At 46.9% G+C, this 60948-nt stretch overlaps 2 protein-coding genes, 1 long non-coding RNA gene and 1 pseudogene across 4 annotated transcripts; 2 read left to right on the top strand and 2 right to left on the bottom strand.

Annotated features, from left to right (window-relative positions):
• Nucleotides 1–1528: 1528 nt before the first annotated feature.
• LOC136482752 (uncharacterized) lies at nt 1529–8676 on the top strand. Its single transcript, XM_066479947.1, has 21 exons — nt 1529–1738; nt 2345–2517; nt 2624–2794; nt 3217–3327; nt 3413–3490; nt 3898–4088; nt 4196–4256; nt 4403–4477; nt 4561–4638; nt 4725–4787; nt 4860–4943; nt 5202–5362; nt 5481–5520; nt 5613–5753; nt 5887–6006; nt 6092–6310; nt 6707–6880; nt 6964–7642; nt 7752–7954; nt 8037–8172; nt 8264–8676. The coding sequence occupies exons 1-21, from the start codon at nt 1573–1575 to the stop codon at nt 8419–8421; spliced, it is 3282 nt and encodes a 1093-aa protein (XP_066336044.1). The 5' UTR covers nt 1529–1572; the 3' UTR covers nt 8422–8676.
• Nucleotides 8677–16558: 7882 nt separating this feature from the next.
• On the bottom strand, nt 16559–29039 carry LOC136480695 (putative wall-associated receptor kinase-like 16; annotated as a pseudogene).
• Nucleotides 29040–33239: 4200 nt separating this feature from the next.
• On the bottom strand, nt 33240–37224 carry LOC136480694 (uncharacterized). Its single transcript, XM_066478164.1, has 4 exons — nt 37038–37224; nt 36694–36740; nt 35173–35278; nt 33240–33565 (listed from the first exon to the last, which is right to left on the bottom strand). The coding sequence occupies exons 1-4, from the start codon at nt 37222–37224 to the stop codon at nt 33240–33242; spliced, it is 666 nt and encodes a 221-aa protein (XP_066334261.1).
• Nucleotides 37225–46045: 8821 nt separating this feature from the next.
• Nucleotides 46046–49137, top strand: LOC136482751 (uncharacterized). Of its 2 annotated transcripts, XR_010765186.1 has the most exons (6): nt 46046–46413; nt 46670–46734; nt 48074–48249; nt 48470–48529; nt 48660–48745; nt 48829–49137. It is a non-coding gene; the product is annotated as an uncharacterized lncRNA (long non-coding RNA). The 2 variants fall into 2 exon arrangements; XR_010765185.1 differs by lacking the exon at nt 46670–46734.
• The last annotated feature ends 11811 nt before the right edge of the window (nt 49138–60948 follow it).

The following is a 60948-nucleotide window of genomic DNA, read 5'->3' as shown; positions in this document are numbered from 1 at the left end:
AATGACAGACCAATGATCATACGTAGCGGAAAAAATGTTTGACTTAGATTCTGAAACTCAAAGCAAGACCAACAATTTGGTTTCTCATCATAGTGACACCCCCACACATACATACACTTTTTCCATGGATGGTAGCCAAACAAACAATTGCACAAAAGTGAAATCTACTATACCTAAATAGGAGAACCCCACTAGCCTATTTTTCCACGATTTCGTGAGGCCACGTCATACAATGGGCCCACCACCACAAGTCCTCATGCAGCCACGTCATCATCATGTTCATACACGCACAACTTAATTGTCACTATCGTTTTGCCGTTTCTCCTTTCCCATATGCACATGCAAAGCACTGTACTAATTGTCGTATGCATGTATCAATTGTTTATCATAAAACTGCTTCCCACCATTGCTAGCCAATTAAGATCAGTCGCATCGTCTTGCTACCAGTGCAATGCACTTAGAAGCCAAAGTGACTGCCGTTAACCTTAGCTTTGAAACTGATGAAAAACCTCTCCGTCTCCCTAATCATGTCCTGCTTCTATAAAAGCACAAGCAAGCATGGTTCAACTATGTACATGACCCAACCATTCACCAAATTAAATAAGAAATCAGGAAGCAGCAACCCGTGGATTTCATGCATGCATGGCTTCCAAGTTCCAAGAGACCAAAGAAGGCAAGATATCGATGAAGCAAGGTGCTGCCGGTAAATAGATTTATCAATTTTGTGCTAAGCCTCCTGGGGTGTTGCATTGGTGGTTGTACCAGAGTAAGGACCATATGTGCGTGCACGTTATAGCTGCTGCCGGGCACGAACAAGGCGAAAGCTGTACTCGGATGCGTCGAAGCGGAAGGCCACATGCCCACACTGCAAGCATCTGATGATGACAAAGGTGATGCTACCGTCGGTGCTCTTACGGGCAGCCGCTAGCACGGTCAAGATCGGAAGGGAGACGTGAAGATGTTGGTTGAGATAACATTACAGTCAAAGGGGCACCTAACCATCGATATTGTCCTAATTAGTATGTAATGTATCCTCCTCTAATACCACGCCAACACAACCTAAGATATTTGCATATTCTTGCCTTTTTCGCAAAAATAGTACATGTAAATATCTATGTCCCTAGCTAATTATTGTTTTATCCATTTGGTTCTACAAGGATTAGAGCAGGCATGCGCTGATGGTCGATTTGCATGATTTTTAGAGTAACATATCGGTAAATTCTTTTTAGGGGTGCAAAGAAATCTATTCAATTTGTACTCCATTTTATGTTCTTTTTGCATAACATATTTAATCTAATTTATTTGAAAGTTCCGGCGGCAACGCTCTCTAGTTCTACAAAGTAAAGAACCATGGAGAAAACAAAAAGTGGGAAAAAAAGAGAGAATCCCAAGCACTCACAAAGGACCCTAATCATTGTTCCTGGCCCTTAGATGATTTGCTACTAACATTTCGTTTTCCCGCCACACTCTCCCGCGCAATACCCCCCCTTCATCTTTCCCTCCACTTGCCACTCCAGTTGGTCAATCATAAAAAAAGGGGAAGGGGGGAAAATATCCTAGGGTTCAGCTTCCATGGAGTTCGAGACCGCCGCCGCCGCCCTGGCCGGCGACGAGCTGCGGCGGCTCCTCACCGCCACCCTCAGTCCCGACAAGGCGTCGGTGGACGCCGCCGCCGCGGGCCTCGACGCGCTCGCTGCGGACCTACGCTTCCCCCTCGCCATCCTCGCCGTCGCCGCAGGTACCCCCACCCTTCCTTGCTCCAGCCGCTGCTTGAAATTGTAGCTGTGCTTCCGCTCCAGCTCTAGTTCCGTGCCGTCTTACGAAAGCTTGCGCCTTTAATTTCTCTACTTGGAGCTCAATTTTGGGGATCCCGTGTGTGGATTCTGTTCCGGGCTTCCCGCGGTGTAGCCGCTGTGGTTGGCATGGGCTGGTCTCTTATTTCACTGTAATTCCGTGAAAAATAATGCCTTTTCCCCTTCGGGAATTAATAATACCTTGCGTGGCTCTAATGATGCGACTGGTAGCTCTGAGTGTTTGATGCGTATAGGCGTATAAACTACAGTAAGCTGGCACGCACTACACCTAAAATCCTCCTGAATTTTACTAAAACTTAGCCATGTACCATGTGTGGATTTTGTTTATGCACGTTGAAAGACCAAATTTAGGAAAATCATGGATTGAAGGATACGAATGAATTCACCAACTATGGCCATGGGTATAATTCAATTGATTGCAAGTCACATGTTTTTTTACTTGGGATTGGGAAAGATAAAGCAGAAGTTAGATATTATTTACTTCTGAAAGTCCGGTGATTATGTTCTTACTATTTGTGATGCGGTCATAGGGGATGGTGATCAGGGGATGAGAGTCGCTGCAGCGACTTACTTGAAAAATTTTACCCGGCGCAATTTGGAAAGCAGTCTGTCTTCGTCTGAGCTTTACAAGGAGTTCCGTGACCAACTTGCCCAGGCTTTGCTTCGAGTGGAACCTGCAATTCTTCGAGTGCTGATTGAAGTTGTAAGTCTTTACTCTTATATCCCTCAAACGCCCTGTGGTTAGAGCTCTGTTTTGTATGTTTTATTTATGGTTGTTTTGCTAACGGATTACAATATCTTCTGACCAGTTCCGCCAAGTCGTTGAAAAAGATTTTGTCAAGGATAACTTGTGGCCTGAGCTTATCCCTCAGTTGAAATTAGTGATCCAGAGCAGCAATCTAGTTAGTCCAGGCCAGCATCCTGAGTGGAATACAATTAATGCTCTCAAAGTACTTCAATCTGTTGTTAGGCCCTTCCAGGTACATCTCTTGCTTTCTATGCTTATGGCATTTTTTGAAAACCACCTGTTTCACCCTCTGTTTTATCTCGAGAAGCATGAACATATGATTGTGACTTTGACGTCTATACAGTGTAGCCCTTGTATCATCCACAGTTACCAATTTCTTGTTCAGTGTAGTCACTAGCTTTCCTATGAATAAAACTGAAAGCTGATTCCTTTCTTTTTGGAGTTTACTTTTTATCCTTATTCCCCGGTATACTCTGTTTGAGATGCTATACTCATAACTTAGCATTTCAATACACTAGTAAGTTTAGTATGCTGCTATCAGATCTGTACTGTCCACACTAATTTATTTAGTTCTATTCACTGATGTTCCATAATTCACCCATAGTATTTTAATATGTTGCATATTTAATTTTTCTAATTTGTGTCATCTTACAGTATTTCTTGAATCCAAAAGTTACAAAAGAGCCTGTTCCACAACAGTTGGAGCAAATTGCAGCAGAGATTCTTGTACCATTGCAAGTGACATTCCATCACTTCTCTGACAAGGTATTATGTTTGTGCACTCTGTTTTTAGTTAAATGTTACAGCCAGCTAGTTCTTTTCTGTTGAACATTTATGGTGTGTGCAATAGGTTCTGTCGTCACCTGATGGGACTAACATGGAATATGAGCAGCTCCTACTCATCACATGCAAATGCATGTATTTCACTGTAAGCCCTGTTTTCATTTCCTATTCCTTTTGTATTAACAATGTCATCACGACATTTTCTTGAATTATGACAACAACGTAATTAAGGCGAAAAAGAAAACCACAAATTTGCTATCAGAAAGCTAAGTATCATTTGCAGGAATATATTTAATATTGCCAATTATTAAAATCTCGGAAGGTAAATCAATGAAATGGTGGGTTGAGTTGTTTAGCTTCATGTCTGTTTATGGTGGTAGTATAGGATTTCTATATTGGGCTTGGCTTTTCCATTTTGGTTTCTAAATCCATTAGTTGCTTCTCTGTGCATTGACACTTGTGGTGCAGCACTGCAGCTTATCAAATTTGTGGCATGCATGTTGTTAAGTGCTAACCTTTTCTCATGGGTATCTAATTGTTATACTCTTGCAGGTGAGGTCATACATGCCATCTAGGGTTAAACAAATTTTGCCTTCCTTTTGCAAAGACATGTTCCGTATACTAGATTCTTTGAACTTTAATAGTCTTATTGAGGATGGACCTACCATGAGGCTCAAGATTGCAAAGAGGTGTCTTATTATATTTTGCGCACTTGTTACACGTCACCGGAAACATGCAGATAAGTATGTACTTTGGCCTTTACTATTCTTCTTTTCTAGCATATTTTCCATTTTACCTATGCGGCTATGCTCCAATATTTTCTTCAAAACTTATGCTCTGATGTTCTCAGCCAGATGCCACATATTGTCAACTGCGCAATCAAAATATCAAAACAAAGCATTCATTTAAGTGTAAGTTCTATAAGAATTTAATTATTTGTGCAAAAGGATGGAGACTAGCATTCTGAGTCAATGCTGACATTCTAGATTAATGAATGTTGGAATAATTGTTTTTAATTCTTATTGGATGAGATCCTAAGATAGCCAAATGATTGCAGAAACTTGACTCTCTCCCCAATCGGATTTTTTCATTAGCATTTGATGTGATTTCTCGAGTTTTGGAAACAGGACCGGTAAGTATCTGCACCAAATAGTTGAGATGGTATTTCTCTCATATGTTCAAAAATTGATGTCCATCTGCTCCCTTTGTTTGAAGGGATGGCGATTAGTTTCACCACATTTTTCTTCACTTCTTGATTCAGCAATTTTTCCAGCATTAGCGTTGAATGAGAAGGTTAGCTCCCTATCTTTTGGTCATAAATAACACCATGCCCAATATGCACTACTTTTGTCCAAAGTCCTAACTTTTGTCTATAATAGGATATTGCAGAATGGGAGGAGGATACTGATGAGTATATGCAGAAGAATCTTCCTTCTGAACTTGTAAGGACAGGATTCATCGTTTCTAGTTTTTTTTCCTGGTGTTCCTTCTGTTGCTGATATATTTATTGGCAGGATGACATTTCAGGATGGACTGAGGATTTGTTCACTGCCAGAAAAAGTGCAATCAATTTACTTGGTGTTATAGCGCTGTCAAAGGTTGTGATTCATTTTTTATTCTAGTTTGTTGAACACACATAGTACTGAGTTCAGGCTGAGCAAAACATTTTAAAAGATTGTTTTGCTATATTGTAATTCATAACTTACTCATTGTATATCAAGCGATTTCAGTGGCTACATGCACAATCTTCCAAATTCATACACATTTGCTATTTTTCACTGAACCATGTAGTTTGTTGAATTAAAATAAAATGTGGAGCTGGTGGTATCATTTACTTACATTTTTTTTGGTTTCAGGGTCCACCAGTTGCATCTGCAGCATCCAAGCGTAAGAAAGGTGATAAAAGTAAAGGGAAATCTGAAAGGAGCTCAATTGGGGAGTTATTGGTCATCCCATTCCTGTCAAAATTTCCTATACCTTCCCATGGTGAAGATGCATCATCAATGGCAGTGCGGAAGTAAGATCATAAGAATCAATTGTCTTTATCATAAAAGAAAGGATTACATACGTTTAGACATAACACTATGTTTATTTACTTTACTCTTATCCTGATGTACTAAACGGTTTCATTTCAGTTATTTTGGAGTTTTGATGGCATATGGAGGCCTCCAAGATGTAAGATTTTTAAATTATATCCTTCTAATGTGTCTTATTTTATGAATTTATTTTATAAGAAATGCTAATTCATTTCAGTATCCATCTTGCAGTTTCTGACTGAAAAGAAAGATTTGACAATTACTTTGATCAGGAACCGGATTCTTCCATTATATTCTTTGGATCCATGCAGCCCATATTTGATTTCAACGGCTAATTGGGTTATTGGCCAGCTTGCTATATGCCTACCAGAGGTTACATGCTTTCCCTGTTTTTTAATTCCACCATCCCATAGGACATGCTGGATCAAAGTAAAGGCTTCATGTAACATGTATATTCCTGTAGATTATATATTTGGCTTTCTAATTCTTGTTTGCTTACCTGTAGGACATGAGTACTAGTATTTATCAGTCCTTAATGAAGGCGTTGATGATGGAGGATGTGGAGGACATAAATTGTTATCCAGTTTGTGCCTCTGCTTCTGGTGCTATTGCAGAACTCATCGAGGTAAGAGTCAATGCAGTATTTTCCATTGTAGTCGACTTGCACCTGGAAGTATAAACTGAAATATTTTGTCTCTGATTTTTTTCAGAATAGTTATGATCCACCTGACTGGCTTGTTCTTTTGCAAGTGGTTGTTAAAAGAATAAGTACCGGAGACGAAAATGAGTCTGCTTTTCTGTTTAAGCTTCTGGGCACAATAGTTGAGGGTGGACAAGAAAAAGTTCTATCTCATATTCCTGAAATTGTGTCTAACACTGCTAATACTGTAATGGAGCTCCTGCCCCCTGCCCCAGATCCTTGGCCTCAGGTAGTAGTGCATCTTTCTTTTGTGTGGTCAATATTTTGGTACTTTGTGCAAGGAGGTTAAATCACCATGCCTGCTTTTAATCTTATGATCAGTTATGACTTTCATATTAACAATATTATTTCTCGCCTTTGTTAAATTATGGACTAGCTGATTCAGTATACATATTGGTACTAAAAATCGGACACAAGAATCTCAACTTACCTTGTAAACTTCTTTCAATAGAATAATTAATACGATAAAAATTCATTTGGAACTACTGACAGCTTACTTTTTTAAAAGAAATGCATGTTTCTCAGTCATGCTCGTATGATCACCTTTCATCATACCCAGTATTACTGGTGTATTGGATTCCTTGAGGAAATCCCAACAACACTATTTAATATATCTGCTATGTAGGTTGTTGAACAGGGTTTTGCAGCCCTGGTAGCAATGGTTCAAGCTTGGGAGAGCTCTGCACCAGATGAAAACAAGACACATGAAAAGAGGGTCTGGCAGTCAGGCCAGTCTGCTATTGCTCAAACAATTTCATTACTGTTACAAAAAGCTTGGTTGTTGCAAGTTGACAATATGGTATGTTACGCTTGCTGTTGACCTGTTGTCTTGAGGTATTCATGCAGTGAAATTTGCTTGACTGTTTTCAACATTCGTTTCAGGAGAACATCGGTTCTGCATTGCCACCTCCGTCATGTGTAAATGATGCTTCTGTGTTACTTGAGTTTGTCATGAGTTCTGTTACTTGCATGGAAGAAACTGCAAGTATGAAGGTCTTTGAGCTGGTAGCTATATGGGCTGACACTATTGCTAACTGGGACTCCTGGGAGGAGATGGAGGATCAGGGTGTTTTCAACGCAATTAAAGAAGCTGTCAGTTTCCACCAAAGATTTGACCTTGATGGTTTCTTCCTGAAAATGCTTCCATTGCAGTCTGAAAATGGTTCACAGAGTTCAGTCATTGGTCGGGTTTCTAATTTTGTGACTAAGGCAATTGCAGCTTACCCATCTGCAACATGGAGGGCATGCTCATGCATCCATACACTACTGCACGCTCCAAATTTCTCCCTTGGAACACAAGATGCTAGAAAAACTATTGCTGAATCCTTTGCACAAGCAGCATTTTCCCGCTTCAAGTCTATATCTGACAGTCCTGCTGGGCTATGGAAACCACTATTGTTAGCAATATCTTCATGCTACATTTGCTATCCAGATGCCATTGAACAAGTCTTGAACAAATTTGATGGTAATGGTTTTGCAATCTGGACATCTGCATTGGCACAAGTCTCAAGCAGCTCATTCAATCCTGGCCTGTCATCTGAATCCGAGATCAAGTTAGCTGGTAAGTGGCTATGTACAGATCACTGCATTGTTTTACGCTGTTGATATTTTCTCTCTCTGACATCCTATGAACATGGGTCATCTTTTAATTGTTTGTTTCCTTGATGCAGTGCTAACATTATCAACTGTGATTAACCATCTTATGTCCCTTTCCATGGGTGGCACCAAAGTGTTACAAGACTGCTATGTATCACTGATGGAATCTTGCATTCAGCTGAAGGAAGTTCAAGAGGATGGGGACAATGATGATGACGATGGTGCTGAAGATCTTGATGATGATGATGAAGACGAAGACACCGAAGACGATGATGAGGTAATAGAATGAAGACACTGCTTTCTATATTTTTTTGTCAGGCTTAAGCACACTGCTTATAAGATAAATATACTGCAATTAGGATTCGGACGATGATGATGTGCGGGAAGAAACAGAAGAGGAATTCCTTGAAAGGTATGCACTAGCTGCTGCAGGTGAGTCAATCGAGGCTATCGAGGAAGGAGACATTGACGAAGAAACCCAAGACATTGAATTGGGTAAGTTCCTTCATCTGTTACCCCAATCTGCTTTTTTGCGTAAAACATGTGGGGACAGTTTCATGACCACTTGCCTCTTGAGTAAACGCAGGCTCTCTAGATGACGTGGACATACAAGAGGTGGTTATTTCCCTGATGCAGAAACGTCCTGCTTTGCAGGCCCAAACGTTTCCAGACAGCCTGGTTGAAAGAATTACAGAAACATTCCCAGAATACGAACAGTTTTTCCAAGTCCATCGACAAGCTTAGAGTATAGGAAACATGTGCAGATTTTCCTTTTTGATATGTTTGTATGTCTTGTCATTTTTTGTTAGCTTAAGTATTTGCCCTTGAGCTCTGTTCTGAGAGGTATTTTCTTGTCAGATATGTAGTGACATTTCAAATTTTTATTTTCCCTTGATGTGAGATGTGAGTGATAAGACATGCGTGATGATGTCCGAGGGTTACATATGTGGTGTGGGCATAATTGTAAAACATTATATCAGTTACCATTTTGCCATGTTTTTGCACTGTCTCCATTTTGCCATGATTGGAGAGGGTGGACGGGGATTGTGGTGGGGCTGTTAGATGGTCTCGGGAATGCTCGGGGTGCCACTCAATTGGAGCTCGAGCTCCACGTTAATGGTGGAGGTATCTGCGGCAAGAGATGACATGTGGGGTCCAGGAGCCAGTGAGACCGGGAGGGAGAAACGCGGGCTTGGCTTGATTGGTTTCTGGGCCACCAGTAACCAGCCTTGCAACGGAGAATGTAGGGCATGGGGAGGGAGTTGGGCTGGTGGATTTCGGCCCGAGGAGAGAAGCAGGTCAGGCTGAAAAGATGATGGAGATGATGGATAAGTCTCATGTGTGGCTGGTCTTTGTGGGGCTATGATGCTCACATGGTCATGGTCCTTGTGTGGCTGTTTTTCTGTTTTTAGGACAGCATCTTAGACTAGAGGACAGCATCTTAGAGGACAGCATCTTAGACTAGAGGACAGCATCTTAGCTAGGACAGCATATTAGCATCTTAGACTAGCATCTTAGACTAGCATCTTGGCATATGCTTGGCTGGCTAGCAGCCTATAAATATGTAACCCCAACCCCTTGGGTTGGTATGGCATTTGTGTGAGCTTGTGTGAGAAATAGACAAGAAAATTGCCCCAACTCCTAGTGTCATCCTCTCTCGATGAGAGTAAGAATTCTCCTACTACCAAGAGTGAGAATTCAGCGACTAACAACTGGTATCAAAGCCGTATTATCCTGTAGCCTGAGCATCTCTTGCTCATCTTCTCTCCCAGCCCCACAACAAGCCCCATCTGTTGGCAGCAGCAGCTCCTCCGGCCGCTCCTGTTCACTCCTCTCCCAGCTCGTCTGAAGCAGCCCTCTCCCCACGCAGCAGCCCCCCGGTAGCGCGTCATGTCCGCAGGGCAGTCTCAGCGCTCGGTCGCCTCGAGCACGCGGCGTCGGCAGGAGGCCGAACTTGCCGCGGCAGAGGAACGCGAGCGAGCGGCGGCAGAGACCGCTGCGGCGGCGGCAAGGGCGTCGAGGCTAGCAGCGGCGGAGCTGGCAGCAGCCAGAGCGGAGGCGGAAGCAGCGGCGGCGGCGAATGCAGCGCGTGCGGCGGCGGCGGAGGTCGAGGCTCTGCGCGGCAGCATCGGCAGCTCCATTTCCGCTGACGACACCGCCGACGCGGACCTCGAGCTGCTAGAGAGGGAGGCAGCGCGAGCGCGGGCGGCGCAGTGGACAGCCGCGCACATCCACGAGCGTGGCGGCAGCCCAGACAGGCGTGGACGCGCTGGCGGCGCTCCTGGAAGAGGCGCGCACGGCGGTGGCGCTCCTGGGGCAGCCGCGCACGCCCACGAGCGCGGCGGCAGCCCAGACAGGCGCGGACGCGCCGGTGGCGCTCCTGGAGGAGGCGCGCACGGCAACGGTGGCGGACGGGTCGATGGAGAGCGCGGCCTTCACAGGCAGCGTGGCTCTCTCTCCCCGGATCGGTACCGACGGGTCGATGGAGAGCGCGGCCTTCACAGGCAGCGTGGCTCTCTCTCCCCGGATCGGTACCGTGGTTACCACGGGCTCCAGGCTGTTGTCAGGGACGTCGGTCCCGGCGGTGGGTGGCCTACCCTCACCAAGACCAACTACGTCGAGTGGGCTGCGGTGATGAGGGTAAAGCTCCAGGTGCGGCACATGTGGGAGGCAGTCCGGTATGGCGACGTCGACTACGACCTAGATCGACGGGCGCTGGATGCTCTCATCGCTGCAGTCCCGCCCGAGATGCAGTTCTCGCTTACCAGCAAGCGGACTGCCAAGGAGGCTTGGGACGCCATCGCTGCGGCACGCATCGGCAGCGACCGCGCCCGCAAGTCCACACTGCAGGCACTTCGCAAGGAGTGGGAGAACCTGGCCTTCAAGCCAGGTGAGGACGTTGATGACTTTGCTCTCCGTCTCAATACTCTGTTGCAGAAGATGGTGCAGTTCGGCGACGACACCTACGGCGAGGAGAGAGCTGTCGAAAAGCTCTTCCGCTGTGTCCCCGAGAAGTACAAGCAGATGGCTCGCTCGATCGAGTCTCTGCTGGATCTCTCCACGATGTCGATCGAGGAGGCGATAGGTCGCCTCAAGGTCGTCGACAGCGATGAGCCACAGTCCCTCTCGGGGCCCATCACCACTGGCGGGAAGCTCCTTCTCACTCGGGAGCAGTGGCTTGCCAGCCAAGGTGACCGGAGGAAGGGGGAGCCTTCTTCCGCGACAGGCGGCCGCAAGCGTGGCAAGCCGCGCAAGGCGCGCAGAGACTCCCAGGCCGGGGCGCGAGGACGTGCCGAGGGTGATGCCCGCGGAGGCGCCCAGGGCGGCGCCGCCGGCAGGCACAAGCCGGCACGAGACGACACCTGCCGCAACTGTGGCCAGCTTGGCCATTGGGCCAAGGACTGTCGACAGCCACGACGCGGCCAGGCCCACGTCGCACAGGCGGAGGAGGAGGAGCCGGCTCTGTTCATGGCACATGCCAACATCGAGCTACCTCCAGCGGCACCGGCCGCAGCGGCTCTCCTCCACCTTGACGAGCCAAAAGCACACGCCCTCCTCGGCGACAGCTCCGGCAACGACAAGACTGACGGGTGGTGCCTCGACACCGGCGCCACCCATCACATGACCGGTCGACGGGAGTTCTTCACCGAGCTTGACTCTAGCGTCCGAGGCTCCGTCAAGTTTGGGGATGCCTCCGGCGTAGAGATCAAGGGCGTCGGCTCCATCATCTTCACCGCCGTGTCTGGTGAGCACAGGCTGCTCACCGGAGTCTACTACATCCCCGCGTTGAGGAACTCCATCATCAGCTTGGGACAGCTGGATGAGAACGGTTCGCGCGTGGTGGTTGAGGACGGAGTCATGAGGATTTGGGATCGTCGTCGTCGCCTTCTTGCCAAGGTATCCAGAAGTGCAAATCGACTCTATGTCCTTAACGTGCAGGTGGCACAACCCCTCTGTCTCGCTGCTCGTCGGGATGACGAGGCGTGGCAGTGGCACGAGCGTTTCGGGCACCTTCACTTTGAGGCCCTGAAGCGGCTCAGTGCCACGGAGATGGTGCGAGGCCTGCCGTGCCTCGACCATGTGGAGCAGCTCTGCGACGTCTGCGTGTTGACGAAGCAGAGGCGACTCCCCTTTCCCCAGCAGGCGAGCTTTCGAGCCAAGGAGAGGCTCGAGCTCGTGCACGGGGACTTGTGTGGCCCGGTGACACCGGCCACACCGGGAGGACGACGCTACTTCCTGCTGCTCGTCGACGACCTCTCCCGCTACATGTGGGTGATGGTCCTCGGCAGCAAGGGAGAGGCTGCGGACGCCATCAGACGCGCGCAGGCTTCTGCGGAGGCGGAGTGCGGCCGCAAGCTGCGCGTGCTGCGCACCGACAACGGCGGCGAATTCACGGCGGCTGAATTCGCGTCGTACTGCGCTGACGAGGGCATTCAGCGCCACTACTCCGCGCCGTACAGCCCGCAGCAGAACGGCGTCGTCGAGCGGCGCAACCAGACGGTTGTGGGGATGGCTCGGGCCCTCCTCAAGCAGAGGGGGATGCCGGCTGTCTTCTGGGGAGAGGCGGTGGTGACGGCCGTCTACATCCTCAACCGCTCGCCTACCAAGGCGCTCGACGGCAGGACGCCGTACGAGGCTTGGCATGGGCGCAAGCCGGCGGTCTCCCACTTGCGGGTCTTCGGCTGCCTCGCGTTCGCCAAGGAGCTTGGCCACATCAGCAAGCTCGACGACAGGAGCACTCCGGGAGTGTTCATCGGCTACGCGGAGGGCTCGAAGGCCTACCGCATCCTCGACCCGAAGACACAGCGTGTGCGCACGGCGCGCGACGTTGTGTTCGACGAAGGGCGAGGATGGGCGTGGGACAAGGCGGTGGACGATGGCTCGGCTCCGACTTACGACGACTTCACTGTCGAGTACGTCCACTTCGAGGGAGCTGGGGGAGTAGGCAGCTCTTCTTCGGCGAGCGCGTCTACCCCAGTCCCCGAGCCTCCACCGACCCCGGCGCCTGCTACTCCGACAGCTCCACGCTCTCCAGCCAGGACCTCGGCTGCGATGAGTTCTTCGCCGGCTCCACCACAGCCGGCAACGCCACGCACTCCAGCACCGACAGGCACCTCTCCGGGCACGTCTACTCCAACACCAGCTCGTGTCGAGCATAGCCCGGTTGAGCTCGCTACTCCGCTCTCTCACGACGAGGAGCGCATCGACGCGTACCACGACGGCGAGCCGTTGCGGTACCGTACGATGGAGAACCTTCTCGGCGACCAGTTGGTGCCGGGACTGGTGCCTCATGACCTGGAGGACCTGGAGGCGCAGTTGCACCTTGCGTGTGACGACGGCGAGCCTCGGTCGTTCGCAGAGGCCGAGAGACACGCGGCATGGCGCGCCGCGATGCAGTTGGAGATGGATGCGGTTGAGAAGAACCGCACCTGGGAGCTTGCTGACCTTCCTCGTGGTCATCGCGCGATCACCCTTAAGTGGGTGTACAAGCTGAAGAGGGATGAAGCCGGTGCCATCGTCAAGCACAAGGCTCGCTTGGTGGCACGAGGTTTCGTGCAGCAGGAGGGGGTCGACTTCGACGACGCCTTTGCTCCCGTGGCACGGATGGAGTCCGTGCGACTCCTCCTTGCGCTAGCTGCCCAGGAGGGCTGGCGTGTTCATCACATGGACGTCAAGTCGGCATTCCTTAACGGCGACTTGAAGGAGGAGGTCTACGTGCACCAGCCGCCGGGATTTGCGATCCCCGGCAAGGAGGGCAAGGTGCTCCGCCTGCGCAAGGCCCTCTATGGCTTGCGGCAGGCACCGAGGGCGTGGAATGCCAAGCTGGATTCCACGCTAAAGGGGATGGGCTTCGAGCAAAGCCCGCACGAGGCGGCCATCTACCGACGGGGCAATGGAGGTAATGCCCTGTTGGTGGGTGTCTACGTCGACGACTTGGTGATCACCGGCACCAAGGATGCGGAGGTGGCGGCATTCAAGGAAGAGATGAAGGCCACCTTCCAGATGAGTGACCTGGGGCCTCTCTCCTTCTACCTGGGAATCGAGGTACACCAGGATGACTCTGGGATCACGCTTCGACAGACCGCCTACGCCAAGCGCGTCGTTGAGCTAGCTGGGCTCACCGACTGCAACCCAGCTCTCACTCCGATGGAGGAGAGGCTGAAGCTGAGCCGCGACAGCACGACGGAGGAGGTGGACGCTACGCAGTACCGGCGTCTTGTGGGGAGCCTTCGCTACCTCGCCCACACACGGCCGGACTTGGCATTCTCCGTCGGCTACGTTAGTCGGTTCATGCAGCGACCGACGACGGAGCACCAGCAGGCTGTGAAGAGGATCATCCGCTATGTTGCGGGGACTCTCGACCACGGCCTCTACTACCCGAGGTGCCCTGGGGCGGCACACTTCGTCGGGTACAGCGACAGCGACCACGCCGGCGACATCGACACCAGCAAGAGCACGAGCGGGATCCTCTTCTTCCTCGGCAAGTGCCTCGTTAGCTGGCAGTCGGTCAAGCAGCAGGTGGTGGCCCTGTCCAGCTGCGAGGCCGAGTACATAGCGGCCTCCACCGCTTCGACTCAGGCGCTCTGGCTCGCTCGACTGCTTGGTGATCTCCTCGGCAGAGACACTAGAGCGGTGGAGCTCAGGGTGGACAGCAAGTCCGCTCTGGCCCTGGCAAAGAACCCCGTGTTCCACGAACGCAGCAAGCACATCCGGGTGAGGTACCACTTCATCCGAAGCTGTTTGGAGGAAGGGAGCATCAAGGCGAGCTACATCAACACCAAGGACCAGCTTGCGGACCTGCTCACCAAGCCCCTTGGGAGGATCAAGTTCCTTGAGCTCTGCTCCAGGACCGGGATGGTTCAACTCTCCCACAAGACGACGCACAAGACTTAGGGGGAGAATGATGGATAAGTCTCATGTGTGGCTGGTCTTTGTGGGGCTATGATGCTCACATGGTCATGGTCCTTGTGTGGCTGTTTTTCTGTTTTTAGGACAGCATCTTAGACTAGAGGACAGCATCTTAGAGGACAGCATCTTAGACTAGAGGACAGCATCTTAGCTAGGACAGCATATTAGCATCTTAGACTAGCATCTTAGACTAGCATCTTGGCATATGCTTGGCTGGCTAGCAGCCTATAAATATGTAACCCCAACCCCTTGGGTTGGTATGGCATTTGTGTGAGCTTGTGTGAGAAATAGACAAGAAAATTGCCCCAACTCCTAGTGTCATCCTCTCTCGATGAGAGTAAGAATTCTCCTACTACCAAGAGTGAGAATTCAGCGACTAACAGGAGATTTATGTTGGTTTTGAATTGAATTCGGCCCAGGACAGATTTTGAAGATTTTATAGATTCGCAAACTAATTTTGAAACTAATTCTATACTATTTGAATCTTGCAAACTCTCAAACATTAAAATTTGATTAAAAATAAGTATATTTTGAACTTGTTTGAAACCATTATCTTCTCATACCTTTCACACATTTTTAATGTCTTTTTAACCTGCTTTTGCAAACCTTTTAAACTATATTTTGATAAATCATTTAAAACTATTGTGAAGCTCTTTTGAAATATTTTAGAACCCTGTTTTAAATAATCATTTAAGGTATTTTGAATCTAGTTTTGAATGACAAAATAAACAATTTCAAAACCCCCTTTTGAAACTTAATTTCTCACCCTTGTTTTTGAAATATACAATTATTTTGAGAAATTTAACCCCCCTTTTTAAGAAAGTTTTAAAACTATTTAATACACATTTTCAAACACTTTTGGAACCCATAAGTGAACTTGTTTTTTAAACTACTAGTTTTTGTAAAATAATATTTAGCTTATTACACCTACCCTTTGTTGCACTTCAATATTTACAAGTGGTGAATAAGTCTTGGAGCTTACACATGCATGTTCTTAATTTTTCATAATTCGCAAGTGCAAGTACAGTACCTATCCAAGAAGGTGAAGTTTGTGGTTCAACCAAAGCCGTCACCGAGTACTGAAACATATGAATTCATGTTTTCACATGTGTGCGTTTTGTTGCTATCTTTGGTTTCAATAAAATGGGCATGTGAAAACATGAACTAGGTGCTTTCCTATTTGGACTTCCTTTTATCTGTGAGCCGCTAAATCATTGTTTTTATTTGTGTTACCCAACTACATCATAAAATCAGAAAAAAATTATAGTGTGACATTCACCTACATGAAAAGTCTCATTTGCTTTGTCGGTAGCATAATGGGTAGTCAAAGCAACAATTTCCCTGCCAATAGAGAACCTATAGGGAAAACTATTCCCCGTCGATTTATGTTGACATGAATAAAATCAACAAACCTGATGCTGCATAGTTTTTTCTGTTGGCCAATAGTAAGAAAGTATCGAGAACTGTTTTTGATGGTTAATCGACATGAAATTTTTCTAGACGTTTGGTCCCTAGCGGTATTTTCATACCGGTTTGCTGTCAGGAAAATACTTTGACAGTTTTGCTTATTTCATTCCTTGATAGTTTCGAACCGCTAGGAAAATTCCAGTCCCAATAGTGTTCATTCGAAACAACTACGAATAATTGAACCAGAACAAATAAGATTGTTGCCCATATCAACATACGATCATTAGCTAGTGATGTTTCCAAACATAATACTCCACCGTCTGAGAATGTACGTAGCTATATTCTTAGACGGAGAAGTAATAGTGGCACTACATGTCTACATAAGCACAAAATACAAGCATCTTAATAACAAGTCTCATGATACAGATAAAGATGACACGACACTACATGAATATAATTCAAAGTACAGTCAACTCAAGTACTAAACTGTGACTACCATGGATATGGGGATGAAGCTGAAGTCTTGCTATAAAGTAGTAGCTATACCAGAATGACGTTCAGACATCCTTAATTAACCTGTGACAGAACATGAGCCTCCGGTGGCTATTGCCTTCACTCGCTTAAGCTCCTCCACCACCTCAGCCATGGTCGGTCTGTCATCCAAGTCTTCCTTGAGGCATTGGACTGCAAGCTTACTGATCATGTCGAGGCACTCCATGTGATGATGAGATCGAGCGTCATCACCAGATAAGATCTCTTCATCGTACAACTTCCGTCCATTTCCCTCGTCCTTGCATAACTTGATGAAGTCTATGTAGAGGCTATTCTCCCCATCCTTTGCGGGCTTCCTTGTGACGAGCTCCAAGAGCACCACACCGAAGCTGTAGACGTCGCTCTTCTCCGTGAATCGGCCAGACTTTATGTATATCGGGTCTATGTAGCTCATGTCTCCTGATACACACCACTTGGAGTACCTGCTAGCGACAGACACAAGCTTTGCCGAGCCAAAGTCAGAGACCTTAGGAGTGAGATTATCATCGAGGAGGATATTGCCTGACTTGACATCACCATGGACATGGTTGTGGCCACCATGAGAGTGCATGTAAGCAAGAGCTTCCGCTGAGCCGATGGCAATGTTTAGGCGCACTGGCAAGGGCAGCGGGTGCATCTTGCCTGTGCCATGAAGCACGCTGCAAAGGCTTCCTCTGGGGATAAACTCGAAGACAAGCATGGGAACGTCTGTCTCTAGGCAGCATCCAACGAGGCGGACCAGGTTAGCGTGGTTGATGCGGAACTGGAAGGTGATCTCGTTCACGAACTCCTCCTGCGGAAGCACCTCGCCTTTCGCAGTGGAGCACTTGACGGCAACCTGTTGGGCATCACCAGTGATCCCTATGTAGACCTTTCCAAAGGCACCTTCTCCAATGGAGTTTTTGTAGCCGTTTGTGATTTTCTTCAGCTGACCCTCCGTGAAGATGTTGATGCCCATGCTCTTGAGTATGTCACCACCGTTTTTGTCAAAAAACCTCCTTTGCTTTTGCCTCTTAGCCTCTAAAATTACGAGAGTTGCTAGGGCGATGACAATAAATATTGCTGCAGCCACAGTGAAACAGGATCGATTGTCAGTCATACAGTTGCATGCAGACCTTGCATTATTCCTTCCTGAAATTAATTTGTGCTAAAACTTGTCTATTACATTTTCTTGCCTGTAAACTATGCTGTTGCAGTGGATTTGTTAAATTAAGAATTTCTCCTTAGCGTTTATGCTTCTTAATGGTACAAACCGTCTAAAATATTTCAAAGGCACCTAATGGAATGGTAACAATACATAAGTTCCCTTTTATCATTAAAAATAATTTCATCTTTACCTCAAACTACAACTTTGGATCTCAAAATCCATTCGATATATATGCCTTACAAAGTATTGAACTAATCATGATTTTAAGAAGACAAACTATCATGTACAGTTACTTGTGTCACAATAAAACGAGTAGCATAAAAAAAGAATAAACCAGTCTTAGATCAACATGCATACCTTTGTATTATGCAACAATACAAATTGAAGTGATTTTTAAATTTTCATAGCCAGCAACAGTATTAAAAATACCAATTGAAGATAATTTCCATCACAAAATGAAAGAGCTTGCACATCATTATGCAATAAGTAAATCCTCACCAAATATTAGTATCGCCCATATGGGCAATATGAGCTGACATCCTTTCTCACTTTTACCATCTCCCCTTAGTCCAAATTTGCATTTGCATTTATAACCACCCTGTGTATCATGGCATGTGCTACCACTATAACAGGGATATAGTTTTTCATACTTCTCAGGATCTGATTTCCGAAGATCACACTCATTTATATCTGTATCAGAGATATATGGGAATCAAATAGTTAGCTGGGAACATTGAATATTTAGCAAACTATAGCTGCTAAACAGAATTAAACTGGAAATATACTACAATGTAATAATTGACCATTAACGGTTACATTGGCCACTACTTTCTTCCTCCCTTTATACTGAACCAGAGTTTGGTGAAAAAAAATCTAAAAAACAAATCACATGGACACTAGAAGACTAAACATTCCATAACTATCTCTCTCTCTATCATGTAGACATGCCCCTGCAGAGAATATGTGTATAGTCACCATATACTGGCCGTCACCAGTTCAGGAAACATGAAAGAATTTGTGTGACTTTTTACTATAATTAAAGATTAACATGAGCATCCTTTTGAAAACAAAAAAACTCACTTGTGCATCCGTTGGCGCCAGTGACATAGGGATTACCCTTGTATCCCTCGGAGCAATTGCAGAGGTACCCACACCCCTATATGGCGTTGACACATAAGCTGTTCGCACTGACACAAGCCGGAGCTGTGGGTTTCGCAGATGCCCCACCATTTGGGGGCAGAGGCTGGCAGGACCCATCATCCCTGATGGCCCAGTCAAGCACCACAGGGATAGGTGTGCCTTTAACCCGGCTGAAAAATGTGTCGTTACCGTCACTAATAAGGTCCTGGCGTCTAAAGCAATACCTGAAATAAAACATTGTGTTAGTCAGCTGTTATGGACAATGGGCATATTATACAACAGATAATACATAATATATAGATGGTGAGTTTTTTCTAGTCTCGAGTGTAATATAAAACCAACAAAGAAAATTGAGTACAGATAGGAATAAAATAATTTTTCTGTGTGTCTGTTTTTGTGCCGATAGGGAAATTTGATTTCCTGTTGGTTTATACTCCACATAGGGAAATAACTATTTTTTCTATGGGTCCTATAGTTTTGCACTCGGTTGTCACCCACCGACAGGATAATACATAACTTTTCCATCGGTGGAGGCGATATTGACAGGGAAACTTCAGTTTCCAGTAGTAAATTCTGTTCTGTATTAATGAGTGTTTTAGCTGTCACACGAAAAAAGTTCTACTATTTCAAAAAATAAGTACTGCAATAATGCATCCAACCACAACATAGTCTGTTAGTACAACAAATGGCATCAAAGACGCCGCATGAGTTTTAGTTCCCTGTTGATGATTATAGTTAGTTAGTTAGGCTGAAGTGTATTGCTGTGGGTAGCACCGTAGCAGTCGAGCAACAATCATGCATGCGTACTCGTAGATTTAGCATAGGTTGATGATGAGAGGACGGAGGACATTAATTAGCAGGACAGCAACGAAAACGGCTTCAGCCATCGAGTGCACGGTGCTTCTTGTGTTGACGACTGCCATAGCTGGTGAGAGACGATGATTTTTACTCGTACTATGATACTAGTACGTGCTCCTTCATTATATTGCAAGCTACTAGCTTTGTGGGTTTATATAGAAGGACGACTAGGTAATGTAGTCTCCATCTATATATACCTTATAATCCGCACTATTCAGCTTATTTTTTCAGCCAGAACAGTGTTTTTCTCTCACAACAATTCAGCCAGAATAGTGTTTTCAGCCAAGTTTCAGTAAGCCGAACAGGCCCTCATCTACATCTATAACAAAAATATATATAGATCTCTTTGTATATCTATATCTATACATACCCCTACTAATATTAAAGAGAATAGAGTTGCTTCGTTTGCATCATATTAGACTGACCCTCATTACTACTAAAACACACTGTTCTAGGAGATAGGCCCTTTGGTTTATGGAGGCGGTCACAAAGTCTGTCCTTAAAAATCTACATCAGTTTTTAGAGATGAACAACATATTTATCTTTATGGGGAATAGGCCGTTTGGTTCATTGCTCCTTTATTGCAAGCTAGCTCTATGGTCTATCCCTAATTCAATTTCTACATATGTATTTATATCTATCAGCCTGTTCGGGAGGCCGTATCGTATCGTGGATTATTTACTGCTGGCTGGTTTGGTGTGAGAGAAAAACATTGTTCCTGGCTGGAAATTTACGATCGTTTACAAGCAAGCGAACAGGCTGTATACTTGTATCTATATCTATCCCTAATATTACATCCATCCAGAAATGATATTCAAATGATAATCGTGTATTTGACCGTTCGCTTGGAAGTATAGAAATGAAAGACACCGCGCATCCGAGGCACACGACGATATATATATATATATGCATCAGAATATCCCAAGAGCATATATGCATGCTGACTTGTTACATTACATTCATGGAATTACTATTGTTTTCAACGATGGGCATGCTGGTTTTTCGGTCGCAGCATTGCACTCAAGCATGCCCGAATGCCGGCCGACAGGCCTCCGCCGGGATGGCGTGGCGGCAGCAAAGCTAGGGGGCTTCTATGTTTTCCTGACGGCGCAGCAGCACTGCGGAGGGTTGATGCTGTTCTTGCAAGTCATGGTGATCCACTTGTTGTGGTGCTTGCGCGTGCATACCTCCTCGCACACGTGGTCCATGCACTTTGGACGCATCGGGCTGCAAATCTCCTCCGTATCATCTGCAAGTCGTCATGCAGATGTATATATATATAGGTAACTACCAATGTTAGTAACTAAGCAAAGAGAAATTGCAGAGTAAGATGAAGTAACTTCAGTTCGAAGTGTACCGGCATATAGGTGGCCGTCATCAGCGCGCAAGACATGACCACGAGGACGACGATGCAAAGTTGCCGAAGCAAACGAGTGCAAGGCCCTCATCGGATCTATCGACACTAGTCTTTCTCCTTCACGGCCTGTTCGATCTTCGGTTCGGTCCTAATAACTATGTTCACGGGTGCTTCTGCCTGTACCGCTTCTGTTTCGCGTGCTAGTTTATATAGAATATTGATGGTGGTATCGTTAGTGTAGGGTACTTGTTCAGGATTACTCATTCAGGATTCAAGAAACCCCGTGTGCCACTACATCAATGTCGGCATATCTTTTTTTGTTGCAAAAATTAATGTCGGCATATCTCAGTGCCAGGATATTGACATATCCTCGCGGCTGGATCCAAGTAGAGTAATAAACGTGTCGTATCCAAATATCCAATTCACACAGGCGCTTCTTTTTTTTTTTCTTTTGCAGACAACAGGGGCTATTCCTTCACCACTTTTGCTATATCATATCATACCTGCTTCAGTCTGTTTACTGTACGGTAATGCATAGTTGTTGGCGTCTGTCCGTCCGGACAAACTGACCTACGCTGCAACGCGTGATGACCAAGAAAAAAAACTGGACATACAGCTACAGTCAAGCAGGCCCTGAGCTGTTTTTTTTTTTGCGTGGGTCAGCGCATGGGAGCACAAGCAGCCACTCGCTTGGTTGGGGGGTGTATGCGGCATGTGGGGTCGTGCATGCGCTGTGAGCCGGTGACCAGAGAGAAAGACCGACGCTTGGATTTTGTGAGAGGAGCGTGGGGCCGCATCTACATGCACCATTTGCTGGTCCCGTGACGGGTGACCGTGGACAACTGAGTGCTGGCTTATTTTTTCGTGCAATGTGGCTGGTTATTCCGATGCACCGTCGTCGAGCTCCGTATGTTTCTTGCGCATCAAGTGTAAGATTAATTTGGATGTTGCAAAAGTAGATCTGATGTTGCATACGTTGCAATTGGTATACACGTTTGTTGCAAGTATATGTTCCAAATGTTTCAACTGTTTGAGAAGTTGTTGCAAGTGTTTTATCTGGATGTTGCATATGTTACAGTGACTATACACATTTGTTGCACAAGTCTGTTTCAAATGTTTCATATGTTTTAGATGCAGTAAGTGTTTTCATTAGCTAACACAGGAAGCGCAGGAGGAGGAGGTCCCCGTGTGCATGCGCACCAGCACGCCTAGTGGCAAGAGGCATACATAGGCGCACGCAGCAGCATGTGTAGGCGCGCAACACGCGCATGCGGGGCATGCAGCAGCAGCAGCATGTGTACTGTCAACTACTCCTGTACTTGTAGAGATACACGGCCTCTTCAATTGCTAAACCGCTTTATTTGGCTTGGTGCTGCATGTCAAAAGTGCGGTGACTTCACTATGCCTTCCAGTTGAGCGTGCCCATTCCATCCCCGAGGCAGGGCAGCATGCGTAGGTGCGTAGGCGCGCAACAAGCGCTTGCGGGGCATGCAGCAGCAGCATGTGTACTACCAACTACTCCTGTACTTGTTGGAGATACACGGTCTCTTTAATTGCTAAACCGCTTTATTTGGCTTGGTGCTGAACGTCAAAAGTGCGGTGACTTCACTACGCCTTCCCGTGTAGCATGCCCATTCCATCCCTGAGGCAGGGCAGCATGCGCAGGTGCGTTGCAGCAACAGGCGTATGCGGGCGCGTGCAGCAGGCAGGCAGCCTGTTCGGTTGGGGCTGAAACGATCGTATACGATCGTGGATTATTACTGCTAGCTGGTTTGGCGTGAGAGAAAAATACTGTTCTGGTTGGAAATTTACGATCGTTTACAACCGAGCGAACAGGCTGAGGGCAGGCAGCAGCAACATGGCATGCGCAGCAGACAGGACAAGCGTGGGCGTCCGGACGTCCGGACGTTAGCCACGGCCTTTACTGTATTTTCCTTACAATGTTGCTTTATTGCTTTTCTGTCACCACTTTGGCAATATCAGCAGAGCATATACATGTTAATTCTTGTCGATCACTGCCATAGATAGGTTCTTCCGTGACGGCAGATTCCATCAGGGAAAGTACCAAAAAACATCAAGAAAATGGTTTTTCCTCCTTGACGCGAAACCGTGAGGGACTATTTTGTAACGGTTATCACCATCGGGGAAGGTTTCCTTGTCGGTTGTTACATCCGTTAGGCAAGGTCAATCTTTCCCACAAGTCATCACCGTTAGTGAACGATATATCACATGAAGAATATAAAAACACTAGCTACAACCTCTCAAAAACAAATACAGACCCCTAACACAGCTGCAAGTCAATTCTCATGAGACGCAATAGAAAAAAAAAATGATCCATCTTGAAATTACCATATCAATTTTATAGTCTCTATAATCATCTCCGGCAATAGTGGCCTCCTTTTCTTCCCTCTCATGCTCACTTGCCATCGAAAAGTTGTAGAGCTCGAAACGTTATGCAACTTTGTAGTTGACAAATTTTTCATTTGATATCATATATGCAAGAAAAATTATGTTTGAGCTCCTCATATTGGAATTTCAATCAAATGACCTTGGATGTAGAAATGACCAAGACCAAAGTTGTAGATCTTGAAAAGTTGTATAACTTTGTAGTTGCAATATTTTTATTTGAACACTTTGTAGTGTTTTTTAATAGTGTAGTCTGTACGAATTTCTTCTCTTCTCTATCTCTACACCTAAAAAATACTTAACGTCATCGTCAGCGCCTAATAATCGCCCCGCTAGTAGTAATCGCCTCGCTTCTTTACGCGGCCACGTCCCGCCCCTCAGCTCAGGTACGTCTACGGAGTCTGATGAAGATGGGGACGGTTCGGCTCCATTCAATGGTTCATCGATCTGATCCACAGAATCGATCCTAACGGGCCCCTTTTACTACCCATGAAGCCTGCTCGGTCCAATGGCTCAGAGACACACTCGAACCTTAGGGTCGACTGGATGGATCCACCCATCGGCTTCCTTCTATATGGCGGCGCCCTCTGATCAGTTGCATGATTGTGGTGGACTCGCGGAGCTCTAAACGACTGCATGTAAGGCCGCGCGCACGGCGACCTACGATCCCCGCCGTGTTGCGCACGCGCCGCAGCTGCATGTATGACCGAGCGCACGGCGTCCTCGTCAGGCAAGATGATCGGAGAATGAAGGAAGAAAGGGGAGTGTAGTGATGCGAGGGAGGACGGCCACCGGCTGGTCGACTAGTAGGTGACGACAGAGGGGCTCCTCTGAACGGCGACGGCACGTGCTTCTCGTCCATGTCCGTCGCTCGGTGCACTGACGGCGAGGTCGCTCGGAGCTTTGTGTTGCTGGCGTTGAGGCAGTTCACTGCAGGAGACAGGTCACGATGCTGATGCTCCGATCCTTTTGCTCCTTTGGCAGTTGCAGGACAAATTGCAGTTGCATCTGCAGGGAAGGTGGAGGGTGCGTGCTCTCTGCCAGTCTTGCCCAATGCCAACGCTCCAACCAACACGCAACGCAGTCACCCCCCGCTCGCTGAGAAGATGCGCCGCCCGTGCTCGCTCACTCAGCTTCAGCACCTCCACGCCTCCCGCGACGACCGACGGCCGCCGCCGGCGAACCCTGGCGCCGTCATATTTTTTTATAAATTGGATCTACACCACATACGTGACAAAGATCATGAAACATGTTTTATATTTTCTATGTAATTATATTTGTAGATTCCTTAATATGTTCGTGTAATCTGCAAGCCACGTGCGTGATCATATATGTAGATAAAAATTTGTAAAACGCATGCAACGCACGGGCATCTATCTAGTGCTCCAAAAAAATGTGAACGTTGTGATCCTAAGTTCGAATTAAAAAACTCCCGGTAGTATTTATGACGTGTTCAGGTCCACCTATTTAGCATCAGTGTTGAAATTGATATGACAGCTAAATGCCTCTTCATCATGGATGCTGGTTGTTATTATTGGATACACTGACAGATAGGTAGGCACAGGCTGATCCATTCATTGATTACACACATACACGCATGCAATTTATATATAGTATCTATCAGTCAGCATGGACATCCAATGACGCTATTATTTATTTACACTAGTAAATATGCCCGTGCGTTGCTACAGGTAAATAATACATTTTAAAATTCATATTGTTTTTATCTCTCTCCTTCATTGTGTTTGACTAAGTAGTTGGATTTTTCGCTTGATTGGAAACTAATTTTTTTCATTAAATATGTAGTGGCATTTGTGTAGAATAGGATATCATTCAATAATAAATACACGATACAATTGTTAAAATTTAGTTATTCATTCGTCAATATAATGTTTGAACTATATTTGAATATGAATTCTGACAGACTTCCTTTTCCTTATGTTGTTCATTTTGTGATAAAAGCATAATATCCATTAGTAGCGCAAGAATGAGCCAAGTCCAACAGTTTTAGGCGGAGCCGTTCAAAACAAACTCTTGGGGAATCTTGAACCTTTTGCTGACCATTGTCTCCCTTTAATGAACAACCACTTAGATCAAATTTGACAGTTTGGAAGGGAGCATATCAGTGAAATGCTCATAATTATATCATCTCTGCCTTTTAGTAGTATACCCTCTCGTGCAGGGCAGACCTTGGACAAAAATTGAGGGAAGGAACACATCAACATGAGAAACTAACATATATGTTTCTTTACTCAGCAGGGGCCTTATAAATTATTTGTACAGGGGCACATATGGTGGAAAATTGCAAATCAGCTATCCAAAATTGAGTACACCTAGTTCCGTCCCAGCTGCTCTCTCGGTTGTAAGTAGTTCCTTGGGGCACTCCACTGGCTTTCACATTCTTCTCCTTGCCATATGTGAGCGACAAAATCAAAATTACTCTAGTCTCTCTTCCCACCGACTTTGCCCAACCATCTTCGTTGCAATGGTTAACCATATCAAAATCAAGATTGCTAGCTTTTGACACATGCATCTCGGAGATGAAATGACCCAAAACATTTACGATGCATAAAAGCTGTCCATAAGAAATAAACAGGGAGTAATTTCTGGGAGCAAGTAGAAAATTCAGGATGAGCAAATAAGTACACTTTGTTTGTTATGAATCTGCTCCTCCATGTCATTGTTCCCCTCACCCATCATAATCAGATCCTCTTTATCAACAGCTCCATGTACCTGCATAACAATCACCAGTCTGAGCTCCAAATACAAAATGTGATTTGGAAATGGAAAGTAAAAGGTCATTCACATAAAAAAAGAGACACAAGGATCTCTACAAATTAGACCGAACATGGCTGACACTATACTCAAGTAAGCTCACACATTCCCTCACCAATCCCCCAAATTTCAGTGCTAAATATGCTGGAAAAAATGTCGCACTTTGCTATAGTGTCTGATATGTGGAACTGAAAGAAGCTTATTTATATGCAAAAGAATCTCTACAGCTAACTGAAATAAATCAATATATCACTGCAGTTACGATGTGATTTCTAACAAAGCATAAACCTCAATTATTTTGACATCTCTGAATTATAACTACAATCAGAATTTATATGAACAAAATGGAAACTTGAAGATACTGCCCTAACTTGAAATGAATATGCTTGATGAAGTGACGCAAATAAGTAATCTGAAGCAAGACTGGCTAGGCAAGTCAAGGTCAGCAAAGACTCCAAACATGCCCTGTATCACCAACCATGTAAACACGTCAACCCCGCCTTTCTTCTGTCCTCACCATTTGAAAAATTATGCACCTCATGTGAATTAAGAATTTCCTACTGTTTACAACAGTGTGCTGGGGAAAGGATATTTATCCTAGTGTCTTGTATATGGTGGAAGATTCTCAGACAACAAACTACATCCTGATAAAAAATAGAACAAAAGTACAGAACACTTTCTAATATGCCATTTGTAGACCAATCTAATGCTAATTAGAAAACAGTACTCAAGTTTGTACTAAATAGGTACTTTGCAAATTTGTGAATACTAACTGAGGTACTGATGCACGGGCTCTGGAGCATTGCTCTTGAGCAATAATCACTTTTGAGAGTGCTCCAATGCAAGCTTCTGAGACTTCTCTTCCTTGAGCAATCTGTTTCCAATCTTGAAAGGGGAACCAACTTTGTTGTCCCAAATAGCCAATCCTAGTCAGATAAAGGAGCCAGCAACTACCCTAGTCCGGGGAGCGTGCACATCTGCATCTGATTCACAGACTGAGTCAAAATTTGCAAGCAATTTTATTGAATTAAAGAGCTACTTTGCTAGCTGTCTGTGCTACTGATTGATAATTCATTGTTGGTATATCTCAACACGGATATCCACATACTCATCGATCATGTCGGCCTCCCCATTGCCCTCTTATCTGAAATGTCATTCTCCTGAAATAGGCAACAAAAAAAGGATCAATATTAGACACATTCCAAACATCAGCTTGCCGCGGCACACCCGCCACCCGTCCGGACACCGCGAAGATGCAGGACAGCTTATACTTGTCATAAACCCAGGACATTAAAGATCTCCACACAACAGATTTATCCATGCTGAGCCTAATTGCAACATAATCTTGTGGGAACGACCAGGTTAGCCAATCTATGCTAACAGTATTGCATCCCAGGTAGAAAAAAAAATCAGAGAATCAGAGAAAAGAAATAGCAGATCCGACCAGTTCTAATCAGACAACCTCGAGATCGCATTCGAGATCGCGTTTGGAATCCATGTTGTCAATTCCAATCCGGCGAGACCAAGATTCAAAACTGGCATTGTCGACAAAGACTATATTGGTGTTTTGACAAGAAGAAGAATCGTGGGCTACAATATATATAAGAGGGAAAAAGTGGCAAATGATAGAAACCTGAATTCGAACAGATCATGGACATCTGTGACCCAAGTCGATTCCGTTCTGCGTTCAATTCAATTTTCCTGACCAACACAGAGCAACGGAAGCATAGGAGCTGAAGTCTTGATTCGATTCCAATTCCAAACCAATTCCGATCCGAATCCGACTCGCTCGGCCAAAATCGCGCTTTGTGCCGAATGCGGCGGGCTGGGCGGGCAGCTGCGCAAGAGCCGCCTGCGCATCGGCGTCGATGCCGGAGTCGGACGCGGCTCGCTGCACAGAGCGCTGCGACAGAGGAGGAGGGCGCTCAGCGAGCACCGCGCTCTGCGGCCGGCATCCGAGACGTCGGCGGAGCTGCAGTGGCTGTGCGGCTTCCCAGCACGGAAGAGGCCGGAGATCGAACGCGCCGGATGGAGCAGGGCGAGGTGGATGCGGTGGCGCTCTCGGTTTGGGCGGCGAAGGTGGTAGGGCGGTAGAACGCGGCGGTGGCAGAGCTTCTGCTCGGCCATCCATGGCGGCGGCGTGCGTGACGGCAGCAAGCGGCGGTGGCTTTTTTTGCTTTTTATCGAGAGGGAGACGGGATGGGAACGGAAACGACGGAGCGCAGTGGGAGCGAGCATCATCGTCGTCCACGCGAGGGAGAGGGCGAGTGGGGGCGGAGCAAGTGCCCGCGAAATACAGCGAGTGGGACAGTTGGGCTAGTAGAATGGGCCAGACGAAAAACAGGCCAGACCAAAAAAAAAAAAAGTTGAAATTTTGTCTTTTTATTATTAGATATTGATATATTTATATATAGTTTGGAGGGCGTGGATTCTTTACGATGCAGCAGCACTCCTTCGGCTGCAGAATCAGGTTATCCTTGCAGTAATGTTTGAAGTTCCAACTGCCCATTGAGGCAGCCTTGGCTCTGCATGATTCTTGGCACAAATACGGTTTGGCGTCGCAGTCATAATCCACGACGGTGCACTCGTCACTACCCGACTCTGCACACGTACACATGCAGTGCAATCAACCAGAACAGATCAGATTTGGCTGCAGAAATCAGGGCAGCACAACAGTATGTACTCGTAGAGGAGCTAGCTAGATATACATGCATGATTATATTGCTTGCTTGTACCTGCAGAGGTGGAGGACAGGAGAGAGGACACGACCAGGAGAGCGACCAACATAGCCGTGGAGTGCACAGTGCTGCTTCTTGGGTCGCTGAGTGCCATAGCAAATATGTAGTAGTACTCTGAGTACTCTCCGTCCCCGATGCAAGTAGGTTATATGTCGCTGGTGCATATATATAGGCAAATAGAAGCAGGACCGAAGCGATCATCAGTAGTGCAGTTCATTAATTACATCTATCATCTAGCTTATATCAATCTATCTATCTATCTATCTATCTATCTATCTATCTATCTATCTAATCCGAAATAAAAGGTATCATAAAAAATTTAGGACATATTATTGCGTAATTCAAAAGACACATGTAATCCTACATTAACATATTGTTTATCATATTTATGTTGATGATAGATATTAATGTTAGGTATGTTTATGAATGTTTCCTTTTCAAACGGAATTGTAAAGTTACTATGATTGAATTTGTTAGAATTTTGGGATAAATTATGAGTGCTTGGGTAATTTATATTTTGGAGGGAGTATCTATCTAATCTAGCTAGCGGCGGGTCATCTCAGGAGGTGTCGTGTATTTTTCGGGCGAAGAACGAGGGTTAAATCGGCGTCGGTGACCCATCACTGTTTATACCCCCTCGGCCCGCGTGTCTTGGCACTATGAGGCCTGTGGAATTTGACACTGGCTTGTGTGTGACCAAATTAGCGTTAATAATTCCTTTTAACAGAGATCACTTCCAAGAGGCGGGTGAGCCACCCACATTTAATTAGAAAGCTGATTTGCCCACACTGTTGACTCTAAATGCAGTAGTAGTGTAAGTTATTGTGGTTCAAAACAGAATTTAACCATGCTTAACCCAACAAACACCATTTACCTGCAGGTATGTGTTATTCCTTAGTAAAGTACATCCATCAGTTTCTTAAAAAAGGTTCAAAGACGTCAATATAACGAGGCACCACCTGCTTATTACATATTAGTATTAAAATGCACGGTATACATACATACATTAACACACGTGATCGACGTACGTGGTACAACTAAAAGTCGAAGGCTAGCATGGCAACTTGATCATTAGCTAGGTTGTTCAAATTGCATGCTGTGTGTGCGGGATTATTCGTAGCTACTTTTTTTTTTTTTTTTTTTGAGAAATAGCTACTTTATTTATGTAGTACCCATAGACGCAGTTCCTTGGTATCGTCGCCGATCACGAGCCCCGGCCGTCATATATATGATGCAACTCCTCCGGCCTGCGGGCTAGATAAAGGAGAAGGGCCCGGCGACGAGACCCAGCAATCCGCCGATGAGGCAGGGCAGCATGCCGCCGACGACCTGAACCGGCGCGCTCAGCGTGCCAGTGACGCCGGCCAGGGACACGTTGCAGGTGGCCAACGGGGTGGTGACCACCACGCTGCCCTTGTTGGCCAGCAGCATGGAGGAGAGCAGGCCGCCGCCGCCGCCGCTGTTACGGATGACGCCCAGTTCGATCATGAAGTCGCCGTTGGTGTCTGCCTCCGCGTTGGCCCACACGGTAATGCCCGCGGCGGAGACGACAGGACCCCTGCTGGCCCCGCTGCTCTGGCGGCCTTCCCTCTCCTGGCCAGCGTATCGATTTTGAAATAAAAAAAATGAATAAAAAGATTCACTTGTGAATGAAAAAAAAAGTAGGAATAATGTTGAAGTTATTGGGGAAAGGTCTTGTTACCGTACCGCAATATTTACTGGTTTAGACCGGGACAGAGCCGGAATGCCGCACTGCAGCTGTAGGCTGGCGTCTGGCCGCGAACACGTACGTAATTAAAAATAATAAAACAAATAAAACAAGAAAAACATATGTGAATATATATATATATTTTTTATATCTACTTCTAAATATTAAAGAGCAAGCAATTCTTCAAACACGATTTTTTATTCTTAGAATACCCTTTCGTCGTTTATATCCCGTATGCATGTGATTTTTTTGATGAAACCGTATGTATGTACGTGATGGGACACATAACCCGTGCACATAGATGAATTAGAAGGATTCGCGTCCAGTGATAATACGAAATTCAAATTTAAAATGTATGAGGTTCTGTTACACCACGTCAGCTGTTATATTATATACTTACTAGCGAACGGCGTGGCGGTCGCCGCGTTGATCGAGCTCCCCGTGCTGCATGGTAAAACACCGAAGACGAGGGCCTTGGCGGCGCCGACAATGGTGAGTAGTGGCCCCCTGCACACCACGGCCGATGCCAGCAGCGGTGGCGGCGACAGAGGAGGAGAGCAGCGAGGACATGGTTCTTCGTCGGCACCATCGTTCAGTTCGTTTTTTTTTTTGTTTGTTGTCCTGGGTTATGTATGTATGTTGTACTCCTGCTGTAGCCTAGCAGCTTGTGTGTCTCATGTAGCTGCATGGACCCGGTATTTATAGATTGCACGTGTCCAAGGCCAACGAAAGCTGTCTGCGAGCTTTTCCATTCACCATATATACACAAACACACAACAGATGTATGGATTGGCCGCTTTTTCCATCAGTGCGCTCGTGCCTTTTCGGATCGCACAAAAGGCTAGTATGCGTCTGCTGGCCTGGGCCATATTTGTGCACCAAAGGCCAGTCGTTGTTACGATTGACTGGTCGATTCCAAATCCGAGGAATCTATTGGTGCTGTGGAGCAGATGGCATTGTCCAGTAGTGCTTGCTGATTTTTAAGCGAGGTGAGCGTGCGTGCAATAAGATCTCGAGGTAAACAAGGATGATCAAGTGGACCAGCGTGGGCCATGTTGGAGACAGATGAGCGGTCCAAAACTTGTCACATTCAAATTTCACTTCAGGTCCCTGAATTGAACATAGATAGGGGTGCCTTGCATCCTTTGTTCAGAAACTATGTTTTCAAAATAGCTTTGAGAACTTTTAATAAAAATTGGGGCACATAATTGATTTCAAATGAAAAGTATTCAAGTACAAAGTTGTAGTCTCGTCGAGCTTTACAACTTTGGTAAAACATTTGCCTTCATCTGACTTACTATGAATAAGTTATCAATTTATATATGTGTCGTACACTACTACCCTAACCATTTCCTCACGCGGTCAATAACTATTAACAGAGGTTGGCAGACAGTCTGCCTCTACCTCACCATCACTGGATTTTCAGAGGTGGACACATGCCCGTCTCTGCTATTAATAAATTGAAAAACAGCAAGCACATCGATGGGCCCCGCTGAACCCATCGTTGAGGCCCGCCAAGCCCATCGACGCGCTGCTACCGCTGCTTGCCAGAAACGCCGCCACCGTCTTCGAAGCACGGCGCGAGGACAGGCGGCCACAACCATGCCGTCAGATCCAAGAGTGCTCGCCGCCTCGCGGACGAGCATGCTGTTGGATCCGCAAGCCCCGGCGCCATAAGGACGAGCAACTCGTCGGATCAGCGAGCCCTCGCCGCCTCGAGGACGAGGAGGCCGCTGGATCCGCAAACCCCGCCACCGCCGCCGCTACAAGGACAGGGGTAGGCCCCGAGCACGCCGCTAGAGGGGAGATTCTCCACACACAGAGAGAGAGAGAGAGAGAGAGAGAGAGAGAGAGAGGTGGAGATAGAGTATGGTGTTTTCTGTATTGCGGCAGGGGGTGGGGAGCCGTAGAATAGAGATTGGTTTTATATGCTAGGGTTTGGTAGTGGGTCGTGTTAGCCATCGCTGTTTATACCCCCTCGGCCGCGTGTCTTGGCACTATGAGGCCTGTGGAATTTGATACTGGCCTGTGTGTGACCGAAATAGCGTTAATAATTCCTTTTAACAGAGATCACTTCCAAGAGGCGGGTGAGCCACCCACATTTAATTAGAAAGCTGATTTGCCCACCACTGTAGACTCTAAATGCAGTAGTAGTGTAAGTTATTGCGGTTCAAAACAGAATTTAATCATGCTTAACCCAAAAAACACCATTTACCTGCAGGTATGTGTTATTCCTTAGTAAAGTACATCCATCAGTTTCTTAAAAAAGGTTCAAAGACGTCAATATAACGAGGCACCACCTGCTTATTACATATTAGTATTAAAATGCACATACTACATTAACACACGTGATCGACGTACGTGGTACAACTAAAAGTCGAAGGCTAGCATGGCAACTTGATCATTAGCTAGGTTGTTCAAATTGCATGCTGTGTGTGCGGGTTTATTCGTAGCTACTTTATTTATGTTTTTTTTTAGAAATAGATACTTTATTTATGTAGTACCCATAGACGCAGTTCCTTGGTATCGTCGCCGATCACGAGCCCCGGCCGTCATATATATGATGCAACTCCTCCGGCCTGCGGGCTAGATAAAGGAGAAGGGCCCGGCGTCGAGACCCAGCAATCCGCCGATGAGGCAGGGCAGCATGCCGCCGACGACCTGAACCGGCGCGCTCAGCGTGCCAGTGACGCCGGCCAGGGACATGTTGCAGGTGGCCAACGGGGTGGTGACCACCACGCTGCCCTGGTTGGCCAGCAGCATGGAGGAGAGCAGGCCGCCTCCGCCGCCGCTGTTACGGATGACGCCCAGTTCGATCATGAAGTCGCCGTTGGTGTCTGCCTCCGCGTTGGCCCACACGGTAATGCCCGCGGCGGAGACGACAGGACCCCTGCCAGCGTATCGATTTTGAACTAAAGAAAATGAATAAAAAGATTCACTTGTGAATGAAAAAAAGTAGGAATAATGTTGAAGTTATTGGGGAAAGGTCTTGTTACCGTAGCGCAATATTTACTGGTTTAGACCGCGACAGAGCCGACACTACTGGAAACCGGCAATTTGCCGAGTGCCTGCGGCACTCGGCAAAGCCCGAAATACACTCGGTAAAGATTTTGCCGAGTGCTGCACTCGGCAAAGAGCAGTTGACAAAGAACCCGTCGGCAAAGATTTCTTTGCCGAGTGCCACATATCGGGCACTCGGTAAAGCCTTTACCGAGTGTCACGTCAGCACTCTGCAAAAAAAACCCGACATCAACTCTGACGGCCTCTTTGGCCGAGTGCCACCTCAGCGGCACTCGGCAAAGAATTTTTTCTTTTTTTTTGAAAATTCTTTGCCGAGTGCCATACTCTTGCACTCGGCAAAGAAAATTTTTTAAAAAATCTTTGCCGAGTGCCATGGCTCTGGCACTCGGCAAAGCTGGGCAATTGGGTCTCTGCTTCCCAGCTTTGCCGAATGCCATGGTCACGGCACTCGGCAAAGAGAGGAAAAATGCTATTTTTTTGTTTTTTGCTTTCCATCAGCGCAGACAAAGAAATCACATATATATCAACACACAGCACAGGATATATCATATACACATCCATATTCCATCACATACACATCCATAACCCATCACATAAACATCCACCATCCATAATACATCACATACAAATCCATTGTCCATAATCCATCACATACATTCGCATCATCCATGACAATATCCATCACAATATATATATGTCTCTAGTAGTAGTCCAACATAAGGCTAAGTCTAACACAAGTCCATGCAACATGAACAGAAACAAATAAATGGTACCTACTGCCAGCCTCCCCACCCGGAGTGTGAACTGCCACCTTGAGGAGGGCCAGTTGTCCACCCGGCCTGTGGAGAAGGGCCACCTTGAGGAGTCGGGTTCGAACTCGCCGACTGTTGCTGCACAAAGGAGAAGCGAATTCATGAGTATCTACAGGAGGACCGCACAAGCTAAAGGAATAAACAACCATATATACTCACCGGAGTCCCTACAGGAGGAGGAGGAGCCACAACTAGAGCGAGCAGCGACTGGGGCACGACCACACCTGGCAAGGCCTGAAGGCTCGCCATGAAGCTGAACATGTCCTGCAGCCTCTGCGTCTCGGCCGCCCTCTGGGCTTGTACAACCTCCATCTCCAGCCGATGGGCCTCCGCCTGGGCCGCCTGCTGGGCCTCCAACCTCCGCAAGTCGGCCTGCAACATTCCACCCGCAATGTTTAAACAATGCAAAGGCAAGGTAGATGTGTAAAAGCAATGAACGACGAATAAAACAGTACTAACCTGGAGTTCCGCCATCTGCTGCTGTGAGCTCTGCTGCCGAGAGCGTATGGGGTGGGAGGAGCTCGTGCTCCTTGCTCGAATCTCGGCGAGGTTGGGAACAGAGGCGGAGTCGACTGTGCTGTCCGCCATCCAATACCGGCCGTGCTGCTTCCCTCCTCCGAGCCTCATCAGGAGGTCTGTGTCCAGGGGCTGGGTGGCCGGATCGAAGTCCTCCCCATGGCGCTCACAGGCCGCCGAGGTGTAATCGCTAAGCTTGCTGTGGACGCTCGCGCTGGTGTACACCTCGGGCTCGTCCGCCGGGTTGTAGGTGACTTCCGGGGCCGTTGCCTTGCCCTTGTGTGCCAGGGCGTACGCCATGAACTCGTTGCATTCCTGGCCTTGGTGCGCCTGGGACTGCGAGGAAAACACAAAGATGATTACAAGTAATGAGAATTGAGCATTAGAATAAATAAATAAAGATGAAAACACAAAGAAGATTACCCATGTCTAGGCGTACGCGCTGAGGCTTCGGTTGCCTTGGTGGTGTGGCGCCCCACCCATCTACAGGCGGCAGTCCTGACGGATGTTGTGCTTCTCCGCCCACTCCTCCGAGAGCCACCTGTCCACAATGGCCTCCCAGTAGAGGCGGTGCCTGGCGCACCAATCAGGACATTGATGCATGCCATCAAGTTATTGATAAGTCAGAAGATGAAATGAAGCCTACCTATTCTTCACGGAAGGAGTCAGTATTAATGTTTCGTACTTACCGAGAGGTACTGCTCCTTGGTGAGCGTCCTGGTCCTGGCATCGACCTTCCTCACCACCTGACCAAGGACGTCGGCGCTGTAGTTGATGATGCACTGGAGCCGCGTCTCGTGGTACAGGTCCGAGAGTCGGGACCTACAGACCTTGTCCTGCACTCGCGCTGCCCGGTCCTCAAACCCTTCGTCGCACCTGAAGAAGTCTTGCATACAGACATCATGTATCGTTTCATTATTTCAAGAACGACCAATGAATGCGTAGTATTGACCAATTTAGTGCGATGAAGACTCACCCAGAACTCGGCCTTGATCCGCGCCGCAACGGTGCCGAACTTGCTGTCCTCGGCGGCGTAGAAGTGGTCCCACGTTCAGGGCGGCGAAGTCACCGAGGCGTAGATGACCATGCCAGGGTAGTGCTGCCGAATCAGAAGGCCCAGGGTGCCATTGATGTGCCGGCCCGTTCCGGACACAACTTCCCAGTTGCTGCAAGAGTCATTAAGAAGAATTGTTAGTCTCCAGTTCGATTTTCAACATGTCATATGAAATAGTAGTGAAATAATACTTACTTGTCGCCGCTGGGTCGAATCACCGGGTGCCGGTGAAGTGGGATCGACCACGCCGGGAGCTGCGAGGGCCCGCGCAAGTAGACTCCCGACGAGGTAGAGCCAGAGGCAGTGCTAGTGAAACCCCCTGCTGTCGCTATCGCCGCCTCCCCGTGGTCCGATGAGTCAGAGGAAGTTTTGGCACTCAGTAAAATAAATTCTTTGCCGAGTGCCAAACGGGGGGCACTCGGCAAAGAGGACGCCGCTGGATGCCGTTAAGCCCCTACCAATCTTTGCTGAGTGTCTGCCTTTGCCGAGTGCCAGGCACTCGGCAAAGACAGCCTTTGTTGAGTGCAGGTCTTTGCCGAGTGTCATATTTTACCGAGTGCGGCGCTCGGCAAAGCAGGTCTTTGCCGAGTGCCCGAAATTTGGCACTCGGCAAAGATTTTTGCACTCGGCAAATCACGTGTTTCCCGTAGTGCGGAATGCCGCACTGCAGCTGTAGGCTGGCGTCTGGCCGAACACGTACGTAATTAAAAATAATAAAACAAATAAAACAAGAAAAACTTATATATATATATTTATATCTACTTCTAAATATTAAAGAGCAAGCAATTCTTCAAACACGATTTTTTATTTTTAGAATACCCTTTCGTCGTTTATATCCCGTATGCATGTGATTTTTTTTATGAAACCGTATGTATGTGATGGGACACATAACCCGTGCACATAGATGAATTAGAACGATTCGCGTCCAGTGATAATACGAAATTCAAATTTCAAATGTATGAGGTTCTGTTATATACTTACTAGCGAACGGCGTGGCAGTCACCACGTTGATCGAACTCCCCGTGCTGCATGGTACTACGCCGAAGACGGCCTTGGCGGCGCTGACAATAGTGAGTAGTGGCCCCCCTGCACACCACGGCCGATGCCAGCAGCGGTGGCGGCGACAGAGGAGGAGAGCAGCGAGGACATGGTTCTTCGTCGGCACCATCGTTCAGTTCGTTTTTTTTGTTTGTTGTCCTGGGTTATGTATGTATGTTGTACTCCTGCTGTAGCCTAGCAGCTTGTGTGTCTCATGTAGCTGCATGGACCCGGTATTTATAGAATGCAGGTGTCCAAGGCCAACGAAAGCTGTCTGCGAGCTTTTCCATTCACCATATATATACACAAACACACAACAGATGTATGGATTTGCCGCTTTTTCCATCAGTGCGCTCGTGCCTTTTCGGATCGCACAAAAGGCTAGTATGCGTCTGCTGGGCCATATTTGTGCACCAAAGGCCAGTCGTTGTTACGATTGACTGGTCGATTCCAAATCCGAGGAATCTATTGGTGCTGTGGAGCAGATGGCATTGTCCAGTAATGCTTGCTGATTTTTAAGCGAGGTGATCGTGCGTGCAATAAGATCTCGAGGTAAACAAGGATGATCAAGTGGACCAGCGTGGGCCATGTTGGACACAGATGAGCGGTCCAAAACTTGTCACATTCAAATTTCACTTCAGGTCCCTGAATTGAACATAGATAGGGGTGCCTTGCATCCTTTGTTCAGAAACTATGTTTTCAAAATAGCTTTGAGAACTTTTAATAAAAATTGGGGCACATAAATGATTTCAAATGAAAAGTATTCAACTATAAAGTTGTAGTCTCATCGAGCTTTACAACTTTGGTAAAACATTTGCCTTCATCTGACTTACTATGAATAAGTTATCAATTTATATATGTGTCGTACACTACTACCCTAACCATTTTCTCAGGCGGTCAATAACTATTAAAAGAGGTTGGCAGACAGTCTGCCTCTACCTCGCCATCACTGGATTTTCAGAGGTGGACACATGCCCACCTCTGCTATTAATAAATTGAAAAACTGCAAGCACATCGATGGGCCCCGCTGAACCCCTCGTTGAGGCCCGCCAAGCCCATCGACGCGCCGCTACCGCTGCTTGCTAGAAACGCGGCAACCGTCTTCAAAGCATGGTGCGAGGACAGGCGGCCACGACCATGCCGCCAGATCCAAGAGCGCTTGCCGCCTTGCGGATGAGCATGCCGTTGGATCCGCGAGCCCCGGCGCCACAAGGACGAGCAACTCATCGGATCAGCGAGCCCTCGCCGCCTCGAGGACGAGGATGCTGCTGGATCCACAAACCCCGCCACCTCCGCCGCTACAAGGACAGGGGTAGGCCCCAAGCACGCCGCTAGAGGGGAGAGCTCTGACAAGGTGGAGCCGCGAGCCACTATCGATCGATTCTCCACAGATAGATAGATAGATAGATAGAGAGAGAGAGAGAGAGAGAGAGAGAGAGAGAGGTGGAGATAGAGTATGGTGTTTTCTCTATTATGGCAGGGGGTGGGGGGCCGTAGAATAGAGATTGGTTTTATATGCTAGGGTTTGGTAGTGGGTCGTGTTAGCCAAATTGGCTTGGCTCAGTTAACATAGGCGGACCTTATAAGAAGTTTGCCTCTGAAAATGCTTGCTATTTTCATAGACGGAGCTTACAAGAGACCTGTCTCTGTTGATTTATTTATGGCTGCAGTCGTTTTTTGGGTGCCTCCAGAAATGAGTTGTCCGCCTCCGAAAATCGCTATGTATTTTAGAAGACGCGCAAACTTTGTGCACACCTTTGTTAATCCTAGGGGTGTGTCTCCCAAAATCTCTTTTGTAGTTGTGGTATTGAATCGGATTTCTAGAGGTTGTTGTCTTATATATACAACGGCGCCAAAAAGTTTATCTCGCCTTAAGAGACAACCACCTCCACAAATAAGTTATTCGTACTTGCAGTCGACATAAATTACGTCCAGTGAAATGAAGTTATCTATTCATACTGGCGGTAGCTTAAATTAGGTTAACCGCCGGTAGAAACAGGAGATGATCATGCTATGTAGATCGCCGCTAGCTATAAATGTTTTTGTACCGATGGTCCTTGCATTGGCCTAACGGACGGTAGTGGTGTCTAGTTTTATTTGGCCTAACGGACGGTAGTGGTGTCTAGTTTTATGTAGTACTATTGAAATAAAAAATCAGTGACGACAGTAAAAACCATTTTGACGACAGTAAAAACCATGTTGTGTGGTACTATTGGAATAAAAACATCAGTGATGACAGTGAAAAACAGCTTTATATATACTAATGCACTCACGGAGTTTACTCTCGATCTCCAGCTGGAGATATCATCGTGCAGCAGGGTGCTTTAGCCACTAGCGGACTGCGATCTCACTAGCGGCGTGCCCGTGCCCCATCCATGGTGGTCGGTTACTCTCGGTGCAGTGTGTGCCGGGCCGGGCTGTGGAATTAGCGGATCCTCTGCTTCCACGAGCCCAGCGGAACGGAACAGGACAGAACCCTAGTGAGAAGATAAGGCTGACGACACTGCCTGACATGAACAGCTGCCTAGCAGCAGTAGAGATAGCTGCTGAGATGCATGGCTGTCTACCTCCACTGCGAGACGGCCGGCCGTCGTGGCTGATTTCGACGTACTTGGTAGTGCTTGCATTGGTCCAGCCCACGACGTACTTTGACGCGCTCGTATCATATCTGGACTACGTTGGCCTGACCACTACAGTACGATATAATTATATTCCACTGATTAGAATTTTGCAATAGTAGTGTACTAGTACAAACTACAAAGGTCGTTGCGTTAGGTTTGATCTCCCACCAGTTAGGCCCAACGGTCTTTTGGGCCTTGTTCTCGCGCCCTGATCGGGGGCGCCCAACCCTACATGGTTGGTGGGCCCCCGTCGCACAGTGCTATAAAGAAAAGGTGGGGGCCAGGGCTCACAGTATGAGGTTCACCGCGCCGCCAGTCACCCCACCGACATCCTAACCCTAGACCCGATCTTGAGAAGGGGCGCTGCCAACGACGGGAAGCACCACCGACGCACACGCCGCCGCCGAGGACGCCACAGCGCCGACTCCCTCTCCACCGAACGTCGCTGCCGGCGCGCATATAGCGTCCGTCAACGAAACCTCGGCCGGAGCTTCGACCACTACGGCTTTCAATGGTTTGCTACATGTCACGTCCTCTCTCTCTGCCTCTCATGCAAATCCCGAACACCCATTCTACTACCAATACATCCCGATCTGATGAACATGACTAAAACGAAACTAACACGTTGTGCTACAACTACAAGGTGCCCTAGCTAGCTACAACGGGCCGCAGCTCGCTATGTGACTATGAGCTGAAATTTATGCACCACATAATTCTGGAGGCCAGTCTCCTTGTTATACTCTGCACCGGTATGCAACGCAAATCAGCCAGCACAGCTGAGTTTGTTAGTAAGTATACACGCACAAATCAGGTTGAAATTAAAGTACACGACGCCTGTTGATAATTAATTAAGCATACACGGAATGCAATGGAGTAATTAGTTAATCCGAAGATTGTTGCAGGAAGGCAGTCGACCGCTAGAGTCATGATGATCGCTGTATGTACACATGCAAATGATGATGTGTACGTGAGAAGAGAGGACACGACCAGCAGACCATCCAACACAAGCAGCGGCCATCGAGTGAAGGTTCATCGTTGTTAAGCCAACATCTAGACACCTAACATTCACATTGTTGTAGAACCTAGTGTAACAGCCATTTTGTTTAGATTTTTTTATACGGGTACTTTGACTGAGTTTTGGCATGGTTTTGGAGTGTTTTTGGATTTTTTGGAACTTGGTCAAAACTCAAAACATGGCTTTCAGCCCAGCACTTAAAGACCGTACGTGATATATATTGACTGTAGCTAACATATCATTCATTCGTATATCAATTGTATGCTCCTCGAGGATAATTGACGGCTGCGACTACGTATATTCTAATCATCATTTTTTACTTCTCAAATTGCCCTCACATCTTCCGTGTCCCATATGTGTGATCTCAAGGCATGAAGGACCGACTTAGTCGGATTAGTAGGAAAGTTAGTCTCTGTAATAGAACTAACTACCTAAATTAATGATTCTCGTGTCTTGGTTTGGATGCCCTTTGGATTGAAATCATGTAAAATATGCTCCAGAACTTGGCCGGTTGTACGCAAGGGCTGAGCATGCGGGAAAAAAACCTATATATAGATGCATGGAAAAAAAACTGGCCGGTTGTTTTTTAGTATACCATAACACATTACCTACATTCCTTTGTACATGTTGTTATCTAAATCTATATCCTATTCAATCAAATAATAAATATGAGAATATCCACTATGTACACCGCCCTATCATCTAGTACTATCTATCTATCTATCTATCTTTTGAGATTTATCTATCTATCCTGTACACTGTCGCTAGGCATGACGGTGCCGGTGGGCATAGATAGATGCTGAGCATGCGGTGGCCATGGCGTTGAGGAGGCACTGTAGCTGTCATTAAAAAATCATTTGCTTATTTTCACAAGAACTTGATAAAACTTGCTAGATATTATCAAAGAACTTCTTAATGACTGACTTAAGCTGTCCATCATTTCAGCTGGCAAACTGACCATCATACCCCAAAATTTCTATTTTGGGTTGCGAATAGAAAACACTAATAAAATAGAGGATTTAATATTTTTTCTAAAATTATTCAATATTTATTTATTTTGTTGTCAATTTAAAATGAGAAAATATGGCTTTACAAATATTTATGAAAGTATGTTGGTTGCATTCATGCCTTTGCACTAGTTTTGTTGTGTGAAGCATTTCAAAAATTAAATCAAGCCACGAATAGGTCCTCCTCTGCTTTTGGAAAATAGGGCTTCAAAAGCTATCGTCCATTTATACAGCACTTGTAGTTTTGTACAGCACCTCCGCCTGTAAGCCCACATCCGCTTGTAGTTCTGTAGTTTTGTACAGCACAGACGCGCCGTGGACTATGGCGCGACAAATGATTACGTCCGTTTTAGAAATTTTAAACGCATGATATAAACAGATGTGATCACTTAAGATCGATCATGGATAATCCGAGTACATGATACATGGGTACAATACATCAGTAGTTTAAATGGAATATAAGATAACACAATAGAATTTCTACTACATGGCTACATTGATCATTAAGAAAGCATGGAACTAACAGACGGCGCAATCAAAAACCCTCAGTCAGAAACATACTAAGTAAGCAACTCGTCGTCCGAGTACCAATCCTCAACCACAACCCTGTTGTTGTGGCTAGGCTCACCTACGTTGCTCTGACCTGCCTGTCGCCTGTAGTAAGCGGCCTCCGCTTCATCTGCGGCCGTCGTTGCGGCCTGAGTGAAGAACGCGTCGTCATCCTCCTTCGCCTGTAAGCCCACCTCTGCTAGAGCGATGAGCTCGCTCAGTCTGCCAGTGTCGTCCTCATCCTCCTTCGCCTGTAAGCCCGCCTCTGCTAGAGCGATGAGCTCGCTCAGTCTGCCAATGTCGTCCTCATCCTCCTCTGCCTGCAAGCCCACCTCTGCTACAGCAATTAGCTCACTAAGTCTGGCAGTGTCGTCCTCATCTTCGTCCCCCTCATCAGACAACACAATCGGTGATTCAACGGTGCGACCAGCTCGCTTTCTGTGCTCATCTAACTTCTTTTCCTCGTACCTTGCACGAGCCACCTCTGCAGCATGTTCCTCATTATATCCAATCCCTTCATGTATAAAATGCAATCAGTTAGCAAAGTGATTATATTACATTTACAATCAGGCAACGAAAATAGGCGTTCAAGCACTCACTGGCACATAATGCAGCAACATGCTCGTTCAAGACCTGCATCTGTACTCTTGTCCCTTCCCTTGCCTCCTTCCTTGCCCTCTCCTCCTCTAACGTCATCCGTCTCTCCAATCCCCATTTGTTAAGCCCAACATCGATCGGGTTACAAATACCGTGCTGTCTAGCAAACTCACGCATCTTTTCTTTGTGATGTTTAACGAATAGGTTGACGTAGTCACGTCCATATCCCCTCTTCCTTGTAATTAGTTGCCTCTTCTTCAGTTCATCCAAGAACTTAGCTTGACCATCGTAATGTTCCCACCTGCATTTCCTAGTGCTCTGTTCAAAAGAAATATTATATCATATATGTCTTAGCAAAAGAAACAAAATACGATTTCATGTTTACCACAAAAATAATAAACCTCTTCGTACTCAACCATATGGCTGCAATAATGGTCTATTCCAATCTCCGAAGGGACTAGGCCATAGTTAGAATTAACACCACATTCGTACTTGACTGGTGGTGCTTTGTAAATTAACCTTTCTTTCTTCTTTTGTTTTGCTTTTGGAGGTTCTTTGGGCCATTTGTTCTTATGACCATACAACCACTCCTTGAAATGACACTTCGCCATTGAATACACCTAAATAACGTGACATTAGTACATGACACATATAGCTCAACATTTCAACACATACACTTTGCACTTACTTCATGCTTGTTTGGACACACAAACTCCAACGTATTGTCAGGGTTTATCATGGCTCGGTCTCCGCAATGGCACAGAGGAGGTTCCTCGAGTCGTCTAACTGCGGCTAAGTGCTTCTCCTTAGCCGTCATTGGAGGGGGGTTAGGGGGAGGTGGAACCCACCGCTCGAAGTGCTCTCGTGGATGTCGCCCTCTCCACCATTCATCGAAAAGGAGGTACCTAGGGTCAAACTTGTCTGCACCATCGATCCACTGAAAGAAAAAGCACCTTTCATGGGCCTACACAACAAAAATTTAACAAAATATTAGTAACCTAGTAATACAAATGAAAAAGAAAAATATATGGAAACAATTACTTACATTAAAACGACTGCACGTGTAGAAGCAACGAGCCGTTGTGTCCGGATGTCTCGATTGAAACACTTCGGCCAGACGACCACAGTCACAATTAGGGACAGGGAGTTCAGGAGGGACGGGGGCATCTTTGCTAGACTCGTCGGGGTACATTTCTCTAGGACGACCCCGTTTTCGCCATAACTGCTCCCGAAACATGTCATCCATCTAATAAAACGGTTCAAATTAAACACCAATCAAAACAACGCAAAATTAATATAAAATGTAATTATTTGCAATGCAACTAAAATATTATAAACAACAATTATAGCAACAAAAATATACATGGCAAACTTACTTCTAACTAAATAATTAACCTTAACATTGACAAAATCATACTAATATCTTCACCATATTTCCCAAACATAATTTTCCTACTAACCTTAACTCCCATTCATAATATCCTATCCACCATTCAAACGAAAATAAAATGTGCGTCGTTACCTTGAACTAGGATGAGGAGGGAGGGAGGCGGCCGGGGAATGGAAGGGAAGGGAGGGAGACAGCAATGGAGGGTCGGGCTGCCGCCGTTCGTGGCGCAGCGGCCGGCATGCTTGGCGACGGGCGGGAGCGGGAGCGACGCCTAGGCCGCTTTGCTGCTCGGGCAGCAGGACTGGCCGCGGCGGAGGTTATACCCGGCTCTGTCGCGCCATGGATCAGGGCGCGGCACTGCCGCGCCAAGATCGGTGGCGCGGCAGAGCCCTGCCACGTCAGCGATCAGCGCTTCTGGTCGCCGCCACGTCAGCCCTCTGTCGCGCCACCATGCATGGCGCAGCCCAGGCATTTGGCCGCACCAGGGCAATAGGCGCGGCCAAAAGTGTTAGTTTAAAAAAAACCGAGAGTGTTAGATTTAAAATTAAGTTCGAAAAAGTGTTAAAATTAAAAAAAAATTCTAGGAATTCATGCTAGAAGAGGTGGCCAAGATAACTAATGAAATCAGAAACTTCGGTCATTCGCTTGAGAATGTGGGCAAGTGAGTGGCTACACTGACCGGATGGAGTATACCAAGTATGGAACAAAATCAACAATATCTACAGTACTTGCATAACCTATTTCTTGCTCAATACAAGTTTGTTGCGGACTATAGTTGCTTCTGCCTTTTGCCATATTAGAGCATCTCCAAGAGTATCCAATAATTCTTCCCAATCCTTGATATTTGGAAAGAATGAAAAAAATCCATCTCCAACAACTCCCAAACTCACCTCCCAATCTTTTGGCATTAGAAAAAAAAACTCCTTTGAGCGTAAAGATGCGCGGACTCCAATTGCGCGTATATTATTTCCCCGCACCGTATGATCGGTCAATCTAAAGGTGGAACACTATACCACAGCCCAAACTAGTGTCCAACCAAGGGTCGGTAAAAATGTAGAAATAGTGTTGGACGGTCGGTCGCTATACCTTAGTGACTTATGGTTGGACGCTATATCTTGTTTCATCGTCCGACGGTCGGTCGGAAATTTTATTTTAGTTTACCGTCGGACCGTGGGACGCTATATCTTGTTAAGTGGGTCCTTTGGTCGGTCGGCATATTGGATTGGGCATGCGCACCCAACTTTTCCTTGATTCGCCGCCTACAATTTCGATCACGACTAAAGTTTCTCAAAAAAAAAAACAATTTGGAGGACTAAAACATCATGGCGCCCTTCTCTGTTTGGTTGAGCTATGGCTGTGGAAAAAAGCTGCTGTGGGCTGTGAGCTGTGGAAAAGCTGCTGTGGGCTGTGAGCTGTAGAAAAGCTGAAAGCTGTTTGGTTTAACAAGTATAAAATATACCTTTTATCTTTATCTCTCTTGAAACAACTATGGAAGAGCTTTTTATTCCACCAATTTCGAAAAGCAGAAAGCCAAAAGCCAAAAGCAGGGTCAACCCAGCTTTCAAAAATGAACTACGGAAAAGCAGCTGCTTCTGAAAAAGCACCATCCAAAAACAGCCCCTTTGGTTAGGCTTTTGGCTTTTGAGGCCAAAAAGCCCAACGAAACAGGGCCTTAATTGGCGCCTAAAAATTTTGGAGAGGCCCACTTGTCAGATGAATTGAGTAAAACCTAGCCACAGCCACTCGCCGCGGCCTCCACCCCCAGTCCGCCGCCAGCCAGTCCGCCCAGCGCGCTCCCCCGGTCCGCCAGCCCCAGTCCGCCGCCCCCACCCCCAGTTTCCCCGGCGCGCCGCCCAGGCCGGCACAAGCCTTGGTACCGAGCACAAGCCCCGGCACAAGCCTTGGTACCGAGCAGGCAGCCGCAGCACCCAGGGCCGGATCTGTTGCCCACCGAGCAGGCAGCACCCGAGGGGCCTCTCCCATGCCCGCGCTGCCGCCGCCGCCCCCGCCCCTAGGGGCCCTATCTGGAACAGCTGCTCCGACGGCCCCCTCTGACGCCCGCGCCGCCGCTGCTCAAGGGGGCCTATCCGGAAGGCTGCCCCGACGGACCTCCTCAGCTGGCGTGCGGTGACTGCACGAGGTGCCCCCCTTCTCTCTCTCTCTCACTAAACCTCCTCAGATCCGCGCCCCCATCCCCTCATGGCGTGCGGTGGCGATTGCAAAGGCTGGTTCCACGGGAGCCTTCTCCAAGGCCAGGTTTAGATGTGTATAAACCTGCGGTTGGATCTGGCTTTTTTAGGGATACTGGATCTGGCATCTCGCCCAATGTGAGCAGCGTAGCAATTGCAGACAGTCATTTTCTTTAAATTAATCATGTTTTGCTTTTGTATATGTAGTGGTAAATGTTCGATGGTATTCTACCGAGAAGGCCTAGGTTCAGTCCTGTCTACCATCTTTTGCGGTATGATCTGTAAAATACAAGAGAAAAATCACCTTGATGCAGTTTTGTGTAAGATTTAAAGAAAAACGACAGTCACATACTAGAGAAAAATTACCTTGCTGTTGTTTCGTATAACTCATGTCGGACAAAGCAGTAGTTTTTAGACTGAACTCACTTATTTCCCTTTTGTATGAACTCTTAAGACAGTACAACAAATTTATTTACACATGACCTTTGAGTTATATTGATTGCAGAAAATTTCATTGTATATGGTCATACGTTTTTTGTTTATGATGATCTCTACTATGCAGTGGTCATACGTTTTTTGTTTCCAACCAAATTACTCTGATGTTCCATTATCAGTGGCCTATTTCATTAGTAAGTTGGTACCCTTGTCCATCAGAAATCATGAAGGCGTTCTAACATAATCTAAGTCCTTAACTTATCTTGCAAGTTGCCTTATGCGTGATGGAAAAGGCCATTGAAGGTGGCACATAAGATGGCTAACCTGAAACTGCATGTTGCTTGATGCTTTTGCCCAACTAAGAACTTAGCATTTTTTTATTTAAAAAAATGTTCAACTTCTGATTATTGCCCAATTAGGATAATTTATCCCTTGCTCTAAAAGATATGACACTGCAGGCAGCTGCAGTGTTCCTGATTATTACTCTTTATCTCTGCCGCCTGCAGTGTTCCTGATTATTACTCTTTATCTCTGCTGTGATGACATCTGATGGTTGGCATGTGATAAAATTCGTAGTCATTTCAGTGAGTGATGAAATATGTAGAGAATACGATATAGAGTCACATGATACTTTAGTGGAACAGATGATTGCACTTAATATATATTAATTCTGACTAAAGCATAGTGGGTCTGCTGAAGTTAAAATATCATATCACATTATATACATTAACTCTGACTATAGCATATTGTATTTCAAGGTTTATTATTGTATAGTTGTATGGTTTCATAGCCTTCACCTGAGCTAGTGATAAATTTGGTTCTTGGTTGGCATTACTATTAGTTTTGGTGCTTTGGTTTCAACGTCGTCATCGCACATGGCCAAATTTCAAAACTGATCCAGTGAACAAGCCAAATAATGCTCAACAAAATAAAAGAGTCATATAGCCAAATAAAAGTAAGCCTATGGATCATTTGGAGATCCATCCTGTTTTGCCTTTTCGTGGTTTTGGTCCTTGCAGAACATGCAGCATCTCTGGTCCCCTTTTTATATCCTTCATATATCGTTTGCAATAGATAGAGATTATATTGCTAGCTAGCACAACAGCATATATATACAACCAATGATCTGTTTTATTTTATTTTGCATTTCTGTTAACGCACTCACACTCCACGCAGGAGAAACAAGGGATAGCTGGGCTTTGGATTCTGTAGCTGCATGCTGTTGGTCCTTACTGTCAATGGGTTCTGCATGTTCCAGGCCTTAAATAAATAACTGATAACTGTGAAGATGTTATTTCCCTAGAAAATGATTTCAACCAAGAATTTCAGAGAAGCTACAAAGGTGTGATAAGGTGTGAATACTGAAACTAGTATCTAATCTTCGGTTACTGTATTCTTGAACAAAAGTAAATAATCAGATCTGCTTTAGTTACTGTATTCCTGGTTTTACTGGTGTGAAGCCAGTCTGAATCTTTTCGTTTCACTTGATATAGTTGTCATTGCTGCCTGCCATGTCTTTTTTTTTTCTACTCCATCTTTGAATGTAAGTGCTCTTCACAATTATTTCTGCAGATCCATGGATTTGAGGCGCCATGGGCCAGCAAGTTCTCGATGAGGTGTGTCCCAGCGAAGGCAAGTTTGCTAACCCCTGTAAAACATAACTCTATTTGATTATTAGTACTTCCAGTTTTAGATGCAAGCTAAAAACTGATGTACTGAATGCCATAAATCATGACTTTGATGCCATGACCTGTCTCTGCAGGTTTCCTTGTGGCTAAACCACTCTCAGTATTGCGAAATAACTAGAAGAGATGGAGCTCAAGTTTATTCTTTTTCAACTCCAAATCTGTACAACTACTGCACTCATGAATCTAAGAACTTAGGATTTGGATCTCTAGTTTTCATTGATGGATGTAATCTTTTATTTGCAGGTGGGAGGTAATGGCTAGAGGTGGCCATGCAGGAAGCAGTTGGATGAAAGTGCGCATGGCTAGTGCATTATTTTGGACATCCTAACTAGAGATGAATGCTTTTGTTAAGACTTAAGTGATGAATTGTAATGAGTGCAAGCAAACTATATGAGATGTGAACTGTGCAACTAGTGCAAACATCTATGAGCTATGTATTATTCTATCTTGATGGCCAAACTGCCTTGATGTAACTTGTTTCTCCAAGTTGTGACTTATGGATATGATATAATTGTGAGCTATGATGAGCTTCATTGTTATGATTGTGTATTGTCTAATATGGATTTGGTGATTTTATGGTTAATTGATTGTATGTTTGATTGTATGATTAGTACTGATTGAGGTTAATGAATAATTATGCTGCTAATTTCTTGTATTGATTGCGTCTTACAGTTGGACGCTATATAATGTTAGCGTCTAACTATTGGTCACTATAAGTATGTACTTGGCGTCAGTCGGTCGGTATATCTTTAACGTACCGTCGAACGGTCGGTCGCTATAATTAAGGTCGGACGCTATAACTTATAGCGACGCCACTTATACCCACGTGTCAAGTCGGACGCGATATGTATATAGCGACCTACCGTAGATCGCTGTACTGACTTATAGCGACCTACCGTAGGACGCTGTAGATAGGCTGTGGTATAGTGGAAGGACGTAGGAAAGAATAAAAACTAGGAAAAAGTTCCTTATGCGAATGTACGAGAGCGAAAGGATATATAAAATTGGTTAGGATAATTTAGAAATAGTATAGGATTCCTAATATAAATTGTTTTCTATATTTTAGGAGTGAATTATTGAAAATTGTTGGAAATGGTCTTATTTATTTCTCCCAATACTTTTTTGGCAAGTTGAAAAACACCATCGTTTTAGAAAAAAAACTATTGGGGTACTCTTGAAGATGCTTTTGCTATTAGTTCTTTTCTCTATTATCTATAACTATTAGTACAACACTAACTAAACTTTGCCATATTTAACGTTCATTTACTTCCATGTTCAAAAATGTTTTTCCTTATTTTTCAGCTTTATGTTATTTTTTTATCAGGTTGTTTAGAGCGTTCATAATTTAGGTTGGATAAGCTTCCATACAAAGTGCAGAAAAGGATTATGCCTTTCCAGTTTAGAGTTTTAATTATATAAAATGGCCTGTTATTACTTGGTGAGAGTGGGCTTTCTATTTTAAAAATGAAGATCCTACATTTTGTAACATGTGCCAATTAATCTCACATGGCATTTCCATTTGGGTCAAAATAAAATTTTGTACGCCATAGTTTATTTGGTTATTTTCCAGAATTAATAGCAGTAAATCATTATATAAAACTGAGTGATAATAAGTAATTGTAAATATGGAATATGTGCGGCTGCATGCCATAAAAATAGTCTTTTACCTATATGCCATTATAAAAGATGGTCATGACCTATAAATCACTAACAGCCTATTCGTTTGGCTGTGGCTTGTCGTAAACGATCGTAAATTTCCAGCCGGAACAGTATTTTTCTCTCACACAAACCAGCTAGCCATGCTTCTTCACGAACCAGCAACAATACGAACCAGCCAACCGAACAAGCTGTAAAAAGTTCAAATGCACCTAGGTGCCACTGGTCTTAACTTCTTTGTGCCACACGTTATTCTGTCTCTATTTTGTTTGATTTTGACCGTTCGAGACACGTGGGATAAGATATCCAAAACGCCCCCTCTCTGTCCCATACGTTATCCTCTCCTTTCTCTTCACCTTCACCCGATCCACCCAACCGCTCGTGCGAGTGCGCGCGCCAGGGACGTGGCGACCGCCACCACGAGCCTCGCCGGCACGTGCGCGCACGCCTCCAGCCACCGGAGAAATGGCGGCGGCGTCTGGCTCTCCACCGTACCCGGCCATGTACTCGAGCGTGTTCGGTGGCATCATCCTGGACCCGGCCATGATGGTGCTCCCCATCAACGACCACATGGTGCACCGGGGCTGTACGGCGTCTTCAACACGGCCATGATCCACGACGCCGCCTTGTACGAGCTGGACGCGCACCTGGACCGCTTCCTTCGGTCAACCGCCGCGGCGCGCGTGGGCACCCCGCCGTTCCCGCGCGACACGCTGCGGCGCATCCTGATCCAAATGACCGCCGCCTCCGGGTGCCGCAGGGGCTCCATCCGGTGCTGGCTCAGCTCCGCCTTGCCTTCCTCGCCTCACGTGGCGCCTCCCCGCACTTTCCTTCCATCGGCTGAGGCGCCGGAAAGTGCCGCCGCCGGAGCAGCTTCCGTCGCCGTCGTCTGCGGTCGTGGCCTCGCCGCCACGGGCCGTCGTGGGCAGAGTCGCGCCCCTCCTCCGGTGCGCGCGGGCCCCCTGGTGCTCCGCCCTCGCTGTACGCCTCCGGCGGCCCCCCGCCGTGGCAGAAATCGGCCGTCCCTCGGCCGCCCCTCTGCCCGTGCCCGTCCGTGCTCTGCTCGAAGGAAGAAGATAAGGTCAAAAACGAATTAGGAACTAGTACCAGGGTTCTTGATGCAAAATAGCTAGAGAGATAGTTTTTCAGATCCGAGCGTGGTTGATTAGCGAAAGGAATAGGAGCCTATTTGAGAAAGTGTTTTTCCTTTTTCTATATGAAAAAGTACAGGATCGCCGTTCCATACCAGTAGTAGCAAGCCGCCTTTTTTCCTTGCCGTATATACGTACAATGAAATGCAATCCCGGTCGTTCGTTACAATTTACAAGAAGCTGACGCTGCCGACTCGGCCGTGGTCACGCAGGAGCTCGCCGCGGACCCGTACCCGTCCTTGTCCGGTGCCGGCGCCGCCGCTCCAGCGGCCGCGAGGAGGAATATTATTTTTGTTTTCATTTTAGTCTTGATACCAGGTAGATCGAAAATATTGTTGTAGGAATATGTTGTTGTTTAATATAAGAGTGCGGGATTTTCAAATTTGTGATATTCAAAACTAAAAAATATTGCAAATAATTTAAATACCAATTAAATTAGTGTGGTAAAATATGGTCCACGGCAATCAGTTTGATGCGAAAACACTCAGCAAGGGAATGACACATGGGAAAATAGAACATTTTCGCACTTCTCTGGCCTGAGGGTATTTAAGTCTTTTCTCAGCGCCGTTAGCCACCGTTAGCTTCTAAAGTGGACGGAATGGCGTATGAGACAAAGAAGTTAAATACAGTGGCACCTGGGTGCGTTCGAACTTATTGGTGGCATGTAGGTCAGGATCATCTTTTATAATAGCATACGGATAAAAGACTCGTAAAAATATGCCGTCTCAAAGGTGCATATAAGGTGGTCAGCTCAAATAGAGAAAACTCTACAATTCTTCTAGCAATTTGGCCCCCCTCTAGCATTGGAAAGCAAGATAATTTAGACAGCGGCGTTGTAGACATATAGATAGCAGTGTGGTGGACATAGACCATGATTTTTTCAGTATAGAGCAGATAATAGCTGAAAGTACATTTTATGATAAGTCGATGCACTTTTCATGTTTCAAAACTTGTCTAAAATGTTTATCTTTTAAAGATCCAATGCAAGGAAGTAATCCGTGGAAGGGCCCACGCGAAAACCTGAACCAGTTACATTTGAATTTGACAACTTAACTATATGACCTGCATTCAGCGTGGTGGTGTGATCTCCGTGTACAGTGACGGTCCGAGGAAATCAAGTGTTGTAAAAAGGACGTACCTCAGCATTCAGCAGAATCTGGGAATTTTACAGGGACTGAGATTATAAGCTGGAACAGTATTTTTCTCTCACACCAAACCAGTCAAACCAGCCAGCAGTAAATAATCTAGCCCAGCCAGCCGAACAGCCTGGCGGACTTCTCGCGGCGCGTGCTTCTGACTTTGGATCGTTATGGATTCTAGGATGGTGGTTTATTGGGATTGTTCGATATTTTTAATGGTGGTAGTTCTCTTGAGTATGTGTTACGCAAGGCCAATGAAGCAGAGTTGATAGAAAGGAGCCGCGAGTTTCTGCATAAATCTCAAAACTGCCTTGTCATTATCGAGGGCCTTCGGTCCACCAAAGACTGGGATGAGGTGAGGAAATCTGCCATCTTACCCGATGAGCCTACTAAATATGCAGTGTGGTCATCGTCACGGATGACCAAAGTGTGGCACGGTACTGCGTAGATGGTAACGAAGATCCATTGGTCCATGTCAGCGAAGAAGTCCACTTGGGCATGGTATGTGTGTGTATGTGATATATGATTATTAATTAGTTTGTTCTTCCTCTTTATCCACTACGGGGTACGGGAGGGCACTCGGCAACCGACACCCGGCAGAGTTTGCCGAGTGCCTAAAAAACACTCGGCAAATATTTTTTTAAGGAAAATAAAAAAAAGAAGCACCGGCCGCCCACCACCACCGGCCGCTCCAACGCTCGGCAGCCGCACGGGCCACCACCACCGGCCGCTCCAACACTCGGCCGGCCACCACCACGCTGCCACCGCCGGCCGCCTCGCCCGCGCACACTCGTCATCCAGGACTGCCGCTGCCGTAGGCCACCTCGCTCGCGTGGGGGCTCGAGACACCGCCAGGGAGCCACGCCACCGCCGCCGTGCGTGGTCGCCCGCCGGGGTCAGTAGCGGTCCGCCCACACGTGGATCCGGTCGTCCCCACCGTGGATCTGGCTGGACCCTAGCTCGCCGAGCATGGCGACCACGCCGGAGCCGCCGCCACGCCCCGCCACCGCCACGCACCACGCCGGCCACCACCGGCAGAGGGAGGGCCACATCCGGTTGGGAGAGGGAGGGTCGGGGTAGAAGAACCGGAGGGAGCGCCGGGGAAGAAGAAGGGGCGCCAGGGGAGAAGAGGGAGGGGCGCCGGTGGGGGCAGGCCGCTGGCGGCGGCTGTTCGGGAGGGGAGGGGCGCTGGGGTGGATTGCTCGGGAGGGGAGGGGCGCGCGGGGTGCTCGGGTGGGGAGGGGCGCGGGGGAGGGGAGGGTATTTGACTGGATTTTTTTTTGTTTGCCGAGGGTCCTAGATCTGGGCACTCGGCAAAGTTTTTTTTCTCCTTCTTGTCCTGAAAAAAGATTATTTATTTCTTTGCCGAGAGTTCCAGATCTGAGCACTCGGCAAAGTTTTTTTCATTTTTTTCTTCTTCTTTTTCAGAAAAAAGATTTTATTTCTTTGCCGAGTGTTCTAGATCTGAACACTCGGCAAAGTTTTTTTTTCTTCTCCTTCTTTTCCAAAAAAATGATTTTATTTCTTTGCCTAGCGTTTTTTTACACTCAGCAAACCTCATCTTTGCCGAGTGTTTTTTTTGACACTCGGCAAACCCCTTCTTTGCCGAGTGTTTTTTATTTTTGCCGAGTGTTTTTAGCTCAGCACCCGACAAAGAGCTTGTTTACCGAGTGCCCGAGGAAATACACTCGGCAAACATAAAAACACTCGGCAAATTTAAGAATTCCGGTAGTGGTCCATGACACTAGTTTTAAATAAAATTATTCCAATACAAAGCATGCATATATGTGGTGGTATATATATTGAACATGCTATAAGCAGGGACTCACTCTCATTAATTTTTTGCAGCCACAGCACCCCATATTAACTTGTAGACGCGAAAGGGCAATTGCTTGGATGAGAAGTATCTCTGATCCTCATCTTACTAACAGACGGTTGCTTTACGACGAGTTGATCAATGATTGTATGACAGTAAGAAGCCCTCCTGTGACGTCAGTGTGGGGGATCGCTGGTGTTGGCAAATCAACACTGGTCAATTGGTCTTACACCAAAAAAATACTTGATCCAGAGAATAAGTACACGTTCAGTTACTACTGCTGGGTGTACCCTTCAGTCTAGCAGAGCTGTCTCTGCGCCTGCTTCGGGAATTCTTTTCGGATTATAATTCTCAAGGCAAGGAAAGAGCGATGATTGGTATCCTTGAAGGCAACCGAGACCCAATTCAAGAGTGTCGCTTGTTACTGCAGCACCATACGCGATGGTTGCTTATTCTTGATGGCCTACGGTCCACGGATGATTGGGACACCATAAATGAGGCCTTCTGCTTGTCACAGCCTACACTCCTGGTAGCCGGACCATTGTCATTACAAATGAACAAAGTGTAGCCATGCATTGTGTAAATAAAAACGACAAACAAGTGATCAGCGTCCAAGGTCTCGAAGCTGATGAAGCTCTTAACCTCTTCAATGGAAAGGTTTGTTTACCTACTCAGCGATTAATTGCTCCAGTAGTTCTTTTAGTTGATCACGGAACAGAACATATTTTGTTCCCAATATTCCTTCGTCTAGCTACATTATCTCATGGAACCAACTCATTGCTGGAAATCAACTACATATATGCAACTGTGATTTTATAAATTACAGGAAAAAGAGACGTGTTTAGCATCCCTAACATTAATCACAGTTTAAGCAGACCTGAAAGTGTAAACCCTAGTTTGGCAAACCAAATTAACTCCCATGCAACAGAATTATAGTATACCATAAAAATTCTAAATAGAGCTACTTCCATTTTGTAGCACATCGACCCACGGATCAGACTATGCCTGTGATAGGGGATGGTCCTGTAAGGCGAGATTGAGGAGGAGTTTGGGATGAGCGAGAGCTCCTCGCTCCCCAGAGTGCCGCTCGACGCGGGGTCGCCACCGGCGCACCCATGCCCGCCGGCAAACCCACCTCCATCCCTCTTCTCCCCCTGGCCTCCTCTCCTGCCAACCCCCACCCACCTCCAGCCTGTGTTCACGCCGCTGGGTGCCACTGTTCCCCTCCCTGCCGCCCCCACGAACGGCAACCGTCGCTCCCTTGGTGCGGCCGTCCCGACGAAGAAGTCTCGCGCCTCACGCTCCCAATCCAGGCGGGAAGCCCAGCCGTCGCCGGGCGTCGTCCTCCCCCCGAAGGACATGACGGGGCGTTGGGCACACCGGCCCTCTGCTACGACTCCCCCAGGTGTGATGTTCCGAGATTTCATCCTCTACAGTTTCTACTGGTCTTCATCTGTCGCCAAATCCCTCGATGCCCCTGGTGCGGCGCCATTCTGGATCACTCATGCGCGCTTCCAGCGCTATGGTTAAGAACGCGCTCAATTTTTCCTTCTCCGCACCCCCTGCTCGCTTTGTTGTGCTTGAAATCACGGCTGGCCTCTTCCAGTCTGCGGCCTGCAACTGCAACGTCGCCAAGTTCTTGGATGCCTGGGGGCTGTGCAAGCTTGGGGACCTCCATGTCTCTCTGTTCGCCGATCTCTCTTCCGCCGAGGCCTCTCTCCGCCTCGCCGACGCCGAGAACGGTGACTCTGCTCCGAGTTCAGATTCCATGGGCGCGCCGAGTGCTGATGGGCCGGCTGAGCTTTCCTCCATTTAGGCCCACTCTCACCCTTGCTGATCCCGTGCCTCCCTACTGCGCAATCGGACCCGGGGCCTCCTTCTTGGGCCAAACTGATGGCCATTGCGACGCCGGTGTCACGGAGCTCATGTCCCCCAACTACAGTTTCCTTTCTCTGGATCCGAAGAAGGACACCCCTGCGCTTAAATGCCCGCCCCCTCCGGAGACGGGGACTATTGGTGCCTAGTGTAGCGCCACTCCGAACTTAGGCGCGCGGCTTTCTGCTCATGTGATTCAGGATGCGGATGGCGCCTCTGGTGGCATTATTCTGGCCTGGGATGCCTCCACCTTTAGTCTGTGCCACTCGCAGCATACCTCACATTCTGTTTCGGCCACTCTGATGATCCTAGCGGACGGGAGTACCTTTAGGTGCACTAACGTATATGCTCCCACTGCCCATGCTGATAAACAGGCCTTTCTTGAGATCTCTCACTTGGCCCCTCCGGATAACCACCCTTGGATCATCTTCGGGGTCTTCAACCTCACTCGCTTTCCGGATGACAAGAACAATGAGCTCTTCTCCCCCACTGAAGCTGGATGGTTCAACTCCACCATCCACGACCTTGCGCTGATTGAAATCCCACTGCTCGGACTGCAGTACACCTGGTCCAATCGCCGTGACTCCCCTACCTTGGTACGCCTGGACAGGTTGTTTGTGAATGATGCCTGGGACCTGCTGTTCCCCAACACCACGCTCGCTTCTCGGACTCGGACAACCTCTGACCATGTCCCTCTCCTCGCCTCTGTCTCCACCCGGTTGCCGAAGTCCTCCTGCTTTCGTTTTGAAAAGTTCTGGACATGCCAGCCCGGCTTCTCGGCTCTGGTGACCGCTGCTTGGGCTCGCATAGACCGTAGCTCCGGGGCCCCTTCCCTTTCCAGCCGGATCAAGGCCTGCCGCCGTCAGTGCAGATCCTGGGCCAAACATCACAAAACCCCAGACCAACGTGAATCTGACCTCCGCATCCTCATTGACGCCATCGATCTTCTGGAAGAATGCAGACCCCTCCTTGCGGAAGAAAGGACCCTGCGTTCATGCGCTGCAGAAGCTCTCCAAATGGCTCTGCGTCACAAGCTCTGCTACTGGAGGCAATGCTTTGCTGTCAAAATGGCCTTTGATTGGGATGAAAACTCTCGCTTCTTCTACGCTTCGGCCTCCGGCCGCAGGAGAAGGAATTACATTCAGGGGCTGCATGATTATGGCACTATCCGGTACAACTACTACTCTTCCCTCCTTGCACAGGACATCAACACCCGATGGGATTTCTCCCTTGCTGAAATTTATCCCTCGTCGGTGGTCGACGAGCTGTCCCTTACCAGGCCCTTTTCCCTTGATGAAGAGGCCTTGGCGTTTTTTGCCATGGACACTAACTCTAGCCCTGGGCCTGACGGCTTTGGGCCTGCCTTATACCCCACCTACTGGCAGCAGACGAAGCATGATCTTCTACATTTCCTCAACTCCTTCCATGATGGCTCAATCGATTTGGATGGCATCAATCGCGCCCATATTGTGCTTCTTCCCAAGAAGGAAGGGGCCAACACCGCTGATGCGTTCGGGCCAATCTCCTTGCAAAACTTTCCTATGAAGCTCATCACCAAGATCCTCGCCAACCGTTTGCGTCCTTACATCCCCAACCTGATTGATCCTGACCAAACTGGGTTCGTTCATGGTAGGAACATCGCTGAGAATTTTGTTTACGCCGCTGACCTTTTCAGCTGCTGTCACAAGCGCAAGGCGGCCCCCACTGCAGTCCTCAAACTCGATTTCAGGAAGGCGTTTGACTCTGTCTCCTGGGACAGTCTTACCCGCGTAATGCAGGCACGTGGTTTTGGCGGCACCTGGTGCGGATGGATCTCACACTCCCTTCAGACTGGGAAGACTGCGATTCTCCTAAATGGCACCCCAGGCCGCTGGCTGCAATGCCGTCGCGGCCTTCGCCAGGGTGACCCCATTTCTCCCTACCTGTTCATCATCGTGGCAGACGTCCTTCAAAGGCTCATTCAGAAAGCATCCAAACTCTAGCAATCTGGTATCCATCAAGGATTTTTTTTTCAAATATGTGAAAAATAAAGCAATCATAAGTACATGTCCTACTCAACAAATATAACATGGGATTCATGAGACTTAAAAGGCTGACACTGGTTTACCTGCGAATAGCTTTTAATTGTCACAATTTTAGCATAGGAGTAGCAACAAGTTTATCACAAGCTCATATAAACACATGATCAGGAAAACATGAATAATGAATAGCAAAAACAATAATCATTAGTGAGCATCAGTATCATCAGTGTTCATCATCTATTTCGTAAGGGTTCCAAGGCCGCTCGTGACCGTAAGCACGGCTGATATACCAGTTTTACACTCTGCAGAGGTTGTACACTTTCACTGTGAGTCGTGATTTACCCTTTCGCCCGAGGTAGCTAATCTCTTGACCCACTTCCAAGGAAGGTCGGCATGGTTCACTATGAAGCATTTCAAAGGTTCGTCTAACAAGTTAAGGCCATTAGATTCACTCGGCAAACAGATGCAGGAACCCCCTTCCCGATGGCACAAAGACACGTAGCCTATACCTGATTCGGTAAGCCATTCTTACACCATTAAAGGTAACCTCTAACAAGCTAGAAAAAGGTCCTCACACTGAACTAAAGCCAGAGCTATGTAGTCCTCACAGCTGTACTGTAACTCTCAGATGATCACTTATAGATAAGTCCTTAGGGAGAGGAATCTAGAGCACCATAAAAACAACTCAATGCTCTAGCCTCCTGGTTCCATATTGCTAAAAAGCATCTTTTTGTGTTTATTGCATATTCTATTAGTCAAGTCACAAGATCATAGTCTTAGTACTAGCATCATACTACCCAATGCAATACCCCATAGGTAATAATGCACAAGGTAACAAAGCACTAGAAAATCCTTAGTGGTAGTCAAGGTAGACACATGCAGTATGAATTAAATGATTAAATGGGTATAGGACAGCAAGGAAGATCCCATGCTATACTTGCCTTAAACTCAGATCCTTCTTCAAGTCCAAAACTTCAAAGATCTACTTCTTGATTCACCACGTATAGCTCAGCGACTGGACATGATCATAAAGCACTACACAAGCATCTATGCAATCATACACGAAGCAAACAATAGATCTAAATTAGAACATTACACTAGACATAAAATCAAGATGAAAAGTTTGTAAAACGAATTTATGTCTTGCTACGAATGCATAGACGCGAAAAGCACTCTAATCGGAGCTATACCGAAAAAGATACAATTACCAATAGATCTGTTTTGAAAAGAAACTATAGGCTTTATTTATTTTAGCTATATAAAACATGTATAAGATACTTCAGAGAAATACCTTAATTGAGTTAAGTCAAATTGTACTTGATTTAGAAAAACAAAGTAAAACTAATCATATAATGGACCAAGGTGAAAAGCCTAAGGTACTTTTAATTAGAAAAATCCAATCGCATAATCATTATTCAAGTTAGGATGTAAACCATGAAATTCCAGAGCTCTTACATGAAAAACACTGATACTAATGCGTAGATTATGTCGTTACGAATCTAACAAAACTTGAACGGGTTAAATCGGAGTTAAAATGGAGAAACTACGCGTAAAATAAGATCAATGGCATTTTTGTAAATATTTGGAAATCAATTTCGTATTTAAATTAAAAGAAAACTGAAATAAAAGATTAACTGGACCAGGCCTCATTTTAATAAAAACTGAGGGGCTAAAACAGAAGATCTAAGGGCATATGTTGAAATACTTTCAACAGAGGGTGGACCGCAGGTTATTTACAAGGAAACTCAGGGGCTTTTTTGCAAAAGTGCTAGCGCCGGTGGGGTTAACTGGGTCGTTGTCCATGTGGGTGCCATGTGGCACTGCGGGAGTGGACCAAGGTGGTGAGCTGGCCGTGGACTGGCTGATGTTGGACAGTGGACCAAGTCCACCACTGTGCCGTGGACCGAAGGGGTACGAATTAACGCGATCTAATCATGACCGTTGATCGGAACAGGGACGGCTATGGTGGTTTGGGCAAGATTGCCGGCCGGAGCAAAGAGCCCCACGCGGTGGTCCATGCCCGGATGTGAGGAGCTCGCGGGGGAAACGAAAAAAGGCTACGGGCCTTGGCTGCGCTAAAGAAAGGCACGGTGAGATAGAGGAGAACAAGGCGAACTAACCTCGGCAATCCTCGGCGGCATGGAAAGGATAGAGGCGGCGTGCGGCTCGGGATGGCGGACGGCGTCGACGGCGGCGCCTAGGGCTATGGCGGCTGGAGCAAAGGCAAGGGTGGCGGCTAGCGCTTTAGGGTTAGGTGAGGGTGGCGCAACGTAGGGGCGCTATTTATGAGCGGGGCTGGCTTGCGGGTCACGCCAGGCGCGGCGTAGTGGAGACGGAGACGAATTCCACGGCCGCGTCGGAATCCAGCGCGACGACGACTCGAGGTAGGGGACGGTGCCGACAGGTGGGTCCCACCGATCAGCGAGAGAAAGTGTGGGTCCCGTCAGACAGAGAGAGGGAGAAAAGGGGAAGAGCGGAGGCGCGGGACCGCTGGGCCGGGCGGTGTGCAGAGTTGGGCCAGCCTACGGAAGAAGGGGAAGGGAGTGGATGGGCCGCCGGGTAAGCTGGGCTCGCGTGCGAGAGGGAAAGGGAGAAACGGCGCGGGAGCTAGGCCACGGGGAAAAGAGGCGGTAGCAGGCAGTGCTGAGGGAGAAAGCAGGCCTTCGGGCCAGATTGAGAGAGGGAGTGTTTTCTATTTTCCTATT

This window comes from Miscanthus floridulus, chromosome 9 (assembly GCF_019320115.1).
Source record: "Miscanthus floridulus cultivar M001 chromosome 9, ASM1932011v1, whole genome shotgun sequence".
NCBI lineage: Eukaryota > Viridiplantae > Streptophyta > Magnoliopsida > Poales > Poaceae > Miscanthus > Miscanthus floridulus.
The sequence above is the reverse complement of the archived record's forward strand: the minus strand, read 5'-3'. Positions and strand labels throughout refer to the sequence as shown.

What these genes read in the sequence shown, in the direction of transcription:
- LOC136482752 (XM_066479947.1), top strand. Translation starts at nt 1,573, where the DNA reads ATGGAGTTCGAGACCGCCGCCGCCGCCCTGGCCGGCGACGAGCTGCGG. An exon ending in CATCCTCGCCGTCGCCGCAG is followed by an intron (nt 1,739 to 2,344) that starts GTACCCCCACCC and finishes ATGCGGTCATAG; the next exon opens with GGGATGGTGATCAGGGGATG. An exon ending in ATCCGAGATCAAGTTAGCTG is followed by an intron (nt 7,643 to 7,751) that starts GTAAGTGGCTAT and finishes TCCTTGATGCAG; the next exon opens with TGCTAACATTATCAACTGTG.
- LOC136480694 (XM_066478164.1), bottom strand. Translation starts at nt 37,224, where the DNA reads ATGGTGCCGACGAAGAACCATGTCCTCGCTGCTCTCCTCCTCTGTCGC. An exon ending in GACTGCCACGCCGTTCGCTA is followed by an intron (nt 36,741 to 37,037) that starts GTAAGTATATAA and finishes GTGTTCGGCCAG; the next exon opens with ACGCCAGCCTACAGCTGCAG. An exon ending in CGATTACACCTCGGCGGCCT is followed by an intron (nt 33,566 to 35,172) that starts GTGAGCGCCATG and finishes CATTTTCTTTAG; the next exon opens with TTCAAAATCGATACGCTGGC.